We start from the raw sequence: 66,887 nt of genomic DNA on the forward strand, positions 1-66,887 counted from the left end.
TTAATCCGTTTTCATAGTTTTTATTTCATAAGTAACTATCGCGGTAACTGAAGACAATATTAACTAAATGGTTACAAATAATAATTATCATCAATATAATCTGGTCCAGGCAGGTAATTATGGTCGTGCGATAAATGATAAAACATTTGGCGTCCCTATAATCGCGACAGGGACGGCCTGGTATTTTATCGTCTATCGCGCGACCATGCTACCCGTGCTGTACTAGCTTTTTCCCGCGGCTTCGCTTGCGTTAGAAAGAGACAAAAGTAGCATATGTCACTCTCCATCCCTTCAACTATCTCCACTTAAAAAACATGTCAATCCGTCGCTCCGTTTGGCCGTGAAAGACGGACAAACAAACAAACATACATTATCTTTGGTGAAACAACGAATTCTTCCACTTCAGATTATAGAGTAACCAGCTTTTCCCATTTATAATAAACTAGCTTTTGACCGCGGCTTCGCTCACGTAAGAAAGAAACAAAAAGTAGCCTATGTCACTCTCCATCCCTTCAACTAAATCCCCTTAAATAATCACGTCAATTCGTCGCTCCGGTTTTGCCGTGAAAGACGGACAAACAAACAGACACACACCCTTTCCCATTTGTAATATTAGTATGGATTTGACATTATTATTTATATTTAATTAATTATATATGTATAGCCCAATTTCGTCGGGAACAGCGTGTTATGTAATGGCGTCGTTGGTGTACAGTCGTCCGTCACGCCGTGAATGTTCGTTCGATTCCCAGGATTCTATTAACTTTTTGTATTTTTTTGGATATAAATTTCGTATTTTTTATTGACCGAGCAAGAATGGAGAGCCGAAGGTATCAATTTTATCTTAGAGAACCTATTGATATTTTTATTGTCATTTTGATTTTCTATTTATTAAGTTGAGATATAAAACACAACTTTTAATACCCTCGCTAAATATAATAATTATTTTATCGAAATTACTCCTTAGATAAAAAAAGTCCACTTGAGTTTTTAAAGCATTACGTTACTCAGTTAACTATTGCATTTTCATTTACTAATTTAAGATTTCAAAAGCGATTTGAATACCCTTGCTCCATCGAAAATAAACAATTAGAAAAAAAAATCATTCGAATCGTAGTTTAGAAACTAAAATTTATCTATACTTTTTTGGAATTTTTAAAAATATCAGATTAGGATAATTATGTTAGAAATTCTGAGTTCGACGAACCCAATAGTTATTTGTTATACAAGGGGGCAAAGTTGTATTTTAACGCCGAGTGTGGAATTGAAAAACGAGCAAGTGAAAGGATTCTATAGTTGAACCACGAGCGAAGCGAGTGGTTCGAGAATAGAATCCTGAACTTGCGAGTTTTTTAACACACGAGAAGTAAAATACATTTGCACCCGAGTGTAACACAAAACTTTTCCCCTCACTATAGCGAGGAAACTACAACGCATAAAATGCGTTTTTCACTGCTTCCAGTAGTTCCACAGGTGGTAAATCATTTTTATTACTAGATTCACCTACTTTTATCAACTTTAAATCAGTTAATTTGACTTTATTCAAGGTCAAATTACTTTACCCACTAGTGGATAAAATGCGTTTTTACCCTCTGGTATTAAAGGACAAAACACGTGTTTCCGAGCTAGTGAGGGGAAAAAATTATTACCATGTAAGAGAATAGGTTTTTAATCTTTTTTGTGGAAAACGCTCAGTAACTACTGTACGAGTACATATACATTTATGTATAATAATAAAACAAAAAATAGTGTCTCATAGTGTTGTGTTCCTGCCGGTGAGTAAGGCTGCCAGAGCTCAACGAGGGTGTGGGGTGCTGACGACGGGAGGACTTACGGAACTAATTTGTTCCGTCTATTGTCCTTTGAGTCGTCGGCAACCCAAACACTCCTTTGAACTTGTACACTCCTTTTTTCTGTGCACACGCAGCAAAGGGGAGTGTACAAGTTACTAATGGGGCGGCAACGCGCATGCGACACTCTTTGAGTTGCAGGCGTCCATAGGTTACGGTGACCGCTTTCCATTAGGCGGATCGTATGCTTATTTGCCACCGACGTAGTATAAAAAAAAAAAGAGAAAAAGTCCTGGATTCGAACCCAGTACTTCCATGCAAATCATGCGATGGCACGTATTTACCGCAAGGCTATTTAAACAAGCTGTCGCCGCGTGAAATTATCGACTAGAAGGAATACAAAAACACTGTTTGTATGTGTGAGTGGTACTTAGAAATAGTATAAAATAGTAAATTTATCTACATTAAGGGGATTAACGTTACAATGAGAAGTTGAATGTTTGTTGTAATACGTCAATTTTAATATTAAATGTTCGCGAAGCATAATTGAAAGTATATAAATGCCTGTACGACTCCACAAAAAAAATAAGACTGGTAATTTGAAGATTAACGCCATCTAACGCAGCCTGAGCTTCGGGTAACCTAAGCGAGTCACCTTAAAATGATACCTCATATTTAAATAATTTGAGGCCACATTTTAGTCGCCAAACTATTATTTTTGATACCCATTTCTATGGTTATTTAGTCGCCCGGTTAAATACGTGCCGTTAATAAACTAGGGTTTCCATATTCAAAATGGACGCGCAGATATTTGCGGCAATGTCTCGCAATAAGAATCAGTGGGTAAGCTTCCTTCAAAACAACTGTAGCCATGAAGCTACCTGTTGGTAAGTAGGTATAAGCTTAACAGTTGGTCTGTGGTTTTCCATTTTGAAATGTTCTCTAGGAATAAATTTGTTTAGCTTTTCGAGATTTGGAATAAAACGTTTGCTGTCATTAGATTTTTGTGACAAAAACGTTCTCGAAATAAACTGGTCATGCTGTGGGGTGCAAGGGACAACTGCATCCAGCTGAAGTAAATTTTGGATCTACCTCCATAACGGCTTTTTCACTACTTGCCCAATTTATTTGGGGTACAACGTCTTGAAAAACCGGACATTCAAAAGTTACAGAGTCACCGTTTTTAAGCGAGTCTAAAACAACTTCATTTGATGTTATTTTCGACCAGCAATCATAAAAAAATATTTTATTTTACCAGCATGAGGTAACTGACTCATTGTTGAGGAGTGGCACCGGGCTTGCCCTGGCCCGCTGGTCTGGCTGGAGGGTTCGGAGTTGGTTGACTGCTGCCCTTCTCTGGGCTCTCCGCCCCCCCCCCCCCCCCTTTTCGACTGGTAACGAGGAGGGCCTGACCCGTTTTCATGAAACTGGTATTGGTTTCGCGCCGACGTTCTTGTCGAAGTTGACGGAGCCGTGTTACTCTTTCCCGAAGATACAGACTTTTTTATCTGTAGCCATTGTTTCTCAATTACTTTGAGGCTTTTATTTCCGGGAGTTTACTTCCATAGAGTAAAACGGCCGCATCTTGATTTATGGTCAAGAAAGGTTTTTCTAGCCAGGGTGTGACAAGCCTCGCTTGGGTTTTGCAATAATGCAAGTCTAATAACATGCGACAACTGTCGCTTAACAGCTTGGTAGCAGTGATCTTTTCGTCAGACGATAGAACAGTAATAGCTCGGTTTATGGCTATAATGCCTACACCCAACTGGCAGCTGCCACAAACAGCGTGGCTGTAATGGCCGCAGAAATTTCTGCATTAAGCATCTAAATGCTTATAAAAGCGTACAATTTTCGGAGATAAGGTATTCTTTTAATATCTTATCCTTCAAATCTTTGGTGAACCCTTGCGGACTAATGATAACCAAAGTGAGGCTAAGTTACCGTGAATTTTTTCCCCAAGTTTGGGTGTATGGTCGGTATATATATAGCCTCACCTAACGCGGTAACCAGGTCTGGGTCCAAATCAGGTACTTTTGGAGCTGGATTTTCAGGAGTTGAGCCTGGCGCCGTACCCGCAGGGTGTTGCGTCTTCTAAGATCTCCGGAACATTCTCGATGTATGGAGAATTCGAGTCCTGGTAATCGAGCTGGTTGTCCGGAATGTACCATTTCGGTCTCCGTGACTTCTTGTTCGAGAAAGCAACGATGCTTTCTGAACAGAACAAAAACCAAACCATAACTTAGTTTTATAAAAACTAAAATAAAAATAGTACCGAAAATGTGGGTAGATTTCACCCATATGCGCGAATGCGCGTTTTACTTAGTGTTGTCTCGCGGATAACATTCAGTAACTAATGTGCATATCAACATGTGTTCATAATAGAATCACCATGTCTTACATGCGTTATGCCTTCGTGTTGACTCACGGTCAACCCCCAGGCTGCCTTCGTGTTGACTCACCTATATGCGCGAATGCGCGTTTTACTTAGTGTTACCTCGCGGATAACATTCAGTAACTAATGTGCATATCAACATATGTTCATAATAGAATCACCATGTCTTACATGCGTTATGCCTTCGTGTTGACTCACGGTCAACCCCCAGGCTGATGCCTTCGTGTTGACTCACCTATATGCGCGAATGCGCGTTTTACTTAGTGTTACCTCGCGGATAACATTCAGTAACTAATGTGCATATCAACATGTGTTCATAATAGAATCACCATGTCTTACATGCGTTATGCCTTCGTGTTGACTCACGGTCAACCCCCAGGCTGATGCCTTCGTGTTGACTCACCTATATGCGCGAATGCGCGTTTTACTTAGTGTTACCTCGCGGATAACATTCAGTAACTAATGTGCATATCAACATATGTTCATAATAGAATCACCATGTCTTACATGCGTTATGCCTTCGTGTTGACTCACGGTCAACCCCCAGGCTGCCTTCGTGTTGACTCACGGTTAACCCCCAGGCTCGCGTCTTGTTAAAAGTACGCGTTTGCTCTGTACTGACGAACATTTAACGTTCGAGCAAAACATTACGATTTGAAGGTTTGACAAAGCGTCAACCACGTAATTTAAACAATTACTTGTGATCATCCGTAGATGATGATAAAAATACTAGTCCACTGTATTTCTTGGTTAGTGCGTTTACGCTTTGGCATTGTGAAAACACTTTCAACTTTTACCAACAACCAAGATAAATTTAGTATCAAAAGATAGTGCAGTGGACGCGTGCGTCTGTTGCCGTGCACGAAAAAATAATGAGGATGCCACCACCGGTTTGCACCAACCTGAGGGTGGGGGGGAAGGTTTAGAGGCAATTGAAATACTTATTTTTTATAAATCTCTAAAATAAGCGTGCAATATGTTGCCAGTAGATTAAATAAACTACAATAATGTAAACTTAATAATTATATCGAACAATGAAGCGAGGAAATATAATAGGAAGTGCTCCGAGGACTTGGTCAGATTAATCTCTGCCGCTTCTTTCCGCCATCGCCTTACGCGACAACATTTCATCTCCATCACTTAGATGGCTGGCAGTCTTCAACTGTGCGGTTCTTCAGAAACTCCTCGCACAGCTAAACTGCGGTATTTCCGGTTCAATTACAACCTTCAAGAAGAGAGCGTCTATAAGGCCGGCAACGCAACTCTAACCCTTTTGGTCTGGTGTTTCGGATGTCCATGTGCGGCAGTGATCACTTACATTCAGGCGACCTGTCTGCTCGTTTGCCTCCTATCGCATTAAAAAAAAAACACTCAAACTGGTATAGTCTGACCAAAAATAGTAAAATTAAAAAGTGGTAAGTAACATTGTAGTTTCATCCCTTTCAAATCAATTTTTATTTATTTATTTAGAAATCAAACAGCCTTTTACAAGTACGGTTTACAAAAATATATACGAATCTAGGCCTAGAGTTTCCCTACATATTATCCTATATGTGTGAGAAAACGGGGCGACACTACGATGTTGCCAAATTTTAATTTCTACTCTTTTTGGTCACTGTTGTAGGCCTCTTGATTCCTCAAACACGCATGAGAAATTTGCGTTTGCACCTGATGTCCTAAGCTGGCAGTTTTAACTTTAAATGATGATTTTGTTATTGATGGATTTGAATTAGTTTGATGTCTTGCAGTTAGTATTTTCTTCGTGTTGGTATGGTGAAAAACCCTGTTTCACTCGGTGGCAAAATTTGTTTAACCTTCGTGCCTTCAAACCCTCACAAAATTCTACTGTCTAAACCACGCGCTATTACGTCGCGGCTCAATATTGGACTCTTTCGGCACGTACGGTTAAACAAACTTTGACCTCTTCTAAAACAAATAACTACATATCTAACGTACCTTCACATAATATCATCTCAATAATTATATCTCTGTATGGAGAATACGCGTACAGTCAACGTACTTTTAAACAGGTTCAAAGGATAAGGAATGTTGAAATAAAAGATTTACTCACATTAAAATAATGATGTATTTGTTGAAATATACACAACAAGAAAGACACGAATGAGGTAAGATATAGATCTCAAAATTAAAGTCCTTTGGTACTTAATTCAATTGGAATGTAACGGTTAGGCAGCAGCCTGCTTCACAAACGTGGCATCGGCGAGATTGATAGATCGGTGGCCTAGTTAAGACGATAATCTTTGTTAGAAAACACAATTGGACACTGAATTGATGGAAAAAATCCCGCGATTCGACGCGCGACGCGACTCTGGTATTTTGAAATTTTCGTTTAACGTTGGTCGATAATGTCGATATACGGTTTTCATCGTCTTGGCTAGGCTCTCGCTGTTAGAAATTTGTAAACCTGTGTTTTGTGTGTTTGCGGCTAGTATGTAACAGCTGGCTTATAAACATATAGTCCTATCGGTACTAACTATTCTAATCAGCCGATGCCTGTGATCTACGATCAGACTTTAAAAGAGGCACCCTACATAATAATATATATATATGGATTTACAGGTCATTAACACACACCAAAAATGGCCGTTTTATGATTTGAATGAATTAATTATTTATAAGGAGATCTGACCTGTCAGGATTTTAATTAAGATTCCTGCAAGGATTAGGCACGGACGGGTCCATAAGAAATCCCGATCAACATGTTATTGAAATCAGAATACGCCTAAAAGATGTTTTCGAATGCTACTACAATGGATGAATGATTCGAAGTATGTAAGAGGAAAGTGAATACGTGGCCGCTTCTCCATACCAACATAGACCTTATTTTCCTCTCGGGAGAGGAAAATGATAGAAAATATTTTGTCGAGGGGATATTGGAAAAGCGTTTGACCACTATCATCTTATTCTACATGTTTGTATTTCTTTGACCACAGAAAATAAACAAATAGATATACATTTGTAGGTAAACAACTCACAAATCCAAACTATGGCTGTAGATTAACGCTTTGGTTATTAATACAAAGATCCTTAACGATACGTAAAGCAAGCATTGATTTAGAATAAATTACACTTACACAAGTGGTGGGAAGGATTATCATAATCCATACATTGTACAAACGGAGCGAGACAATATATCAATCTTAACATTTACTTAACACTTTGTAAAATTACCTAATTAAAAAAAGTATGTATCAAAAACATTATAAACTGGCTTTATAAAAAAAACTTTCACGGAAAACATTTGTATTAATATTAAGACAGAGGAAACATTGTGTCGAGTAGACATGTAGACCTATATTTGCCACCATAAGGTTTAAAACATACAATAAGTAAATCCACGCGATAATTAAATAAACATTTTTTAGACCGATTTGTAATGATTGTAACTGCCATTAAAACAGCAAAGCCGTGTTTTTATCCAAAAAGCTTTTTTTAACACTCTACTTGAGGCACTGATTTAATTCTGTATTCGTGATCTTAAGGCCGCCACGCCGTAACAATAAGTAAAACAGCACCTCATTGAAAAAATATCTATCGCATTGTAAATTGTTTATCTTAAAGAAAAGGAGATAGGCACCGAAATCTTCCTAGGCACTATTTTTTTCAGTATCATACTTATGGATAAGGTACAGTTCTATGCCTAAATAATCTTGTCGGTGTCGGCACTTGTACAAGTACAGCCCGCTAAGTCAGCTACAAGTACGTAGTGTTCAAATGACCAACGGAAGCGTTGCCATAGTATAACACTAGTAGTAACACTTTGATAAACGTACCACGCGCAGTATGTATGCACGCGCACCACAGATGTCATATATACCATAGATCAAGCAAACGTATCTACTTAGCGTGTCAAATGAACTCAGGGAAATCCACTGAGTTGTCCGTCTTTACTCGCAGCTTGCAGCTTTCGGGCGTCAATTTTTGTAAGTTGAAGTCAACCAAAACATAAAAAATGCCTCGTTACGTGATATTCAATTGCAACAACACAAAAATTATGAACAATCAAGAGCCTGAGACCTATTTAAAATTACAGGCAAGAATCAACTTCAGTACAAAATTTGACACGCTCGGCCCCTATACAAATATATGAATTTGTTTCTTCTATCTAAATTAAGTTCTGTGACGCGCACCGTGTTCGTACGCAACACATGTAAGCGGATGAGATTGAACAAGAATGAATCGTTCTCATCCGGTTAAACCTGACCAGAAATATATGAATTTCATTAGAACTATTTTCTTCATACTATTATGAACTGTCACCGCATACATCAGAATAACAGCGCCCTCCTGACAATAGTCATATATTCCTGGTCAGTCTTTACACGTCTTGCGTACGTACACGGTGCGCACTGCGCATACATATGGCGCGGCGTACGACTGTCAAAAGTATTACTGGTCTTATACTGTGTCGTTACTCTACTGACAATAGTTTAACGATGTGGCGACGAGTGGGGTGGCTTTCATCAATAATCTCCGAAAGGTGAGTATATTGAAAATATATAAGTATAAAACTTGACCAGAAATATATGTCTACGCGCCATGTTGCGGAATTTTATGAGAACTATTTTCTTCATACTAAACTTCACCGCATACATCAGAAAAACACATATATCTCTGGTCAGGCTTTACATACATACTAAGCAGGTATACCATAAACCATAACATATAGCTATTCAGACTAACGATTTTACTCACCTAATGATTTTTATACCTTACTAATTGATTCATATGATTCAAAACAGCTTACAACGAATACACAACAAAACCAAAAATATTGTAAAAAAATAAATATTAAAAAATACTAAACTGAAAAAAGACTATTCTAGGCACTGATTTATATAGTTATCTTAATTTATAGAATATGATACCTTTTAACTTCATTAACAACTACTTAATGCGTCTACAAGGCCTACACTAATAAAGCTTTCATTTTATGATGATTAAATCTACGTATTATCTATTTACATAATAATGATGTACCTACTACAAATAATTAATAATTGAGATATTGGCCTGAAGTTATAGACAAAATAATTAGTACAATAGAAAAAAAAAATAGAAGTTTGGGAGGGTACAAATTATGAAGCCGTAGTTGCTGAACTAATTAAACCTCTTTTCTTATATTGTTAGTGATAAACCTTTATACTGCCAAAACAGAATTTACGCGTGTGGTGGCACTCTTCATGCATTTCGATAAGGTTGATTATTTATGACATACACCGCGCGCTAGGTGTGTCGTTGAAAGAATTTAAACCGCTGCAATTATGTATAGTTTCAAGCCGAAAACAGCACAAGCAGCTTCACAAGATATACGTCTAGGATTAGGGTTAGAATTGAATTATCTGGATAGTGTTTTGAGGGTAAATACGTCGTTCTTACAGTATATTTGGCAGGCTTAACTCCATAATGATATATTTTTAAATTAAAGGAAAAATGGAAAAATTCACACCTCCGGCAGGACTCGAATATGTAATATCGCTCGCAGACGTTTCTGCATGATAAAAAACAAATCCATAATGATACTTACGAATAGCTACTTAATCTAGATTTGACTGAGGTGTATAACCGATGTTTATTATATTATAATAGAATGTTTACTATATACGGTTTTCGTTAAAAGCGAATCTAGTGAGCAAATCTGCCTATTTACTAGGGCATTCAAAGGAGTATGCACAATCCGCTTAATCCGCTTTGGGCACATTACAGAACACATGGGTACTTTATACCAATTTGACGATAAATTGAGAATATTTCGGCTGGTAATTAATGTTTTACAAATTCATATTACATATTTCGTTCCTATGAAACCTAAGGTAATTAAAGGATCACGATAGTATCATTAACTTGTTCTTATCCTATAACGGTATTTTTGTATTATATGAGAAGGCTTGGCGTTTAACTGTAAAAGGTTCACTGTTCCGGCCTGAATTGTAAACCGATGGCTTTGTATTAAGATTAGCGGTGACCCATATGTGGGACACTGAACTGTGAACGTGTTAATACCTCAGTCTACCGGCTGTCGTGATGCAGTGTGATATTCTCACAAATAAATAAATAATCTCAAAACGATAAGATCGCACCATACTATTAGCATTGTCACTCAGAGAAGGGGACAGACAGTCTAAAACAGCTATGTGGAGAATGTAACGCTTTCGCAATCGTCTAGGTTTACGAGCATGAATTTCAAGATTGTTTTTTTTTAATTTAAGTAAAAAAAGACATTGCTGAGCTAACGGATAGCTAAATTATAAATCCTAATTGTTACGACATTTAGTACGTTCAAAAGATCGTAAATTGTAATAAGTATATCATATCAGTATTAGGGTTTGCAATCCGGATATTCGAATATCCGAATTATTCGAATATCCGCCAATATTTTTATCCGAAAATATTCGAATAATCCAAGTGAAATTATCCGGATAAACGGATAATTTCTATAAACATTATTTTTTATTTATAAGTAATATATTTAATAGATAGACGTCACTGAAACCAATTTCGATCAATTCTTAATACGGATAATGTTATTGCTAACAAGTCAACACCTATTTATCTTCAAAATCAAACTAATATTTACAAAACAAAGAAAGCATTCGTGGACAAGAAGTAAGCAGAATGCCTCACCCCACGCACTCAGTTCTTATCAAATATTCGATTAATTGGATGATTTAAAAAAACAGAAAAACGTTCAAGTATTATTTTTTAATATGAAAACGTTACCCCAACCTACTTTCATTACTGCTAATAGCTAACGTGAAGTTATCTGTAAAACCGTACTTAATAAGGGAGATTTATACCTAGATTTCCTGGTCCCTTGTTTTTTTGAAATTGAAATTTAGCGCCTCACTCCGAATTTAGCTGTTAACAGTTCCATGGCAATTTAGTACGCCAGAATTCCCTCCACTTCACTAAGAAATATAAGGCATTTTCCTTTTAAGTCCTTAGTTACATTCATACACAAAAATCGGTCTAATTACTACTTATACTTTGAAATCTTAGTCGATCTACTGATCAACTTGGAAACTAAAACCCATCAAATTGCTGCCGAGCAATTTGAGGCGTTTTGGATTTAAATACTTAAATAAGTTCGCCTTTGTACCTCCTCCTTCTTAATTTTTTTTAAATTTATGTCTTGTATATTTTATGTTGGTGGTACAATACTTATTTATCGCCTCTCCCCTTCCATTGGTACTTTGGTACCAGCCACTGTGCAACTAAGGTCTAAAATGATCCACACCTGGATAGGAAGTGTCTTCGACTAATTGGTCTTCTCTTTTTTTGGTTATTCTGTTTTGAAGGAGTACCTATGCTCAGTTGCTTATTCCTGTTCTAAGACCCTAACCAGGACGCTTTTGTTTAGAGCCTACGAAAAGAGTTTTACGAAAAGAGGTCCAAGATGGCATCTGGTATGGGCGTAGGCATTTATGCAAATGACTAGTGACTACAGTGGTAGTATCAGCATGGGCAATTATGCCACTGTCTTTTAAGCCGAGACATACGCAATAATTACCTGTGTACATAAGAATATAGTTAGACAAACCCAAGGAAAGAATATCTATATACTCAGCGACAGTCAGGCGGCACTCAAAGCCTTCACATCGCCCAGAGGTGACTCTTGACTGGTATTAAACAGCATCCAAGCTCTTAACAAAGCTTGGAAGGCAAAACAAGATGCAACTGGTATGGATACCGGGGCACGAAGGCTTCATTGGCAATGAAAATGCTGATGAACTTGCCAAGGCCAGGTCTGAAGACAACGTCACAAGGAACCATTAAAACGGCTATGAAGGACCATACAAAGGCTAATCACCAAAAAGAGTGGGATGCCCTGGTAGGTCTGAAGCATTCAAAGCTCTTTATGCGGAGGGTAGAATCTGGATGGAGCAAAAAGCTAGGAAAGCTAGGCAAAAGACAACTCCAAATTATAACGGGGGTGTTCACAGGCCATTACGGGATCAAAGGAATGTTGGCCAAGATGGGACACGCTGACTACACAGATTGTCGCATGTGCGGCGAAGAGGAAGAGACCGTCAGACATCTAATGTGTGAATGTCACGCCCTCGCCAGACAAAGAATGAAGAACTTTGGAGCAGGCTACCTAGTACCAAAGGACATCAGAGAGCTACCCATGAGCCTCATCATCCGATACGTGGAGATGGTCGAGAAGCTCCTGAATAGCTGAAGGATCTTAAGATCTAAGGGGGTAATTGCACAAAAGATCCCGATGGGTCGAAGTGTATCCGGAAGGGCCCCGCAGATTTAAGATAAGATGAGTATCCGATCCGATTGAGCGAAGGACCGACTCCTATACATTCTCGAAATCATTCAAGGCGCCATTTTTGCCTTTGACATCCTTCCTATATCCGATATCGGAACGGATAATATGACAACGCTGTATCGCCTATAACCATCATCATATCCAATGATGTTGTCTCGTCTCACGTTCCACTCTACACAAGCCATCCTCTCTACCATCCATTTCCAAGGTAAAGGTGTTGTCAGAAAAACTTCTCGTTATACCTAACACCTAACTAATCACTACTACTAACTGTCTTATATCGACAGCTCACTATCTGATTGCAAGATTCTAGTCATAGAACTAAAGATAGAGAGCTAGGTGTGTTTTAATTCCTACAGTTTGCTGATTTACGCAAAAAATAAATAAAAATGTAGGTAAATTTTGCATTATGGCGCTCATCTATCTCAGCCGTTATCAATTCCACGCTTATATGCACCTGTAACATTAATTTTGTTCCATTTAATAAATTATCCGAAATTATCCGAATTATTCGAATATTCGAATAATAAAAATTGTATTATCCGAATTATTCGAATATTAAAAATCCGTCGGATAATGCAAACTCTAATCAGTATATCTTAGGTAGTGATGTGCAAGTTGCGGAAAGTTTCCAAAAAATCTTTAATTTCTTGAAAAATTCACGAAACTTTCACGAAAAATAAAGGGAATTTAAATTTATGAAATGGAAAGTTTCCACCCATATAATTGTCCATACAAAGTATGGCAAGTTTCCGAAGTTTTCCTATGTGAAAATTTCAGAATTTATGAAACTTTCCGTCGGCACATCAATAATCTTAGGTCATCAGTATATTCTCCAACATTATCCCTCTATTTTAAATACGGCCGGCTATAAAATCTTAAACTAATTGGTGTTCACCTTACAATTTTGGATATCCTTATCACTAAAATACATACATACGTATGATTATTATAAATAAGATTCCAATAATTAGCATATCTATGTCTATACGTAATGTGGCTTAAATTTCAAACAATGTTTTTAAAACAAATAATTCAGGAATCGCGTGTTATAAATACTATGTCAATAAACACTGCTATTTTTCCTTTAAAATTAATTGTAACTCACGGAAGTAGATACTCAGTCAAATTTTACAGATAATCAACATAATTTATACTTTAATTAAAAATATTATGTACTGAAGATGTAATCGCTAAATATAACAAAACATCGATGTTAACAATAAGGCCCAATGTAGTAAAACTATACTAGACACTCAGGCAATAACAAACACGTCATCATACAAACGCCAGTAACGACGAGCATTTAGAGATATAAAAAAAAGAAATTCGAAAGTTTTCGTCCGGGGAATAAGGACAAAACTGGTAACAAGAGTCACTAAGACTTAATTACTGGGTAATTGTGTCAAGTTGATACAGTAGCCACAAAGTTAGATGATAACTCACTCTAAAGGGTTCGAAATGAACCTTTCTGTTGTTAACTTTCCACTGAATTTAACATATTCTTCTTTTTAGTGTAGTCATACGCACCAGAAGGTTAGATACAGTAGGTATATTAACAAGTTTATATCGTAAAAGCTAGTCGTTAGACGTCAAAACAAACGCTTCATTTGAAGCGTAAAAAGGCACGTATTTCATAAGATACATACATCTGTATTATATTTATCAGCTACAGAAAGGCTTGTGCCTTGCAAGCATCCGCAGCTGACTTTACAATAGAACTTATATAAATGTAGATACAGCGTCACTCAAACCTGCTTACGCTTTTCAGACGAAAAATAGACTCAATAATTTTTAAGAAAAAAAAAACCGCCTTCGTTTGGGGTTCTGGTGATAAATACTTTCAAATGTTGGATTATGTTATCAATTCGTCTGTATATTTTTTAATGTTTGTTATTCGATATCTCCGTCATTTCTGAACCAATTTTGAAATCTGGATGATTCTGAAGTACTTACAGATGAGAATGATTATCAGAACGGAACTCTAACCAGGGGCGGCTCACTCTTCATCAGCAGTTCCACTGCACCAAATGTCACTGTTCTGGACGTAAGTGCATGCTGTTCTTATAAAAATACCAAAGTTACTATAAGTGTGCCGTTCAGATTTGAGGAGTTCCGTTCTGACCATCATCAGCAATTCCACTGCACCAAATATCACTGTTCTGGACGTAAGTGCATGCTGTTCTTATAAAAATACCAAAGTCACTATAAGTGTGCCGTTCAGATTTGAGGAGTTCCATTCTGACCATCATCAGGAGTTCCACTGCACCAAATGTCACTGTTCCGTACGTAAATGCATGCTGTTCCTTTAAAAACACAAAAATCACCATATGTATGCCTTTCAGATTTGAGGAGTTCCCTCGATTTCTCCAGGATCCCATCATCAGAACTGGGTTCTGAGAAAAATGGGACCAATCTGTATGCATATACATTCAATCAAAAAAAAAATTTCAAAATCGGTCTAGTAACGACGGAGATATCGAGGAACAAACATTAAAAAAAAAAAAAACATACAGACGACTTGATAACCCCTTCCTTTGAGATTTGGAAGGCGGTTAAAAACAAATGTGACACTGTTTCATTACCATATTAACACCTATATTTAGCTTACTTCAGTTCTTCGTGTGGTTGTGAAGATGACAAAACGAAAGCAAATATCAGTTTCAGTTTACTGCAGTACCCTAATAAAACATTTTTTTCCATTTTTTATTTTTGCACTTTGTTGGCGTGATTGATATACATATTGGTACCAAATTTCAGCTTTCTAGTGCTAACGGTTACTGAGATTATCCGCGGACGGACGGACGGACGGACGGACGGACGGACGGACGGACGGACGGACGGACGGACGGACGGACGGACAGACAGACATGGCGAAACTATAAGGGTTCCTAGTTGACTACGGAACCCTAAAAATTAAACAACTTAAGTCCGGATAGTTTCCACTACCTATCATATTTCTCACCTGATTCTGGTACAAGTTGTGACCAAAACCGCTAACTCGGTATTTAAATGATTACAATAAATGGAATTGTGCTGTATTTTGTAGAAATCTAAACATACAACAAGTATAATCAAGCAAGTAGGCAACAAGTATTGTATATCGTCACTACTTTTAAAAAAACTTGTATCTTCGTCTGTCAATGAAAAGAAAATTGTAGTAAGTATGTATGGAATGCATATAGACTTACTGCGTTTTAACTTTGAGGAAAAGCGTGAGATACGAGATTTTTTAAAAGTAGTGACGAAATTCATTTTTGGTCGATATTATTGAACGCGTGGGAAAACCAAGCGTTATCGTGACGTTACGATAATTAAGGTTAAGCCGGTGATTAGTGTCGATGTACGTATAAGATGCCGGTTAATACATTTGATTTAGATATGGTGATAGTAGGGCGCGTAACGAAATTATCGAGCACCTGTCTAGGTATAGGTACTTACAGTTGTAGTGCAAAAAGATGTTCCTTCGTATTCTTACGAACGTATCATGATATTTCAGTTAGTCTCAGTACAAGATGAACTGTTTGAACTAGCATGACAAATACGAATGCAGATTGTCGATGTTTTTTAAACTTTTTTCTGGACAATCCATTAAACAACCTGTTGTAATTGTTTTTCGCACTACATTCGATTTCTTTCCGTTATTCTTCGGATCTAGTGGGTAAACTACCATACAAATGGTTCTACGGCCGCTGTAAGGCATACGTACACTCCTGCCGAGTTTTGACATCGGATTCGATCATGTTAGGGGCGAATTGTTTTAGGTTTACATTGAGCTATGGTGTCTATTACTGGTAATTTTGGATAGCTTTAAATTAAAATAAATTAATATCAGTCGAATATTATGAAAGAAGTAAATAGATTGCGTCATTCGTAGGTACTAGATATTAATTGACTTGATAAGGTTAAGCCTGAAATTACGTCTCATACGTATTATTTGGGCAAGATTAAGTTATTAAATTCTTTTATACTAATTACCTACGACAAAACATGTTTTGTAGACAAATATGAGTAGGAAATTGAAACACGGAGAGTAAACAAATAAATTAATTTATAATATAATCTAATCAACTGATTTGATAATACAATCCCAAACACTGAATAATTCCATACAACTTAAAGAAATAGCCGTGGTTATTAGCAGGATCAAGGTAATTCTAGAAGACCGAATTGAATATATTGTTACTAATTTTACTTCATATGCATTACCGATACTGACATTACCTGACCATTGTTTTGCAATATAACAAAGTGATCAAGAATATTATTGATGAAAAAAAAGTATTATTTTTCTGCCTGGCGTTAAAATGTAAAATATTTACTAATTTAAGTATGATGAATGATGATTGATGACCGAACTGAATCCTCGGTATAATAATAATCAAGGAAACGTATATTAACGAAACATTTATAATAAGACATTGTAATGTGTTCATTATTTTCAAGGCGAAACGCCTCTTGTCAAATATTAAATTTATATACTTGATATCCAGCACACACACTAAGATAGCTACGGAATGAAAAATAAGTGATAAAATAAATATTCAGTGAAGATTTTAATTTTGTATGTTAATGTAATTTAAAATAAGCGTAATATGTTAAACAAATATGACTGAATTCTAAATAAACATAAATGTACCAAAGGTACAAAAAAATCGCGTAAAAAATGTTTCGTGACGTAATAACACGTGGACGGCCCCTAAGAAGTTTAATTTCAAATTAATTACGGTCGTTGATAATATTTATTTCAAACGCCTAATTACTTATGATGAAGCATAGATACGATATCTAATCTGTCTAAATTTTGAATTAGTTTGTCATTAGTCGCCAGCAATATGCTGAGATTAGACCATTTCGTGGCAACTTTTGTTTTTAAGTCTTTTTGCATGTACAATATAATTTCCCTTTTTTGTGTATTTTGCGGATAAATTAATTCTATTCTATTCTATGTATAAAGGTACCCACGATACGTATTCATTCTAGCGACAAATTTAGCACCACATCTTCGCACTGATACATATAAAAGTATGTACTAATATAAAAAATGAAAATATACCAAAGTATTTAAGAGTTGAAGTAATCAATGAATACCTACTTAAATAGTACATACAAGGTACGATTGTCCCAATTTCTAACAAAAAACACACTAGCTTTATACATTATTATAATGTTGTATTACTTTTACTCAGCATTCGATTTTTCGATCCTATTTCGACCAAAGTTGTGTTGCGAGAAAAAAGTTTCCTGAAATTAAGTGAATGTTTTATGTCCGTGGGGACTAAAAACAAACTGGGGACCCACAGTGTATTAAAAACCCCAATTTTGTCTCACCTTGTTTTTATTGTATAATTCTACAGTTAAGAAGGTTTTGAATAGTAGACTAAAACTCCGACGGTGCTACGGCTTCTAGTTTTTTTATAAAAAAAATATTAAAGTTTGCCTATACCCGGGTCATAAAATTAATAAAAACAATAATTTCTAAAAATCTATAATAGTTATTTAAATTTCAATTGAACCGGTTGATTAGGCGTATAATACCAGACCTTTGTGCAATTTGTTGTTTATTTTTAACCGACTTCAAAAAAGGAGGAGGTTCTCAATTCGACTGAATGTTTTTTTTTGTATGTATGTTACTCGATATCTCCGAGAATCGTGGACCGATTTTCAAAATTTTTTTTTTGATCGAACCGGTATAAACCCGAGATGGTCCCATTGGCACCAAGTCAGGGTCTGATGATGGGATCCTGGAGAAATCGAGGGAACTCTTCAAATGTTATAGGCACATGTAATGTTTTTAGTCTATTTTTCAAAGGTACACCAGTATTTACGTCTGATGGTAATAATTTTATGTGGCTGAGCTGATGATGGAAGGTCAACTCCTCAATGGTTAGGAGTTAAAGGATAATTCTTTCACTACTGTACATGTATTCGGACTGATACATATAATATCACTAGGAACCACTAAAAATCAACAAATAAATAAACTTTTTAACAAAAATAAAACCGCCTTCAAAAATAAGCGCGTTACAAAACACGGAGAAACTAAAAAGCCAAAAATAATAAACCTTTCAATTCAGATTTCTTATCGTATTGCAATAAGCTAAACATCCAAATTATAAACAAATCAATTCTTTTTGGAGTCGGTACCAGCCTGTGTATGGTTGGGTAGGGCAAACAGGCAATAGCAAGGCGACGAACAGGTCTGGTACCGACTCCAAAAATAATTGATTTGTTTATAATTTGGATGTTTAGCTTATTGCAATACGATAAGAAATCTGAATTGAAAGGTTTATTATTTTTGGCTTTTTAGTTTCTCCGTGTTTTGTAACGCGCTTATTTTCTCTTTTAACATAAGGAGAAATTTATGTATTTTTACTTTTATGTTTTAATTGTATAATTCGGGAATAACGCCGTATTAGCACACGAAACCGAAACAGAACGATAGTTTACACGTGTCTTTATAAGCCATATTAAAATCACGTGCTAATTCCGCGTTAATCAAAAGATATCAATAATTTAAGTTTTAATTTAGGGCTGTCACCTCGAGTACCCGGATGTTACTGAAAGTTATGATCCAGGTCGAAAATGTTAAATGTTCATTAAATTACGTGTAAGAAAGCGTACTTTCTATCAACGCTTGTCACTTTCGTAAAAACTAGCGCCTACGTCATTCTTAATTTTTATTTAACAAGTTGATGGCCATATTGTATAGCATTTCATATTTCACTCTGCAGTGTGTTTCTTATAAGAACATACACTCAAGAACAATGAAAACGGGTCACTTTGTATGCAGTTCTCCATACAAAGTGATACGTTTTTATTATCAAGAAAGTATGTCCTAATGAACGTTCATTAGTAATATTGTTTATCAATACAGTTGTAAAGCAATTAAAGAAAATTGAGATTAAACATGTGGTTTTTACACGATTTTTAGGTTATTTTTATGAGATAGAACTTAGTTACAATACTTTAAAAGATCAAAAACGATGTGACAAAGAAATTTATGTGTCTTCATTGACTGAAATAAAATTTTCTGCAATGTAAAATTCGTGGCCGATTTTAAATTATTTATTCTTTAATTTCATAACTTTATTTATTTATTTCAACTGTATTGCAAAATATAACATGTACAAAGCCGAACTTAATGCCAGAAGGCATTCTCTACCAGTCAACCGTTGGATTATTGTGCTAAGTAACAAATTTTAAAAGTGATACAGGAGAAAATCAATAATGATCAGCTATGGTATTTTATAAAAAAAATGGTTCAGGTGGGATTTTAACCCACAACCTCCGAATTGCTGGTCCAATGTGCTATCAATTAAACAGAGCCAAACATCCATCGCAATGATTTCGGTGAGTGTTAATGTGTCTGTCAAAGTGTACGAATTATTTAAAACTAGCTTTTACCCGCGGCTTCGCCCGCGTAATAAAAGTATTCATTAAGATTTTCATTTGGATCCGTAGGGACCGTAGGTTTCTCTGTAGGTATATTTATCTGCGATTATTTCGATTGCGCATAATACTTTTGCTTGCAATGATTGTAGAAATATTACACATCGACCACAGCGTAGGTAATTCTATATACGCTGGGGAAACCTTTATAAACATCCCACATAGCCCGTATTTCGACACTATAATCGGTGGGTAAAAAGTACTTTTTTCTATTATCCCTTACAATTTTTTACATTTTGCTTATACTTATCGCAAACGTAATCTTCAAGCAAGCAAACAACGATCGTCTTAGAGCACATTGATTGTAAGAGACCGCCGACCGATTATCCGTATCCCGCTAACGATACCCATATTATCCGTATCCGTATCCGTATCGCTATCGCTATCGCTATCCCTATCGCTATCCCTATCGCTATCCCTATCGCTTTCCCTATCGCTATCCCTATCGCTATCCCTATCCCTATCCCTATCCCTTATCAAGATGTTTAATGATATAACACTTTAAGTTCTCGCGCTTTGTACACATATTTAAAGTCACATACAGGTCGAACGCGATTAATTAACATTATTTTTACCTTTTTTCCCAACGTTTCGGCCAGGTTGCACTGGCCGTGGTCGCGGAAGACTGACGTCCCAGCAAAATGTCACCGGAGATGTAAACAACACAAAACTACCCGATATTAATTTATATAAATGTTCGGGGTAGACAAATAAATATAATCTACCCGCTTTTAGTTAATGTTTATTTCCCACCATGTTTATTTTAAAGGTAAAAATAATGTTAATTAATCGCGTTCGACCTGTATGTGACTTTAAATATATGTTTAATGATTTCTTATCAAGTGCTAAAATATAAAGTTTCATGGTTTTATCATTTAAAATTAAGAAATCCCATACAAACTTTCAACCTCTTTTTCAACCCCTTCATCCCTTTTTTTCGAAATAAAAAGTAGCCTATGTTCTGTCTCAGGGTCTAAAGATTGTCTGTTCCAAATTTCATCAAAATCGGTTGCGTGGTTTAAGCGGGAAAGCGTAACAGACAGACAGACAGACAGACAGACAGACAGACAGACAGACAGACAGAGTTACTTTCGCATTTATAATATTAGTATGGAGTATGGATTATAAGGCCTTATTAAATAATGACAGTGAATCGATCTACATCAATCGATCGATCTACATCAATCGATCGATCTACAAAGCTTCCGAGAGTTTGAAACTGAGTTGAAAAGTTAATAATCGAATCCGGATATAAGTAACCTAAAGTAACAACCCTAGTCACAAGAAATCCGGTTATAACTAATATCACTTCTAACTTTTGATTAACGCGGAATTAGCACGTGATTTTAATATGGCTTATAAAAACACGTGTAAGCTATCGTTCTGTTTTGATTTCGTGTGCTAATACGGCGTTATTCCCGAATTAAAAATTAAAAACATAAAAACAGAAATTCATAAATTTCTCCTTGTGTAAAAAGAGAAAATAAACAACAAATTGCACAAAGGTCTGGTATTATACGCTTAATCAACTGGTTCAATTGAAATTTAAATAACTATTATAGATTTTTAGAAATTATGTAGCACCGTCGGAGTTTTAGTCTACTATTCAAAACCTTCTTAACTGTAGAATTATGCAATAAAAACAAGGTGAGACAAAATTGGGGTTTTTAATACACTGTGGGACCTTTTCTCGTTAACGGAGGAAACTTTCTGAGTAAAAATACTATTTATTTATTTTATTTTTACGTAGTTGCATTAATCTTATATCCGGGAAGACTATAGCAAGGATACCTACTGTTGAGATAAGAAGTTTGATACTAGAAACAGGTCACATTTGTGTTTATGACGCTGACATAATTAAAATTTCAATTTTATAACCCTACTGCAAATACATAAAGTCTATTATAACGGCCAATTAACTATATCGGCGATAAGCAGGTATCAGTATTGTTATTGTATGATGATCAAGATTTTACGTAACTTTAAAATCGCTACAATAGTTTTACACAGGTCACTACGTCGATTCACCAGACCTGGTACGACTGGAATGATCGAATGAAAATATCTGTGTGCATCTTATTACCAATAAATGGCAGTTCAGAATGTACACTGATACAAACATTACTCAAATAATGAAAGTATCGCTGAGGGAGCAACAGTTGCAGTCGCGTTACTACGTGCACTTCAGCTCGTTTGTTGTGCGCGTGCAGGACACCATCGCGAGCGCAGACTTCTGGCCGAAAGGTGTGGTTTTTTGGCGGTTCCGGGGCAACCTTTCTTTTTTTTTTAAATTATAAATCGGCTTACTCATGGCCACAGACTAGCTAAAGGCAAAGACGTGGCCTACGAAGGAGTGAGCTCGCCCAGAAGATGGCTGGTTCACTCTTGATTTGAAGGTTGCCGGGTTATATAACCTGCCGAATCCTACACCAGGGCAAACGACCCAACGGAGCCACGCTGTTACGTCATCGCCCAAATCAATTGTTTAGTTGTAAACTTTTATTGTTTGTTTTTTTTTTTCATGTTCTTATTTACTGTTTTTTTTTTAATTTAAGTTTCATGACGCATTGGATTTAAATGTAATGTCATTGAAATATGTTCTCAAATAAATAAATTATTAAATAATAAATAAATAATAATCGTTCATTCCATTCATGCCTGCCATGGTGAATTAGCCCGTACAGCAACCCAATTCCTAAAGAGCTGTGTTCTACAATGTTACTTCTACGCTAGATGTCACTGTTGTTAGAGCGAGACAACGTTTAACGGTATAAGAGCGAGATGCCTGCTGTTTTAGTGAGCCGGATATAATTTCGACGCGACGTAGCTGCCTTAGCTTTCGCAATTCGTGGGCCCTGTATACTTAATGTCGTATCGCAACAGGACAGGCAACCAACACCGTAAGACTTGATCACTCACGAATGGCGATCAACGGTCCGTGAGCCAAAGCGTTACCAAAATGTTCACGAATCGTGTTACTTGCTCGCCGTAGAGCAGGATAGACGATAACTGGCGTGGGCGCGAGCGAGACGGCAGATCACTGGCGATCGACGGTCCGTTTGAGCCACTGAGTGAAGTGCCGCAGCTGCCAAACGGCGCGGGCGCTCTCTTCTCGTAGTCGCGCGTTATGACGGCGTAGGCGACGGACCTGTTGTAATAAATTAAATCAGTACATATAAAAATAAAATTTCTATTATTTTAGATAAGATCTAGACCTTTTATGAGAATTACTTCGCCGAGAGCTCGAGAGACATAATTTTGTGGATTAAAGAGAGGTTATAATATAATAAATTTAATCAGTACAAGATATTTTTTTTTTATTTTAGATTTTATAGCGGAGATCCTAGGTATTTTATTAGAATTACTTTCCCGAGAGATATTGTATTGTATTGATATTGTTTGACGACCGGTCTGGCCTAGCGTGTAGTGACGCTGCCTGCTAAGCTGCGGTCCCGGGTTCGAATATATAAGTATTTGTATATTATATATATCGTTGTCTGAGTACCCAAAACACAAGCCTTCTTGAGCTTACCGTGGGACTCGGTCAATGTGTGTAAGAACGTCCTATAATATTTATTTATATTAGAGAGAGTAAAAGAAAGAATTAGACTTTGTTCGGGCTCATAGCTCGACACATAAGAGCATGACGACTTTATAAATCGTAAACCAAGCGTTTTTATGCTCTATGTTAGTACCTGATGAATTCTAAAACTTGGCAAAAAAGAGTAGAAATAGAACTAAATTTCTTTATTATAGATCATAGCAACACTTTACTCATACAAAAGTGGCTCAATAGTTGCCACATGCAAAATATATTTACATAGACGTTGGCGTCTACTATTTTTTGCCAGGCTCACGGTCTACCACAGCTTAGGTGACTGTGGCAGAGTACAGTCAACAGTCAAGTCCATGTTAGTGTTCTTCTTCTTCTTCTTCTAGGTTAGGGGCTTTGTAAGGCTTCAGGGCGCCTTATGTATCACTGCGACCATTTCTGATCTATTGTGATCGCCACCTACTACAACTCTCGATCAAGTCCTACAAATTCAAAGACTTGTAGTATCTTTTTGAGATCGAGAAACCTCACATCCTCTGGGAGAAATTGGTAGCTGCCCAGAATCATGTTACGTGTGCGCATTAGAGAGGGGCACTCTGCCAGGATGTGCAGGGGCGTTTCATCAGACTCTAGACAGAATCTGCACCGCCCGTTTGCACGTTTCCCGATAGTGTGCATGTGCTTTTTCAGGTGGCAATGCCCTGTCAGCACCCTCACTAGGTTGCGAAGTTGGTTCCTTGACAGCGCCAAGGCATTTGAGGATGCCTTTTTGCTGTAGTCTGATGAGAGCCTTGGAATGGTTCATGCCTGGCGTGTTCCTCCAGAGCTGAATAGTTTTGTATTGACAGTAGGTCTTTAGGGTTAGTTTCGTAAGGCTTTTCGGGATACCGCAGAAAGGCTCTGGGCCATGGTGCTTACCCTTTGCCCCCGTACGTGCAAGCTCGTCGGCTTTCTCGTTGCCTTCGATGCCTGCGTGCCCCGGGACCCATCTTAAGACAACCTTGTTTTTGGATCCAAGGTTGTTTAATAGTTGCCTGCAGTTCTCAACCAGCTTGGACGTTATGACGTCCGAAGTTAGGGCTAAGAGTGCCGCCTGGCTATCCGAGTGGATGTAAATAGTATGGTTGACGTAGTTGCATTGCAGGTTGATTGACGCGCATTCCAAGATGGCGTATACCTCTGCCTGGAATATAGAGCAATACCGTCCTAGATTTAGGCTTTTAGCCCTTCTAGGCGTTTCGCCGTATACTCCGCAGCCTACTTCAGATCCGGATTTGGAGCCGTCAGTGTACCACCTTAGGCTTCCTTCTTTCCATAATATTTGACTGTTTGACCAGTCCTCCCTTTCCGGGATTTCCACAGAGTAAAGTTTCTGTGGGCAGAACTGAGGGTGCATGGTGTCTGTCGGCATCCCCAGTACAGGGATATCAAGCACTGATTCAGTAAATAGTCTCAGTGTTTGTGATATCCACCCTCCTCTCTTTGTAGCCACTATTCTCAGTATGCTGGATCTTGCTTCTAGTTCCAGATAGAGGTGGAGTGGCGACAGGTTCAGCAGGGCCTCTAGTGCCGCTGTTGGAGAGGATGACATTGCTCCAGTGACGATGCTACAAGCAGCTCTTTGCAGTCTGCTGAGCTTCGCCACTGCCACTTTCTGCAGCGTCTTCTTGTACCATGCTACAGAGGCGTAGGACACTATTGGTCTCACTATAGCAGTGTACAACCATAAGGCAATTTTGGGTTTAAGACCCCATCTGTTGCCTGCGAGACGGCAGCATATTGCCAGGGCCGATTTGGCCTTCAGTAGAGTTCCGTTCAGGTGCTGGTTCCAGGTCAGTTTCTGGTCCAGTGTTATCCCCAGATACTTGACTTCTGAAGAAAACGGAATCGTTTTACCATTCATGACCAAAGGTTTTAATTTATCCAGCCTTTGTTTGTTCGTGAATGGAACTATAATTGTTTTGTTTGCATTGATGGACAATTCATTTTCACCACACCAGGCGTTTATGGTGTTGAGAGCCCTCTGCATAAGGTACGATATAGTACTTTGGCAGTTTCCCCTCACCGTCACCACAAGGTCATCTGCGTACCCCTGAGTGTCGATTTGGAGATCCGCCAACTTACGCAGAAGTCCGTCCACTGCAAGAGTCCAGAGCAGTGGGGATAGGACACCCCCCTGCGGGCAACCTCTCACAGTGGCCACTTCTAGTGTGGTATCCAGCAGGTCTAGCCTAACTTTCCTATTTAAGAGCATGCTTTGCACCCAGCGGACCGTGGTGGAGTCCACTTCTTTGATTCTTAGCCCCTCCACCAGTGTCCGGATTGGAGTGTTATCAAAAGCGCCCTCAATGTCGAGAAAGGCCGACAGAGCTATTTCCTTATCTTCTAAGGCCTTTTCCACTCTATCCACCAGCTCCAGAAGGGCCGTCTCCGTAGATCTTCCCCTCCGGTATGCATGTTGACTGTCGTGGATAGGCTTCCTTACAAGATAGGTATCTCTGATGTAGAAAAGGTAGTTGATAAATAAATGTTAGTGTTACAAAATGAAGTAAATTTTAATTTGCATTAATGAATTACCCTTTGTTCGTGACATTTCTAGTAGCAATCAAACCTTACATTATCATCGACTCGTTTAATATGCATCAATGATGTATCCACTACGTTTCCTCTTAATGTACACTTACAAACCTCTTTTATTACCTCTCTCTGTGTATTGACAAATGAAGGTAAACTCCTAATGTTACAAAGAAATGTAGCCAATATCTTTAAATTCAGAACAGAATCCAAACAAAAGATTTCGAAATTTTAAAACAAAAATGTCTTCTTTACGTAGTTTGTTAAGAGGCAACAGGAGGGAAAATGCTAAAATAGAAAGGTGGGGCCCGTTTTAAATTGGGAATTTTAGTTAAATGTACTCTTGTTATTAACAATTGTCTATCGAGGTACCACTCTCGACTATTTCCTACTCCAGAACTTAATCAATCGGATCTTAATCAATTCGTTTAGTGTTTTTTTTGGCTAATTGTTACTTATGAAATAAAACTATGGAAACGGATTAAATCGTTTTTTTTCGTATAAAAAAAAACATGAAAAAAAACCGAGCACCTTTTTTTTTTCTAAATAATTCATACCAAATAATACGACAATAACGGTTTTTCGAGTTGTAACGTGTTTCACAATATTAATTGTTACTTATTTTGAATATCACACCTTTTCATACCGAAGACAATATTAATTGTTACTTATTTTGAACATCACACCTTTTTTGCGCCATAATCAATAAGGCCGTTTTGGCCATAATCAATAAGGCCGTTTTTGGAAATATTTGATGGGGAAAGACGCGTCTTTCAAAATAAAAATATCAAAAAAAATCAAAACGGTCCGACACAGATAAAAATAATAATATTCTGTGTTGAAAAAATCATTGCTCTACATAGTTTCAAAAACCAGGGAGGAAATATTCGGGAGCGTTTTTAAGTATGGAAAATTGATAATTCCTGTTGCGTCTTAATTCAGTTCGCCATTGCATATCTATCTATACGTTAAAAAACCGGCCAAGAGCGTGTCGGGCCACGCTCAGTGTAGGGTTCCGTAGTTTTCCTTATTTTTCTCAAAAACTACTGAACCTATCAAGTTCAAAACAATTTTCCTAGAAAGTCTTTATAAAGTTCTACTTTTGTGATTTTTTCATATTTTTTAAACATATGATTCAAAAGTTACAGGGGGGGGGGACACGCACTTTTTTTTCCTTTAGGAGCGATTATTTCCGAAAATATTAATATTATTAAAAAACGATCTTAGTAAACCCTTATTCATTTTTAAATACCTATCCAACAATATATCACACGTTGGGGTTGGAATGAAAAAAATATCAGCCCCCACTTTACATGTAGGGGGGTACCCTAATAAAACATTTTTTTTCATTTTTTATTTTTGCACTTTGTTGGCGTGATTGATATACATATTGGTACCAAATTTCAGCTTTCCAGTGCTAACGGTTACTGAGATTATCCGCGGACGGACGGACGGACAGACAGACATGGCGAAACTATAAGGGTTCCTAGTTGACTACGGAACCCTAAAAACGTATAGACGGAGAACTAGCTACGGAAAAAGGTACCTATGCAATTTATTTTATAGAACCATGGAATCCGGGTGCCTGGCAGCTGTTCAGCGGTGTGTGTATGTGCTAGCCACGAAAATAAGTTTGCAACTTATATAGCCAAGAAATCCCTTTAGTTAGTTTGTTGAATTGCAATTCAAATTGCAAACCTATTTTCCTCCACACACACCACTGAACAGTTTCCAGGCGCTTGAATTTATTGATAATGATAGTAAGGCGCATTAAAGAGACGGATTTTGTGGCTCTATAAATTGCATGCTTTTTCTGTAGCCAGTTCTTAGGCTATCTCCCTTGGACTATGTGCCGTATTCTGTTATACACCGTGTTTCACTTAACACTAAAAACCTGAAAACAGTTTGTTCAGAATCGAGAGTAGAATCGATTGAGCTATATCTTGATGGGGGTAATATTTTTATTTAAATTAGTATTATTAGTTATTTTTTACGTGCCCATTCTATTGTACTCGTAATACAACATTGTGTATATCGCATTGCTAGAGGTTGTTTACCTTTTTTCAGTATTTAGGGGTATTAATACTGGCCGGTTACTTGGACGATTATTTTTTCCGCTACTAGTTTGACGTTGTTTGTCAGTTTAATCTTAATGTTTATCATAAGTCATAACAAATTGAACTCGTACCTAATTACAACCTTGTCATTTTGAATATTGAGTTTATTTGCTTACTGCGATTACCTGTCCAATTTGAAGTTTACTGTGACAAAGCTTTAAAGTGTTTTACAGTGACATCTTAGCTGTCTATTGGTAAACCTTATGTCATTGCAGTAACGTACACAAATAAATAGTCTTATGGTTTATGATGGTAGTTAGCAATTATTTCATTGAGTGTAGAGCTAAAAGTCAAGTAGAGCTGTACAGAAAATTAAAAATTCAATTAAAAAAGTAACGATCAGATTAAAAGATGAATACTCTAGATGAGTTTAAAAAAATAAAAATCAGTTGGGGTGTCTGAGGTTTTGAGTGATACCGGAAACACCGTGTATAGAAGATTTAACCTATGTGCGATTACAGTGATCGCTTTGACGTCTGACTGACACTGACAACTCACGAAAGCAGTGTAGACTTGTCATTGCATACATCTATCTCATGTTATTGGAGAAATAATACTTCTTTGTTGGCGTCTAGCAAACTATTCAAAATGGATACATTTCTTTAGAATATTGAAATATGACTTATATTTGTAATGACATATTGATAGGTAATAAATGAAGGTTCCAGGTGTACATTCATAGGAACTTTGGACGGATACATAATTATAGCATTTTAAACGAATCGATGATATGATAGTGTAAGATTTGGTGGATACTGAAAATGTCACGAAGCAAGGGTAAATATTTTTTGCATACTAAAAGTTCCTCCATTTTGTAAGACTAACATGGATACATCCTTTGTAGTTGACTGTATATACAAGTAGTATCAAAGGTCGCGTACCTCCTCCTCGAGCTGGTGCTTGTGGCGGGCTTGCGCGGCGCGCTCGGCCTCCAGCGCCGCCACGCGCGCGCCCAGCCCACACGCGCACGCGCATGCGCCCGGCGCCGCCGGCGAAGACGGTGGCGGCGCGTCCGATGTCTGCGCCAAACAAACAACCTTCAATATTATGTGACAGTAATAGTTTACGATACTCCTTATTTCAACTTTCACGATTTGGCACATACATATTTAATATTGCAAACGGGACTTAATCACGTATTACTACTATGTTTTAAACACAAACCTCCGACATTTCAAGGACGGCATTGTCCCCGTGGTCTTGGAGCAGACTGGCTAAAGTGGACATCAACATCTTCAAGCTAGGTACGAGTTTTTGTAACTACCCGCACTTGGTCCTGACTACGACAGACTACCTACTTGAACACCTTGAACCCTTGAAACGTCTGAGGTTAGTGTTTAAAACATAGCAATACGCGATAAAGTCCCGTTTGCAATTTTAAATAAGTTTACGATAATGTCCAGAAACGGAGACATTAAACAAAGGGTTTTTCATACGAGTACATACTTCCATACGCCGAAAACATGAAGTTTTAAACTTTTTTTATCTCGACAATTAATTCTTTACACAATATTCTAATTCTTAAAAATATCCGTAAAATTTCCCATTTTCTCTATAGTAATTAAATGGATTTGGGGTTTGTTTGTGTTTTCATTGATTTGGGGTTCTCCTGCAGTCCAGATTGGAACACGATTGGATTTGATCCGCAGGCTGGGGTAGGAGACCTATGATCTTATAGAAATTTATTTAGTCTAAGTTCAGATGAATGCGTGGCGACACATGGTTTGAGACGTTTACCGCGCGAGACCGCTCGCAAGATCTTGAATCCTGCGTTAGCCTTAAAAGTTGAATATTTACCGGTTCCTCAGACCACGAGTCGAGGGTCGGTGGTTCACTCGGAAGGGGTTCCAGCGTGGGGTCCGGATTGTCTATGGACGGATATTGATGTTCTTCGCAAATCTGAAACAAGACTATAAGTAAAGATGGTTCCTGAACTAGGCAATTTCTGTTAGGTGGGTCGGTACCCACACCCAGTGAAGTTTGGGAATCACTGTCGTATTTTAATATTGGAAACTGCTTGTTTCGAGCGCGTTTAGCTTTGGTTCAGTATTGCTATGAGTAATATTTGGGTCGGGTAAATTGATGTTTAATTGCGTGCGTTACTACAGGTCTGATGTTTAAAGTAAAATGTATTGTATTGCTTGATTTTTTGAACCTCAAATAGCTGAAAGGCAGAAGGATTCTATTCTCTACGTCTTCGGTAGAATGCGAACGTTTTCATGAGAAAGTCAAACAGAAATAAGTCCCGCAGGTGAAGCATAAGGACTTTTATTCAAAGAATGTCGTGCCAATTGATCGTATAGCATGATTATGAGCATAAAGTAATCGATGAATGCATTCGTATGGCGTGTAGTGTACCTGCAGCATGGCGCGGGTGGCGGTGTGCACGAGCGCGGCCCAGTCCAGCGCGCTGGCGTCGGGCAGCGGCAGCGCGGGCGCGGGCGCGGGGGCGGGGGCGGGGGGCGCAGCGGCGGGAGGGGGCGCGCCCTCCGCGGCCCCCAGCTCCGCGTCCATCAGCCGCATCAACTCGTCCTGCATTGTCAACGTACTCACATTATTTATACACTACGTCGGTGGTCAGTGGCAAACAAACCGGCCTAATGGTAAACACTTTTCGTAACATATGAGATCCAGCACCAGTGTCGCAATGACGAGCGATTCGTATCGAAAACGAGTCTAACGATTAGACAAAACAAAAATACCCTTGAAATAGTAGCTCTTGTTATTTGATTTATTTAAAATTAACGAAAAATCTTTAAAATATATTATTTGTGCCGTTTGTATATCCGAGGTCTTTATAGAGTACGTCGTAGACGTCGCATCGGACCGATAGATGGCGCCATCGTTCGTTGTAAGTCGCTCCGGCGTCACACCGCCGCGATGTTGGTAGTCCCGTTTTCCCCACTTGCAACATAAGGCTCCTCGCGCCCCGACCCGCCACCAGCCACCCACATTGTTTCGTCGAACGCCGAAGTGACCGGTTGTCGCGTATTCCGTGCGAACATTTTTACAGCATGGTGTCTCGAAATTAATCTTTTAGTTTCTATTTCGTTGTTACTCCTGGTCAAACCAGAGTTATTCGTGTTTTTATTTAAAAAGTGGCTTATAACATTTCGGAATTATGAAATTTTTCAATTTCATCCGTCAATTCTTTCTTCCCTTTTAATTTACGCTCGTTCGTCTTGAATAATGAGATATATTATGCCTCGCTAGCGATCATTATTCGTCTTTCGGGGTTCTCACGATAGAAATGAACGAGCGGTGCTTTATGATTCTACCCACTTTTTTTTTTGTAAGAAAGTTCCATGCTGCAAAAATCGTTACCGTTAATCAGTTTTCTTTTTTTTAAACTATTCGCATTTCCGAGACTAAAGTAGGAAGTGTTATCCGCGTATTAAAAGTTTCGCGCGAGAATATAAGCGGTAACGTAGGTAAGTTGCTCCGCCGGGGACCACGTACTCCGGGGACCACGTGCTTCGCGACCGCGTGCTGCGCGACCTGCGGGCGGCGGCGGCGGCGGCGGCGGAGGGCGCGGGGAAGGAATACCGCGCTCCAAGGAGGTTTGAATTTCTCCGACGAATGGGTGAGCAGCTTCATATTTTTTTTAGGAGAACATGTCACATGGCACATGACACGTGTCGGTTGTCCGCCACGTCGGCGCCGCCGAAGTTGCGTAGAAGTTGCTTCCTCGTTAACGAGCCTCTGCGGTGCCGCCGAACAACGTTGTGGCCGCCGCATAGGCGTCGCATGCGACGCTGTAAGTATGTCTGCTGCTGCCCCGACGCGAGCGCCGCGCCGTTAGTGATCAGTCGTCAATACGCAGGCTACCAGCGCGGCCACCTACGCCGCGAGCCTGCTGAAGCTGTCCACCAATATCGCTGGCCGCCACGCTTACGCTGGCGCCTCGATGGTGATGCAGAGCGTTCGTCTGCCGTGACAACGCCGCGATCCTGCTGAAGCTGTCCACCAGTATCGCTGGCCGTCACGCTTATGCTGGCGCCTCGATGGTGATGCAGAGCGTGCGTCTGCCTTGACAACGCCGCGAGCCTGCTGAAGCTGTCCACCTGTATCGCTGGCCGCCACGCTTATGCTGGCGCCTCGATGGTGATGTAGAGCGTTCGTCTGCCGTGACAACGCCGCGATCCCGCTGAAGCTGTCCACCAGTATCGCTGGCCGCCACGCTTATGCTGGCGCCTCGATGGTAATGCAGAGCGTGCGTCTGCCGTGACAACGCTGCGATCCTGCTGAAGCTGTCCACCAGTATCGCTGGCCGCCACGCTTATGCTGGCGCCTCGATGGTGATGCAGAGCGTTCGTCTGCCGTGACAACGCCGCGAGCCTGCTGAAGCTGTCCACCAGTATCGCTGGCCGCCACGCTTATGCTGGCGCCTCGATGGTGATGCAGAGCGTTCGTCTGCCGTGACAACGCCGCGATCCTGCTGTAGCTGTCCACCAGTATCGCTGGCCGCCACGCTTATGCTGGCGCCTCAGTGGTGATGCGGAGCGTAATACTGTTAACCGCTGCACAGGCGTCGCAATCCTTCTGCTGCGTCTGCCGTGACAACGCCGCAAGCTACTTGAAGTTTTCCACCGGTGTCGTCGGCCGCCACGCTGATGCTGGCGCCTTGATGTCGCCTCGATCGCACGAGGTAAGATTGCAGACGCGGCGACCTTCATCGCGCCACCGAGCGCAATACTGCGGCTGCCGCGAAGGCGTCGCTAATTTTCCTGCCGCGTTTGCCGTGACGACGCCGCGAACTCTGTCGATGCTGTTCACCGATGTAGCTGACTGCCACGCTGGCGCCGGTGCCTCCCGCGCTGACGGCGGCGACCTCGAGAGGGCCACCGACCACGATACTGCGTGACGCGACAGGGTCATCGAAGACGCCTTTCGAGCTGACGACGGTCGTCTCAATCTCACCGCCGAACGTAACACCGTCTGCTGCAGTGACAAGCTGGTAAGATTGCTGATGTGCTCCCTTGGTGTCGCTGGCCGCCACGCCGACGTCGGCGGCTGCCGTCGCGCCTAAGATGTCACGCTCACCGCGAACACTGTCTTCCGCTACAATGGTGCCACGACCACGACTATCCAGGCCCCGTCTGCTACGGTATCGTTGCAGACTCTGTTGCTGACCAGGCTGATACTACCCTCCAATGTGACGCCGGGCGCCGCTATCAGCTGACATCCCGTACACTATGGTATCCACTCTTCTCTTTCCAGTTCCCGTGAAGTACTTTGACAGTATTTACACTCTATTTTGACCAAGGACTCCTCCGTCGCCGAAGTGAGAACAGATAAATTCTAAAGATGCTACGTCCTAACGTGGCTTGGCCACCCATAGTTGAACGAGGTAAGACGTCAATAACCGGACGAGGAGCCGCACTGCTGCGAGGGTGTCCTGACGATGTTCGCGACCTATCTAATCGGAGAGGCGCCTCGCGAGACGACCCTGTGATTCCTGTACATCGCTCATTGTGTAGGTCAAAGACATCGTAAAGGTTTGCGGAATTAAAAATATAAAAAAATCTCTTTCAGAATGTCCAGATCTGAATTCGAGCCAGCGTCCTGCATCCTGAGCGTGCGTCTGTTTACCGGGCGGACACCAAAACCGATCGGTAATCTGGCTGCGGGGGTTCCAAGTACACGAGGATTTCCCGGAGGCTTGTGGCGCCCCCTGTCCATTCGAGAGATGAACTTGTTCACCGAGCCTCTAATAAACAAATTGGGAAAAATAAACCCGCTTCGCCTTAGTGAACTTGAGATTCCAGCTCAAAGCGAAAGGGGCCAGGAACTCAGGAGGACTTCAGTAGTTATCATCTGGCTCGACTATACTGAATTAATAGTGCTTGATTCGATCGTAGACCCTGATTTCATCAATTTTACAACTTTCGTAGTCCACAGAGGAAGGTTGCACCGCTGTAGTTTAAGGTTTAAGGTTTAAGATCATTTAATCTCATTAAGAATTTTACAATTCACTTATACGAGATAAAACATTAATAACTTAAAATATTGTTATGAGTATGAGTTTCCAGCATTACCTCGTACAGCTGCCGATAGCTGTAGGCCAATCGCTCCTGTTTTGCTTGCATCTGCAGCCCGATAAGACCTTCAATAATCGTAACATTGTACGAAGTAAAGCTCTTCCGATGGAAAATAATCTTCAACAGGCGGTGGCGCTGGCGACTGAAGTGACCCACGTTGGGCGCCAATTATCACAGGGTGCCTTATTGGTAAATAAACTTAAAGCTCCGGCTGTACAAAATTAAGGACACAAGTGATAATAATAGAAAAAAAATACTGAAATTGAAAATAATTAAAATGGTGTCTAAATAAGCTTGCTAGGGGAAGTATATGTGGAGATAAATAATTTAAGATTGTTTATATTTTATAACATTTATTTATATAGAAAATCCTTGCCAAAATGTGTTTGTTCAGTTGGTTCTTAATTTAGTTACTTACTGCGCTAACCGTGTGAAAACTGACCTATAATTCTCTTGTTCGACACCAATGAAATGTACAGAGCTCAGCGGGAAGCTGGGTCGCTTAAAAAGGTTCTAAGTAAATTTTCACACAAGTTATCTTAATTTTTAAGTAGAAATTATACTATTAAAATACCCTAGGTACCAGTTCTCAAAAATATTTGCTTGCTCTAAATTACTGACTCTATGAATTTAATCTAACTAAATTGCAGCTGACGCAGTTGCCCTGACCATTAGAAGGATAAATTGGACCGACCTCTAAGATGGTGAACCTTCGGGAAAGCTGTGGCAGGTGGCACGGGACCTCCCGGGGAATGTTGGCTGCACTGCGGAGACTTTTTAACCCGGAACGCGTGCCACGTGGACACCGAGACAAATGCGGCAGAGGCAGGCCGTCCTCTAGCGAAACAGGACCCAGAACTTGCGCCGGTCACAAGGATTTCCAGAGTTGCATAAGATTTGAATCAATTTGATGTTCAAGATATATATTATGAAAATAATCTTTTAATATTTATATATCTATTTAATATTTATCCCGGCTCCTGAAAGCGACATAAAAATACATTAGTCTAATGCTCTCAAGACCAGCATGACAAAATAGAAGACAATCTAATAAATTAGCTCACCGCTGAAGGTCAAAGAAATTTCCTAGCGGAGCGCTCCCAATCCCACAGCAGAAGACAGATCATCCCTGTGAATAACCAAGCACATGGTTAGGAACAAACCCACAACGTTTCACGCCATTATGGAGTTGATCAGAACAATTCAGATACTTACTCAATCCGAGGATTATTGCAGGCCTTCTGCTTCCACCGTTTTGACCACCATGCGGTATGGTCTTGTGGAGAAAGTGCGTGTGCACCCAAAAGGGTCAAAAATGGAAATGGACCACCCAAGATCATTAACCTATTTGCATATGGAGCAATCAAGGACATAGGGTGACAAACCCAGGAAGACATAATATATCGAATTAATAGATTATATTTATTTGAGACTCCATCAGAGTCATGAAAGATTTACTATGATGTACATAGCAAGATTGTCACTCCAGACAGGCCTCTTATTTAGAGTATTAATATTACAGTATTTTGTTATGTATTTAAGATAAATTTCTGCATTATTTCTATATAATTATATTAATTTAATTTATAAAATGTACTGGAGTAACAATTAAAAAATCTCATACAACGCGTTATTTTTAGCTATCTGGCAACCCGTGCACAGATTATGCAGAAAGGGGCATACATGTGTGGATGCAAGTATTTTTGCACCAATTGAGGATTTGAAACAAAATAAAATTAAAGAAATTTCGATTTTAGATTTATAAAAAAAATATTAATTACGACCAAGAAAATGTACTACGTTACAATGCAGCCGGATTAAGGTTCGCATAGCACTATATGCTATGCACAGTTGGGTTGTATGTTATGTTATGCTGTACGATGGCAGGACTACATCTCTTCTGTTACGAGTAACTACGACAGTAACTGCTGACTCCAACAGACTGTCGTACGAGGTCAGTAAGCACCCCCTGGGAGCCAAGTGATCTTCGGTGACCTCGCCTTCTTCTGCTTCGCCCGTCATCGTACCTCTTCGTCTGCGAGAGCCCTGCATTACGCCGTACAACGGTTCGTATTAAGCCTCCGCCACACATAAAGCGCATTCCGCTTCGCTAACGCTACGCTATCAGCGCGCTGAATGCGCGCGCATTCCGCTCGCGTCCCGCGCGCGTTGCGCTCGCAATCCGCGCTCGTTAGTTCCCGCTAGCGCCCACTAGGCGCATCGCCAGCGTTTGTGCGGTGCACCGCCATTATTGCGCTTCGCCTACGCTCTCAAAGCGCGCATGTGTGGCGGTGTTTTAATTCACCCCTTAACCTGCTACCACGACGTGTTCAGCAACCACCAGCGATGTGACACGGACGTCACCTCTCAGTCTACGCTGTCGACCTTCATTGCACGAAGTAGAAATCCGTCGCATCGGGTTTTGGATTAGGTAATGGATTACCCTAAGAGTCAATGACTGACTTGAAGAAATCGACTGATACCTCCGTCCAGTGTAGTAGCAATCGACAGCGCTCGTACTTTTCATCTTCTAGGCTAATTTTACCGAGCGATCAGTATCCTCAAATGCCCTCACTAAAGAGTTCAGAGTTGAGGAGTCTCGCTTGCAACCGCGCTCGCATGACGCGAAATAGTCTGATCGAAAATACCAATATTGTAACAAATAGCCCTTGGGCGCGTGAGTGATGACCTTTTTCTGTCTTTGATATGGACGTAGGACGTTGGACTTTAAATAGTCATATCAAAGCTAATATTGATTTTGATAATTTTTACGAAGGGTTGACAAAAGCAGTATCAATTACGTTACTCTGCTACAGTACAGATAGTTACACTACTTTTACAGTTAATTTCCACACTTTGTGTCTGAAATTGGGTTTATAACCTGATAAAATAACGTGTCTGTTAATAATAATAGTGTATCTAAAGTTTTTGTATCTTGTTCAAGTCAGCCTCGCCTACATCTTTTTAGGCGTTTCTGGCACCGAGATATTCGCGGATCGAAGGCGTTTTCGACTGATACATCTGTCAAATCGGTTCAACAACTGGTTCACTTATTCTTCTATGCTATGCCAATAGGGCTACCAAAGGCTTGCGCGCCAGCTGACTCGCCACCAGTAGATAATAAACAGGTCTCTATAAAGACCTCGGATATACAAACGGCACAAATAATATAAAAATTTTACCTTCCAATAAAATTATTATTATTTTGCCTGGTATATCGGAGGTCTGAGTGATGCCTTCCTGGTAGGCTTAATATACCGTCGGCACTTCTCCTCAACAATGAGGGTGGCTGGTGGCGGGTCGGGGCGCGAGGAGCCTTATGTTGCAGGTGGGGAAAACGGGACTACCAACATCGCGGCGGTGTGACGCCGGAGCGACTTACAACGAACGATGGCGCCATCTATCGGTCCGATGCGACGTCTACGACGTACTCTCTCTATAAAGACCTCGGATAAAGACCTCGGATATACCAGGCAAAATAATAATAATTTTATTGGAAGGTAAAATTTTTATATATTTGTTTACATATAATGTTTTGAAATTTGCCCCTCGAAGTTCACATGGTAGGTGGCGTAATTGTCGTGCACGTAGCCGATTAGTTTTGATCATTAAAAAGTGACGTTGACATAGAATAGTGGTAAACTGACCGTGAGGCTGCCGTGCGCGGAAGCGCGCTTGTGGCGCGCGTGGCGCGGCGACGCGTCGTGCGAGCGCCGGCGCACGCTCTCCGTCGTTGGCGACGACTGTGGAGAGCGACGCGCGCTGCGACCGGATCCACCTGTGGGGAACATTCATAACATGAGAATCAATAAAGATTAAGCTCCACAGAGTAGGCGCTTATAGCCGAATACCTGTATAGATATTACACTGCCACTATAGTGTGCACTATACGTTACACACACCTTCACGTAATCTCTCTATATATTCCGTAGGTTAAAGATCATATACCAGTAATCACTACATAGTATAAAACGTCACTTTTTCTGTCCCTATGTCCCTTTGTATGCTTAAATCTTTGAAACTACGCAACGGATTTTGATGCGGTTTTTTTTAATAGATAGAGTGATTCAAGAGGAAGGTTTATATGTATTATAACATCCATTAAATAGTGGAGAAGTACTGTTATTTTTGAGGTTTCTAATGTGATGTCGTAAATAATTACATGCGGGTAGATTATATTTATTTGTCTACCCCGAACATTTATATAAATTAATATCGGGTAGTTTTGTGTTGTTTACATGGGGTGACATTTTGCTGGGACGTCAGTCTTCCGCGACCACGGCCAGTGCAACCTGGCCGAAACGTTGGGAAAAAAGGTAAAAATAATGTTAATTAATCGCATTCGACCTGTCTGTATGTGATTTTAAATATGTGTACAAAGCGCGAGAAAGTGTTATCTTGATAAGGGATAGGGATAGCGATAGGGATAGCGATAATCGTAAATTCGTAAATAAACTTAAAAATAAACTTATGCTTGAAGCGTATTACACTGTTGACGAATTTTTCAACGACGTGCACTCTTGAACTGGTTCACTATACCAACCATTTTGAATTATAAAAATGAAATGTATCTTCGACAGCATGTTTGCATTAACTATGTAAGTTATAAGTGCCGACTGTAGACACTTAATAACAAAAAATAACAAAGAAGAATGTATTTATATGTAATTTTGTTGACATGTAAAACTATGTTTGATAAAGGAATAAATGAATGAATGAATGATAGGGATAGCGATAGGGATAGCGATGTCACTACATAGTATAAAACAAAGTCGCTTTCTCTGTCCCTATGTCCCTTTGTATGCTTAAATCTTTGAAACTACGCAACGGATTTTGATGCGGTTTTTTTTAATAGATAGAGTGATTCAAGAGGAAGGTTTACATGTATAATAACATCCATTAAATAGTGGAGAAGTACTGTTATTTTTGAGGTTTCTAATGTGATGTCGTAAATAATTACATGCGGGTAAATTATATTTATTTGTCTACCCCGAATATTTATATAAATTAATATCGGGTAGTTTTGTGTTGTTTACATCTCCGGTGACATTTTGCTGGGACGTCAGTCTTCCGCGACCACGGCCAGTGCAACCTGGCCGAAACGTTGGGAAAAAAGGTAAAAATAATGTTAATTAATCGCTTTCGACCTGTATGTGACTTTAAATATGTGTACAAAGCGCGAGAACTTAGTGTTATCTTGATAAGGGATAGGCATAGCGATAGGGATAGCGATAGCCATAGCGTTAGCGATAGCGATAGCGATAGGGATAGAGATAGGGATACGGATAGGGATACGGATACGGATAATATGGGTATCGTTAGAGGGATACGGATAATCGGTCGGCGGTCTCTTACAATCAAAGTGCTCTAAGACGATCGTTGTTTGCTTGCTTGAAGATTACGTTTGCGATAAGTATAAGCAAAATGTAAAAAATTGTAAGGGATAATAGAAAAAAGTACTTTTTACCCACCGATCATATAGTGTCGAAATACGGGCTATGTGGGATGTTTATAAAGGTTTCCCCAGCGTATATAGAATTACCTACGCTGTGGTCGATGTGTAATATTTCTACAATCATTGCAAGCAAAAGTATTATGTGCAATCGAAATAATCGCAGATAAATATACCAGAGTAATTTAATAAAGTATACGTTTAAACTACAAGTTGTTTCCATCAACGCTCCTCCTTACACCACATCTCTTTATTGGCATGTGCATGTCTTAGCAAAAGACAAAGCGGAGGCAAAAACATTGATTATAGACAATGGCAAACAACAGGTTGTCTCTATTGGCTAAAGGGCAATCTCTACCAGACAACTTTTATAGTATAGTAATCGCATTGATCGGTGGCGTACACGGAGCTATCGGACCGTGACTTACCCGCCGCTTACCACCCACGTCACGTACGGGTGTGGTAGACAGAGTCGGCCAACTGGCACAGACACTTCAAACTGAGTCAGTGTAGTCGTACTAATAGATACTGTAGTGTCTACATACAGTTGTCTAACCGGTTTCGTATCCGGAGCTGTCCGAACGTGGCGGCGAGTGTCCCCGCTCGTAGGCGCATCGCCGCGTGCGGGCGCAGTCGATTTCTCGCTGGCGACTCCCACAGACACCTGTAGCCAAGTCAGTGTATAGCTTGGCGTAGCTGTACTAACCTGTGCCGTATCCGGAGCTATCCGAGCGTGGCGGCGAGTGTCCCCGCTCGTAGGCGCATCGCCACGTGTGGGCGCAGTCGATTTCTCGCTGGCGACTCCCACAGACACCTGTAGCCAAGTCAGTGTATAACTTGGCGGTGTCCCCGCTCGTAGGCGCATCGCCACGTGTGGGCGCAGTCGATTTCTCGCTGGCGACTCCCACAGACACCTGTAGCCAAGTCAGTGTATAGCTTGGCGTAGCTGTACTAACCTGTGCCGTATCCGGAGCTATCCGAGCGTGGCGGCGAGTGTCCCCGCTCGTAGGCGCATCGCCACGTGTGGGCGCAGTCGATTTCTCGCTGGCGACTCCCACAGACACCTGTAGCCAAGTCAGTGTATAGCTTGGCGTAGCTGTACTAACCTGTGCCGTATCCGGAGCTATCCGAGCGTGGCGGCGAGTGTCCCCGCTCGTAGGCGCATCGCCACGTGTGGGCGCAGTCGATTTCTCGCTGGCGACTCCCACAGACACCTGTAGCCAAGTCAGTGTATAGCTTGGCGTAGCTGTACTAACCTGTGCCGTATCCGGAGCTATCCGAGCGTGGCGGCGAGTGTCCCCGCTCGTAGGCGCATCGCCACGTGTGGGCGCAGTCGATTTCTCGGTTACTAACCTGTGCCGTATCCGGAGCTATCCGAGCGTGGCGGCGAGTGTCCCCGCTCGTAGGCGCATCGCCACGTGTGGGCGCAGTCGATTTCTCGCTGGCGACTCCCACAGACACCTGTAGCCAAGTCAGTGTATAGCTTGGCGTAGCTGTACTAACCTGTGCCGTATCCGGAGCTATCCGAGCGTGGCGGCGAGTGTCCCCGCTCGTAGGCGCGGCGACCGCGGCCGGGGCGCTGCGCGTCGCCGCGTGCGGGCGCGGTCGGCTCGGAGTCGGGAGACTCGCACAGGCACTTGTAGCTGGACGCGTTCGTTGTTGTCACCTGCACAATAACGGATAAGTAAATAAACTATGCAAAGTTAAACCAATAAGGGTCACTTGCACCACCGAAAATGGAGGGTTAACCCGAGGTTAACCTACCATTTTACATGGAGTTCGACAGTTGACAGCCCACTAACCTTGAGTTAAGAGAGTGGTGCAAGTGGCCCTAAATAATGTTGTCATTGTTCACACCTCCGACAAAATTACCTCCTCCTCGCACCTGCAAACTTCTGGAACACCGGCCCAGCAGGAGCGAGCGCCGTGTCACACCAGCCTTGTTGTGTAGATAGAGGACGGAGATATATTACTGGGAGAGTGCAGCGTGTTTACACTCACCGTGCAGGAGCATGAACAGGTCTACCAGCTGCTCGTGGTGATACCTCCGAGGCGCGAGCCTCGAGTGACACCATCCTTGTTGTGTAGATGTATTACTGGGTAAGTAGACCGTCTATCTTGCTCGTACTCACCGTGCAGGGGTTGGAGGTCTTGAGCAGATAGACCAGCTATTCAAGATGCCACGACGGCGGCGCGGCACGCTCTCCGCTGACAAGAGCCTCGTGTGACACCGGCCTTGTGTAATTACGGGACAGAGGTATGATACTCGATAAGTAGACTATCCGTCCTGCTCGCACTTACCGTGCAGGGGTCGGAGGTCTTGAGCAGGTCTACCAGCTGCTCGTGGTGTAGGGCCACGACGGCGGCGCGGCACACCTCCAGCAGACGCGAGCCTCGTTTCACGCCAGCTTTATCTGCCGTGCTGCCGCTCTCTACCGCTATAATGAGCCCGTCCGGTTGTACGTGGAACCCTGTGAAGAAACAATGTCACATTCAAAAAGATTCGAGACAAAATCGACAGCTCACGTCGAATAGTACAGCAAACTACACTGGCTGCTGAAATACATGGGTTGTATTCTGTAAATTCTGTTACGTCTAGTCTCCAGCATGGAGCGGGTCTCGGTACATACCGAGCTGCGCAGCGGCGCCGCGGGCGAGCGTGCGCTCGGGCAGCAGCTCGGCGTGCGGGGCGTGTCTAGTCTCCAGCATGGAGCGGGTCTCGGTACATACCGAGCTGCGCAGCGGCGCCGCGGGCGAGCGTGCGCTCGGGCAGCAGCTCGGCGTGCGGGGCGTGTCTAGTCTCCAGCATGGAGCGGGTCCCGGTACATACCGAGCTGCGCAGCGGCGCCGCGGGCGAGCGTGCGCTCGGGCAGCAGCTCGGCGTGCGGGGCGTGTCTAGTCTCCAGCATGGAGCGGGTCTCGGTACATACCGAGCTGCGCAGCGGCGCCGCGGGCGAGCGTGCGCTCGGGCAGCAGCTCGGCGTGCGGGGCGTGTCTAGTCTCCAGCATGGAGCGGGTCTCGGTACATACCGAGCTGCGCAGCGGCGCCGCGGGCGAGCGTGCGCTCGGGCAGCAGCTCGGCGTGCGGGGCGTGTCTAGTCTCCAGCATGGAGCGGGTCTCGGTACATACCGAGCTGCGCAGCGGCGCCGCGGGCGAGCGTGCGCTCGGGCAGCAGCTCGGCGTGCGGGGCGTGTCTAGTCTCCAGCATGGAGCGGGTCTCGGTACATACCGAGCTGCGCAGCGGCGCCGCGGGCGAGCGTGCGCTCGGGCAGCAGCTCGGCGTGCGGGGCGTGTCTAGTCTCCAGCATGGAGCGGGTCTCGGTACATACCGAGCTGCGCAGCGGCGCCGCGGGCGAGCGTGCGCTCGGGCAGCAGCTCGGCGTGCGGGGCGTGTCTAGTCTCCAGCATGGAGCGGGTCTCGGTACATACCGAGCTGCGCAGCGGCGCCGCGGGCGAGCGTGCGCTCGGGCAGCAGCTCGGCGTGCGGGGCGTGTCTAGTCTCCAGCATGGAGCGGGTCCCGGTACATACCGAGCTGCGCAGCGGCGCCGCGGGCGAGCGTGCGCTCGGGCAGCAGCTCGGCGTGCGGGGCGTGTCTAGTCTCCAGCATGGAGCGGGTCCCGGTACATACCGAGCTGCGCAGCGGCGCCGCGGGCGAGCGTGCGCTCGGGCAGCAGCTCGGCGTGCGGGGCGTGTCTAGTCTCCAGCATGGAGCGGGTCCCGGTACATACCGAGCTGCGCAGCGGCGCCGCGGGCGAGCGTGCGCTCGGGCAGCAGCTCGGCGTGCGGGGCGTGTCTAGTCTCCAGCATGGAGCGGGTCCCGGTACATACCGAGCTGCGCAGCGGCGCCGCGGGCGAGCGTGCGCTCGGGCAGCAGCTCGGCGTGCGGGGCGTGTCTAGTCTCCAGCATGGAGCGGGTCCCGGTACATACCGAGCTGCGCAGCGGCGCCGCGGGCGAGCGTGCGCTCGGGCAGCAGCTCGGCGTGCGGGGCGTGTCTAGTCTCCAGCATGGAGCGGGTCCCGGTACATACCGAGCTGCGCAGCGGCGCCGCGGGCGAGCGTGCGCTCGGGCAGCAGCTCGGCGTGCGGGGCGTGTCTAGTCTCCAGCATGGAGCGGGTCCCGGTACATACCGAGCTGCGCAGCGGCGCCGCGGGCGAGCGTGCGCTCGGGCAGCAGCTCGGCGTGCGGGGCGTGTCTAGTCTCCAGCATGGAGCGGGTCCCGGTACATACCGAGCTGCGCAGCGGCGCCGCGGGCGAGCGTGCGCTCGGGCAGCAGCTCGGCGTGCGGCGGCGCCACGCCGGCGAGCCGCCGCAGCAGCGCGGGACAGTCGCGCACGCGCACCGACTCGCCGCGGTGGTAGAATATGCGCGTCCAGCCCCCGCTCGCCACCCAACCTGAAATATACAACACGAGTGACTAAACGTTCTAAACCCTTCAAAGTCGGTTGCGCCGAACCATCTGTCACCGAATTTAGCGTTCACAATTTTTTTTTGTATAACAATTTCCATAGATTTCTGATGCGTGACGATGATGAGTCCGTTAAGTGCTTGATGAGCTGTACGTAAATGATGCAAAATTATTTACAGGTTGATTCATAATGCCATTAAATTTCAAATCCTGTATCAGAAACGATAACCATACATTTTTATTACACTATCTTGTGGATTGGGACGTTTTGCGTAACTGCGTCCAAATGATCTCGTAAAAACCGGCCAAGAGCGTGTCGGGCCACGCTCAGTGTAGGGTTCCGTCGTTTTACGTATTTTTCTCAAAAACTACTGAACCTAGTCTTTATAAAGTTTTACTTTTGTGATTTTTTTTCATATTTTTTAAACATATGGTTCAAAAGTTAGAGGGGGGACACACTTTTTTTTCCTTTAGGAGCGATTATTTCCGAAAATATTAATATTATCAAAAAACGATTTTAGTAAACCCTTATTCATTTTTAAATACCTATCCAACAATATATCACACGTTGGGGTTAGAATGAAAAAAAAAAAGTCCCCGCTTTACATGTGTTACCCTAACAAAACATTTTTTCCAATTTTTATTTTACCACTTTGTCGGCGTGATTGATATCCATATTGGTACCAAATTTCAGCTGTCTAGTGCTAACGGTCACTGAGATAAGGATTCCTAGTTGACAACGGAACCCTAAAAAGCAGATGACATAAATCCAAAAACGTTATTCGCAATTCAATAAAAATAAAATTAATTTGAAACTGCGTTCATCGTATCAAATCAAGTAACTTTTACTAAATAACTCACCCAGAAGAGTGTTGGTAGGTATGACGAGTATGACCTGTCTCGTGCTGTCCTCTACTAACACTATGGTGTCGGGTGAGACGCCGAGCATGCAGTCCAGCACCGCGCCGCCCGCGCCTTCATCTTGGACTTGAACCTACAAAAGAGGTAATTATATGTTTTTTTTACTGAGTGCAATGTGTTCGGTAAGACACATTTGGGGTGAATCCACGTAAAAGTAACGTGAGTCATGACTTCATTGAGTCTTTATTTGAACTACAGCTGCAAATGAAAGTAACACTTATTAGGAGATAGATTATTACTTGAAATTGCATCGTGAATAAATGGAACACGCCATAAAATTGTGACCCATGTTTCTCTTGCCGCGGATTGACCTTTGGCAAGTTGCGAGTGCAATGCATGATGAGATGCATGAAACGCTCTGTAATGTGTCATGAATAATACTATTGAAATCCTTAATTATCTGATGAAATATGGTCAAATATAATTTTCCTATTCTTCACGGAGATAGTTTTGCAAGAACTGCGTGCGTAGCCAAATGCACAAACGCTCACGAAACGAACCGCTCGTCGAGACTACCTTTCGCGGCGTTTCGTTTTCATTTCGCGTCGTAAAAATGCCATTCGGCTACGGGGCTTGTAGACAATATGGGTTGAAGGATATTGGTATACTAACATGGAAGCACATGGCGCCTCCGACCAGCACGTCGTTGGGGCAGCTGTAGAGCCGCGGCAGCACCGCCGTGTTGTTGTTGCTGCCGCTCTTCATCAGCAGCGATGAGAAAATTGCTGCCACCAAACAGATTATATAACACTTTTTCTCGTGCTTTGTACACATATTTAAAGTCACATAAAGGTGGTACGCGATTAATAAACAATATTCTATTCTTCGGTTCTATTTTATTATATCACGTCTTTAGATTAAAAAAAAACTCATATAAATATAAAAAAAAAATACTGGCCGGGATTCGAAACCATGACACATGCATAGCTGGGCACCGTTAATCAAATAGTTAACTTCGTTAATCGCTAATCCGTTACTAAAAAAGTTAAGGTGGCTCGCTTTCCATACAAAAAACATCTACCATTTATTTAGTCACCGCACACTACAACCAAGGACGATTATAAAGGACCAGCAGAGTCCATACTAAATACCGTACCCCGTTGGCAGCCGTAAATCTATGTCACTAGATGTCACTAAGAGTGTCATTTGAATAAAAATGTCGTTTTTTTTTTAAATACGCACGCGGTAGTTCAACGGCATTACAAGTGATACAGTGAAAAGTATATAGATGACGCTAGGGGCCCGTGTCATGTTTCAGTCCCTGTTTACAACGCAAGCCATCGTTCTTGTTTTGAATTATGACAATCATGCAAAAGAGTACCATACTGTCAAATTTTCTATCTCTTTCATTTTGAGCGTGACGTCAATGATTAGTAATATTACTTTCAGTATATTTAAAATTTAGATTTTAATGAGGCCATTTCGAACGGTGTTTATGATAGATATCATGTTGACAATCAATCTCCTGACCGTCTCGCTCACATAAATATATTCCCCTATATTTGAACGAGTGCGACCGAAACAGTTGAGTATTATTGAAGATTTTTGAATGTCTAAAATCTTATTGGTAAGTACCTAGTTGTCGAAAACCCGCTTTTTCCATAAAGTGTTGGCGCGACGTCAAGTGGGTGATAGGCGTACGAGCAAGTACGCGTTGGATGGTCGACTACTATGCGCGGCGGTTTTTACGCGTACTTACGGTGACACACAATCGAAAAAGGTCGTCGAGCCATAAGTACGCATACTTGCTCGTATCGTACGTCTATCACCCACTTCAGACTGCGTTTCGATCGGCGTTTAGCGTCAATAATTATCAGCTTGGCTTCACGGCTTTACGAACCTTAGCTCGGACCATCGAATATGAAACTTATACCTAAACTTGTTTTATACACAAGGGTATAAAGAAGTTTATAACCAGGTGCTCCACGACACCATTGCACCAATCTGTCGCCAGCACCACTACACTTCAACGGCCAAGTCTCACAACATCCATACTAATATTATAAATGGGAAAGTGTGTGTGTCTGTTTGTTTGTCCATCTTTCACGGCAAAACGGAGCGACGTATTGACGTAATTTTTTAAGTGGAGATATTTAGTTGAAGGGATGGAAAGTGACATAGGCTACTTTTTGTCTCTTTTTATATCCCCCCACTTCCTTAGAATGGAGGATGGAAGTTTGTGGAGAGATTTTCGAATTTAACGCGACGCGAGCGAAGCCGCAGCAAAGGCTAGTTAACTATAATAATAAAGAAATCGCAGTAAGGAACTTTATGTAGATTTCATTACTTTTTAGAGATAAACAAGCAGTTCCATCGAGACGGCTATTTTTTACAGAATGTTTTTGGTGGGATATACATAGGCATATATAACACTAACCAAGTATCTATTGTCTTAGTCCGTTTTCACATTATCCGATCCGATATCGGATGTCGGAAGGATTTAAATGGAAAAAATCCAAGATAGCACCTGTAATGTATGGGGTATCAGTCCTACATCCGATATCAGATCGGATAATGTGAAAACGCATAGTCTCATTAATTATTACTTATGTCAGAGTTTCACTAATTATTTCTTTTTATTCATTTATTATCTCAGTTTAGGTTTATACGAGTACCAAACGAGTAGTATAAGAGTAGAAAATATATTACCAAAACAATACAATCTATCATTAATTTATTATAAAAACGTAATCCAAAGTGCCACACCTAGTCGGCCAGTGCATGGCCTACGCTGCCGATGGTTAGGGTGCTCGGAGTGACATACAAGAAACGCTGAAATATCCGCGTTCTGTCCAAGACGAAGCCTGACCGACGAAGCTAGCAAGTCTCTCTAGCTACATGTTAGCTGAAATACTGTCAAACCGTTCACTGTGATTACTCAGATTATTATAAGCAAAATGATCTTCGAATGAACTTTCTGGACAATTGAGATGCATGGGCGCAGTCGAAACCAGCTCGCCCCTTCAGCCGTGTCCCGTTGAAAATCGGAAAGATTCTTTTCCCCTCACTAGCTCGGAAACACGTGTTTTGTCCTTTAATGCCAGCGGGTAAAAACGCATTTTATCCACTAGTGGGTAAAGTAATTTGACCTTGAATAAAGCAAAATTAACTGCTTTAAAATTGATAAAAGTAAGTGAATCTAGTAATAAAGATGATTTACCACCTGTGGAACTACTGGAAGCAGTGATAAACGCATTTTTTGGGTTGTAGTTTCCTCGCTATAGTGAGGGGAAAAGTTTTGTGTTACACTCGGGTGCAAATGTATTTTACTTCTCGTGTGTTAAAAAACTCGCAAGTTCAGGATTCTATTCTCAAACCACTCGCTTCGCTCGTGGTTCAACTATAGAATCCTTTCACTTGCTCGTTTTTCAATTCCACACTCGGCGTTAAAATACAACTTTGCCCCCTTGTATAACAAATAACTATTTCCTTAGCACATTTAATGTTTACAAATTGGATTCGCCTTCTGTCACCTAAACTGGTAAATTTATGTATGAGGTCATTGGTCATACAATTATTTATTTATACAGTTATTAATTCTGTATCTCTACTCGCATTGCTGCTGCGATTCTAAAATATTTAATATCCATATTATGAATATTCAATAAATCATACAATGACATTTGTGATGTGACATGGATGTCACATCTGTTGGCACAATGATTGCGTTTTGTTGAACGTATTTGAGCTCAACATATAGGTTTATTATCACTAAGTATATTATATTAATGAACAACGAAACGGATGTGACATTTTCCTAGTCCACCAACGTCATCTAGTCATTTTATTTGGCAAAAATTAGACAACATGCGAACAAACTTAGCCAGCGAAGCGATCACAACTACGTCGAGGCCGACCAAAAAATATAATTTGTAAAAATTGTGTTTTGAGCCAATATTTTGATATTAAAATAAAGTTTTTTGATAGTTATTCATAGTATAATATAAAAACAAGTAAAAATATGGGTGAAAATATGTTTTTTTCCACTCCCGGGTTACGAAACAGCGCCATCTAGTTTTAAAGCAAAAACTAAGCTTTTTTCAGGGGTACGCTTTTTTGTATGGGCTATATCAGTCTAGTATTAAATGGTCCTTGCTACAACTAAATAAAAATATGCGCATACATCTACTATACATTATCCATCGTCGCAGTATTGAACGAAATACATTGTTTCATACAGAAATCATGGACAAATCCATGTGAATTTTTTATTAATTTTACGAAAATGTGCGTGCCAAATTTTGTGTACAGACACAGAGCCGTCATATTTCGCGCATTTTTAGTTGACATTGTCATCAGTGACACTTGGCTCTTGACAAGTAATTATTTAAAGATATTGGTTTACTTAACTCAAGCAAACTCAGAAATAATGACGCATTTTGTCAATAAAGATACATATCGTGTATTTCGACACTGCTATACATAGTGTGAGGTCCCTCGCCCACAAATTAAAAAGGATCGATCTTAAAACTAATTTTAAACCACCTTGTTCGACGACCGAAAAAAAAGTTTAATTTACTTTTCTTCTTTAAATTTATAATAAAATACACATGTACTTACGCAGTGTAAATAAAATTCATAGCTTAAAATTAATCTTGCACCACATATAAACTTTCATTTTTTTATTTCCTTAGAAGTAAATTTTTTGAAAGTCGCTTATTACGTCAAGTATACAATATACACGTAGCTTAATGTAGAAAATTCAAGTTTTTAGCTTTTATAGACCCGGAATATTTCAATTCTACTAATGCTCATATCGAAACTTTAAGTCGGTCTGGCGGATGGTTGGGTCCATCCGATTGGTCTGGCTGCTTACAAACGGTCTAGTTACAGGTCCCTGCGTATCATATATCAAAATCAGGCTTGAGACAATGAGGTAAGTTAGAGTCGTTTTTTGCCAACTTTGTCGCGTCTGGTAAAAGTTATGGCCGGCGGAAACGGTCTGGCATTGATGATAACTAATTTCTAACAACGTGCTCTAACACATATATAAAAATCAGCCTTGAGAATTTAAGGAAAGTAAGCACTTTTTTTTTCACCTTCATCACTTGATAGCAAAAAATTGGCCGATGGGCCGAACTAGAAAATATGCACACATTAACCGCCGATATGAACTCTACATTGTCCCAAAGTTTCATCCTTGAGAATTTGAGGAAGGTCTGGCGGGCCTGGGCTCTGGGTCTATTAGTTGCATCAGTATCCACTATAACGTATTATATTTCTGTAAAGGCCGAAGTACAGCTAGCCTATTGAACTCTAGGCTGCACGTGGAAGGCAGTGACCGCCTGAGCTACTGCCAAGAGCTGTGTCAGGAGAGATGCTGGCGGTGACGGGACTGTTGTGGCACTTTGGGCGGTAGAAGCTAGGGAAGCGAATGTGGTCGTAAATAGGGCTCGAATTTGCTGCCCTATCACCACAACAGTCGCCATGGTAAAGCTTAGGATTCACCGAATCAAAGTTAGTAAAAGCATATCCACTAGAAGAATACTTTTTTAGGTAATATTTCGGACTTTTAGCAATCGACATCGGTAAAACCTAGGATTTACCGGCAAATCATAGGATTTGCCGCACTTCGGGCTTTTATAGTAGCGTTCAGAACGTGTTTTTCGCAGCGCAGATGGCGCCTGTGCCCTACTAGATTAACGATTAACGGACTCGGAGAAATTTAACGGAAGTTAACGAGTCCGTAAACATTTTTTCAAGTTAACTTAAAAGTTAATCCGTTAATCGAAATGTTAACTTCGTTAATTAACGATTAACGGATTAACGAGTTAATGCCCAGCTATGGACACATGCGATGTGCTTGCGAACATAAGACCGACCTCTTACGACTGAGCGTGGACCCGGCTATACGTAGATAGATAAGAGAATGTATGGAGCCCCACATTCTATTCTGTGTTATTTTCTTTTTACACATACCAAGTCACATGACAGTCATGTGGATTTTACTTTTCAGCGCTAGGCAACCTTCTTGTGGATGAAGACGTGGTTTTTGAATATGTCCTTGAGGCACTCCTAGGGTGTGCTGTGATGGTATTACTATCCTAGGCTACTTACAGAACTTCTGGCCGGTCTCCAGTGTTGTGGCAGACACGTGATTCTTGGCCAGGTCCTTGAGATACTCCTGCCGCGTGCGTGTGGCCATCGTGCTGAACTTTGGTGATTGTATGGCTGCGTTCTCGCCATTGATTACCTACAAAAACATGAAATGTTGTCACTACTTCGTAAAACTTTCTATGTATTGTTATATTTTAATCTACTTTGCCAACCTTCTCTTTCTAAGATAACATAGATAATTTATTTCATAGATAACATTTACACAATTTAACGAATAGTTAAATGTATAAAATATAGTTCATACGGTAAATTCGCTATTTATCCTCGAAGCGCACGCCGGAAAACATATTAATCACATTCATAACTTTTTGACATTTAAGGCTATATTGTAACGTAATCATTTATATTTAAGCCATAAACGAATATATGCCAAAAATGTATGACATATTTCTTTCGATTATTTTAAAGGTTATTTGTGTTTATTTGATTCTCTGTATCGTAAGTGATCAAGAAAGCATAGCGTAGTGTTGATATGTTGAATTATTTCATTATTAATGTGTATAATTATCTACTATGTATACCAAAATCCTCACCTTACTCAATAGCAGATCCGTAAAAACCTCTCCCTTCGGGTAGACAGCGCCATCTTTGATCGGCGGTCCAAATAACGGCACTTCCTTCGCGCGACTCACAGCTATGCTATAGTGCGTGTTCTCCGTGCACGGGTCTATCGCTCGCACCACCACAAACACGTGTTGGAACTGCGAACGAATGTTCCTGGGAGTGAAGGGCGCCGCTCCGGGCTCTTGGAAGACTATAGTGACTATATCGTTGCCTATATGCCGCTTTCTGAGTAGCTGCTGCCTGTTGTTAGGCGTGTAGGGCAGCATAGTTGACACGTGGAACATAATCTCGCAGTTCTGATAAGTCGTGTAGACGGAGTAGAGGCCGGTGGAGTCTGTGCGGTTGTCGAGGCCCGCTTTGTATTTGTCGAAGTCTTTTAGCCGGACGGTGTGTCCGAGCGTCTGGAGGAACTCTACAAAGGCCGGGCCAGCTTCTTGGTTATTGTACATCTCTTCTTCGGTGGACTGGCCGCTCTTGCAGTACATAACTCCTACTTTGTAGTGGCGGGTGACACATTGTTCGTCGAGTCTTAGGAGTTGCTCTTCGGCGCCGCTCCCGTTGGTGCCCAGTCTGTAATTAAAGTGGTTAATGATTAATAATTAAATACAACGATCAGGGATTATCGCGATCGTGATCTGGACATTCTAGACGCGTGGTGTTTTCACTGAGCGTGAAAATAAGTGTAGCTTATTATGGATAATTAAAGCATCGAAATCGTTACTGGTCATTGTACTGATCAGGACATTAAAACAAGTAAACATTCTGGACATTATTTCTGTACATTATATTTACTTTTATTGGACCAATAATACACCTAAATGTTGAATGATTTACTAGGTGACGCGTCTTTTCAAGTTCTAACAAGATCCATCGGAAGTTCAGTCCTGAAGAACGGACTACACTGTTATCCCTAGTTAATTCGCTAATCAGTAATCATATAAAGAACTCAGAAAGTGTGAGGTATTTGTCTTAAGACATGTCAAATTATAAGGTAAATAACTGCTTCAAAAAATAAGACTTGCCTGAGACAACTGAGTTGCAACTCCGGAGCAACATACTCCAGCACCTCCTTAGTGTTGTAAGTAGCTGTATTGTTACTGGGTTTGATAGGTAACGCGTCTTCCAGCAGTGACCCCCGCAAGGTCAGCAGTTCCGAGGTGCGCACGACCAGGCGGTACTGCCAAGCCAGTTGAGAAGCTGGTGCGGACGCGTCAGACCCCCCTCTTCTTAGTTCCACTCGCTCTTTCTTGATGGAAATCGCGACGGGCCCAGAGTTTCGTCCATGCCGAACCAGTTTTGGTGTGCTGTCAAAGAAACATCAAATGATTATTTTTCTTTTATGAAAAGGATAAGCATCTTGTTTATGTAGGATGACTATAGTGACTATATCGTTGCCTATATGCCGCTTTCTGAGTAGCTGCTGCCTGTTAGGCGTGTAGGGGAGCATCGTTGACACGTGGAACATAATCTCGCATACAGCAGAACCGAAGTTCAAATCCAAAAACGTCTGACTAATCTTTAAAGGATTAAACAGAATTTGAGCATTGCATTATCAAACTATTTTTGTACATTTGCGATAAAGAGTGACTCTCAAAGAGTGAATATCCAGTAAGTAAATGACAAAACAAAAAAATCGTCCTGCATACCTTCTCATCTACATTTATTACCTACTAATGGTCAAGAGCTCATACATGACTCGCGACAGATTTCTGGCAATCCTAATCAAAACAAGCATTGAATATCACAATATCGCTTTTTATTGTATAAGAATCGATTGTCAGCAGTCATAATCATAATACATCGCCTATCCATAACATAAACGTAACTAAACGGATGCGTAGTGTTTTACGCAACTCATCAAATGATATTTAACATCTAGGTAATCGGATGTTAAATATAATAAAATATTATCTTTATTGCTGCCTATTTGATTGAAGAGCTGTTGTGGCTCAGATGTGTCAGCTTTTAAAGAAAACGTTAATAAAGTTGAATTACTAATGTCTAGTACATATATATTGCAGGTAAAAATTAATATTTATGTATACTTAACTAATCATGAAAACCACAGTAGCAGTCACGCAACTTTTCCTCAGCACGTGTATTTCCCAATAGCATTTTGCGCTCTATATAGTTTACGACTTCAAACGGATAGATTTCTTCCTACAGTACGGCACTTTGGCGGTAAATTTTGCTTGTATTTACAGTGTCGACAGGGATGATATTTAATACTCTGCACAAAAGCTGTCCATCAGATTATAAATAAATAAATTAAACATTCCTAACTATTTGTCGCTTTCTGTTAAGGGCGCGTTCTTTCTTGGTTATCTTGGTTAATCCGTTTCCGCTCGCCAGTTCCGTGCTAAAAACACTTCCGAACTTACATAGCAGTAGTTCCTATAGTACAGCGCTCCCAAATCCTGGCTCTATACAGACAGAGGCGTCAACGTGTTTGCAAAAGGATATTCATGTTGCCAGTGAGTGTGGCCCAGGGGAAACTTTGGGACGACGAGGCCGTAGACCACACTAATACGTTTGTAACTTACATTGTCCATAGAAGTAGTTCCTATAATACAGCGCTCCCAAATCCTGGCTCTCGACAGGCAGAGGCGTCAACGTGTGCGCAAACGGGCATCCATGTCGCCAGTGAGTGTGGCCCGGGGGAAACTTTGGGACGAAGAGGCCGTAGACCACACTAATACGTTTGTAACTTACACTGTCCATAGAAGTAGTTCCTATAATACAGCGCTCCCAAATCCTGGCTCTCGACAGGCAGAGGCGTCAACGTGTGCGCAAACGGGCATCCGTGTCGCCAGTGAGCGTGGCCCAGGAGAAACTTTGGGACGAAGAGGTCGTAGACGACACTAATACTCGTACGTTTGTAACTTACACTGTCCATAGAAGTAGTTCCTATAATACAGCGCTCCCAAATCCTGGCTCTCAACAGGCAGAGGCGTCAGCGTGTGCGCAAACGGGCATCCATGTCGCCAGTGAGTGTGGCCCGGGGGAAACTCGAGGACTGAGAGGCCGTAGGCCGCTCGAGGCCGGTGCCAGCTGCCGGCTTGACCCGGTATCGCACCGCGAGATGTCCGCCGGCATAGGGACACGCAGCGCTCTTCTTCACCTGTAGAATGATAAATAATTGTATAGTTTTTTCGGAAAGGAAATTTTTTGTACATTTTCAGACTGATTGGGAAATTGAACTGTCATTTTATTATCTTGGAATATTATGAAAGTGATCGAGAATTTCGCACGTATCAATACATAAATTGCATGCTACGAATGTCACAAAAAAATTAGAAATGTTGACATGACATGAATACGACATGATTTATCTTTTAATACAAAAAAAAATCCAGTTTTTAAGTATGTAGAACAATATTAATTGTAAGAAAGTGAGCAAAGCTCGATTCAATGTAAATATAGTTTTCAAAACTTTTTCTGTTGGTAATTGTGTTCATTGTGATTGATAAGCAATATAAGCAGCTCAGCGTTAATTAAATGTGTGAAACGTATATTATCGAAATAAGAAATATCTTGATGCGTAATTCTAATTATAATCTCGTCACATTAAAGCGCAAATCGGCAATATGATACAATATTTAAATGAATTCGGCATACCTGATCTATGCGAAAACTTGGTCTTGTAACTTGACTGAAATACATATTAAGATAATATTCAGAGCCCCTAAAAGTAGTTAGTTACCTTCGTGCGTATGCGTAAACCTCTGTACTGATCAGGATGGAGTTTGTTATGGAAATAGTACCTACATAGGTATATATAGAGAGTCGAAAGGGTTGACATAGGATCATTGTTATATCAGGGGCCCGTTTCTCGAAGCTACAAGTTACAATTTATAAGTGGTAGTCAATGTCTAATATAATATGACAAGTTGGAAAGAGACTTCCGCTTGTAACTTGTAACTTTCAGTTTTGAGAAATGGGCCCCAGGTATCATTTTCTGCGAATATACGTGCGAATTAGAAGCGGAAGTATTGGCAGAACGCTACCGTACAAGGGCCGAGGCTAGAATGCGTGGCGAGCACCTGGATGCCGAGGAAGCAGAGCGGGCTCAGCGGCTTGCAACAGATCGCCTAAAGGAAAGGTGGAAAAAGATCACTGGAGGATTCCCTATATGGAGTACGCACCATAAAGGCATCCTCCCGTCATTTGATAAGTGGATTAACCGTAAATGTGGAGTCCTTACTTACAGGCTCACGCAGGTAATGACAGGCCACGGTTGCTTTGGTCATTACCTGCATAATATTAAGCGGGAACCGACTCCGGCTTGCCATGAATGCGGCGGTCCTGACGACACAGCCCAACATAATTTGGAGATCTGTAGTAAATGGGCAGTGGAACGACAGCAACTGGTAAACAGTGCAATAATTATTGGGGGGGGACCTCTCGTTGCGAAATGTTGTTACCGCAATGCTTCACAATGAGAGATCCTGGGATGCAGAAGCTCTCTTTTGCGAAATGATAATTTCGCAAAAGGAGGCAGCTGAGAGGATACGCGAGAATGACGTCGATGCGCATCCGCTTCGGCGTAGACGAAGAGGGAGAAGACGAGCACAGTACGCAGCTGATGTGCGTCAGATTCCTCAATAGGGCCGAATGGTTGGGTGCGCGATCTGGGGCGTATGGTTCCGTCGTATGGACGTCTCGGGGTATACCGCAACCATCTTTGACTGCGGTTAAAAAGTCCCTGAACTCTATTTTGATGCGGGCGACCCAGCTTAGACTAGCTGGGCGGTCAGGGGACGTCATGGCAGAATGCTAGCGATCCCTAGACGTCGCCTACACGACAGTGCAGGCTAAACCGATGTGGGTTTAGTGGGTAGGACGTTTCCCCCCTTTCTCAACAAGAGAAGGGTATGGGAGATAGGAGTCCCACATAACCCCCGAAATCAATGGGGGTATGCGTAACAGCATTATCACATCGTTAAAAAAAAGGTATCATTTTCTGCGAATATACGTCAAGAGTATAAGTTAGGATCAAATAAAATACCATTACTAATTTTGTGACATTTTCAACCTGGTTTACTCCTGACTAAATCGTAATAAATATTAATTGTGGTACTGCAATGCCGTAAACAGTTCATTTATATTTCAGGTAAATAAGTCCTGACAGTAATAGACTGTAGGTCATACTCTCATACAGGCAAGTAATACTTTTTCCTTACATACATTAATTTGCATTTTAAAAACCCCTGCCTAAATGACTAAGTGGAATTATGCAATAAGTAAGATCTTATTCTTTCATTTCACAGAAACTATGAGTGATGTTCGCGAGTTTATTGCTCTCTGATGACCTTAAACCTGTTTTATGACTCATATGATGAAAATGTAGTTTACACATAAATTGGAAGCCCATTCTAAACCTTTACATTCTTTGGTTCTTTGTTTACATTTTTTTTAAGACCATTTTACATATAGAGTCAATACCTCAAGGGTTAAGGTAGGGTAGGAAGGTAGGACCTTAGGAACTAAGGGTTTGCTGACCACCTTTGCGAGATTTTGCTACTTGGTACCTACTTAGAAGACTAGTCAAATGAATCATAGAGTATGTATATAGTCTCAGAACTTATTGTTAACATATACAGTTGTTTCGTTACAACAATAAAAAATACATGTATTTAATTTTAAGTCGTAAACACGAAAAAGCATGTTTATGAAAGTACAAAAACAAAAGATAATCTTGCAAAATGTGAAATCCATACAGAGATAAGAACTTTATTGCATATCAGCAGATAAATCAGTAATGGTAGTAATTAATTACTACTAATCAATGAGCCAATCAGTACAGTGCACTATTTCATTCATGCAATCATTGATTGAAAGAAGAAAACAAGACTGATTTTTAATGTGAAAGAACATCAACAATCTGCTAATACAGCGTTTTCGTAGTTTAAAACGCTTGCAGCCGAACCCAACGTTTTACGCGTTAGCGCGCACTAAGCAACTACAAACAGAGAACCTAGGTAATTAGCCGTCAATGTTAAGGAAGAAATTGAAACTGCAAAAAAAAAAGTCATAGAAAATGACAATTAATTAATAATTACGATATACATGTGCGGAAAAGAAGAAATTCGAAAACAAGTGGCGATAAATTACACCACAACCAAAAGGATTGTTTAAATCGACATGAGTGACTAACAAGGCTAATTTACAATGCCTATTAGTAGGGAGTTGATGCATGAAAATCATAGCAAGTTTAGCAACATGATCTAAAATCTTACCATCACATATTAACAAGAAAGTCTGTGAATTATGTGCATAAATTGCAGAATTCCGTATGTAATTGTATAGAATTATTGAAGCAGAGTGTACAGCGTAATGCTCCACTGGCTGTTGCACATTATTGTGGTAATTGAGGAATCAGTCAATGGAAGCGGTGTTGAATTAAAAAGTTGGATGTTTGTGATATTTTCATTCAGTCTCATTGATGCATGATTTAATCTTGTGTTTGAAGAGAATTGGCCAATGTAAAAGCTTTATTATTACATAGGTACAAGAACGAGAGCAATAGGTACAAAATTGGAGTAGTAAATAATTTTGAAGAAAAAATCATTAGATTATAAAATTAAATATATTTGGATTTTGTAATGTCATGTTATTTATGTTGCTAAAATATAATTTTTAAATGATAATATGTTGTAATTATTGTAAATATGTATTATAGTTGTATAGCATGTAGTTTAGGCATAAGAACATATGCTTTTTAGTAGCTAAGTGTGCAATTTTAATTTTATATTATGTTAGAAGACCCTAAATGTAACCACACTTAATGCAAATAAATACATTTCATTTCAATGCATTTAACACCTTCATGGAGGCAATTAGATGAGCTTGTAATCAACCATCCTGCATCCATACTAATATTATAAATGGGAAAGTATGTGTGTCTGTTTGTTTGTCCGTCTTTTACGGCAAAACGGAGCAATGAATTGTCGTGTCGTCAAAAAATTTAAGTGGAGATACTTGAAGGGATGCAGGGTGACAAAGGCTACTTTTTATCTCTTTCTAATGCGAGCAAAGCCGCGGGCAAAAGCTAGTACTTCATATAAGGTCTTCTGATCAGACCCAGTATTCCAATGAATGTGTGAAGTAGTACTTACCTTCTGCTTAAAAATGTTGGCTATGCAATCTAAGGTGAGAACATAAAAAAATCTCCTAGATATTTCATGAACATTACTAAGGTCATAAAATGCTAAGAGCCACATTATTTTGTAAACAACACCAGTAAACCATTATAATTATGAGTGAGGTAATGGCAGGCTCTGGGAGAACAATGTCAGATGTGAGAGCAGAATTGGTGTCACCCGATTCTCAGCCACACAATGGTCATTCCATAGTAAGTTGTAATGCTTACTCTGTACCAATACCAGACTAATTATACTGTAGGTGCTCTATTAATGTTAAAGGCATATACTTTACACCTATGTAGGTATTTATTTTATTTTGAACTGTGATAACAATAGATATGTTGTTACTCGATATTTTGTTTCTGGTTTCAAGCATGTGTTGTTTTTATTTATCTGCCTGCATTACCTTAGCACTTAAATATTTATTGGTGTTATTAAATATTTTCCTGCTATTTCCAATCCAAGAATTTCACCCATGGATTCTTTACAGTGAAAACTGATTCATAAAAGGTCATAAATGGGCCAACTACATATTATGATTCATGAAAATATTGTAGTGGTTTCCTAAGTTGCAATTCAAAACCAGATTTAGATTCTTTTAAGTCTTATTCAAAATTTAACACAATGATGGCGAACAACCTGCTAGTTGGGTTAATATTGTATAACAAAAGGGGCACTTGTCAATAAACATGCATATTTATGTTATTCATAAGCCCATTTTCCGGCTAACAGAAGGTTTATCTTATAGACTGATGGGAAATATACTAGTTTAGTTAATTTAGCAATTCCTTCCAAATTCAAAGATAGTTTTATACTTAGATTTTTTCAAAGTAATATAGTAAAACATAGGTCCATAAAACATGCAATGAAACATAATATTTTATAACATGAAAGTTTTAGTAATCCAAAAACCACATTAATCTGCAAGTCAGATTTTAAGCCATGCAGATTAACTAAGTTCTATGTATTATCTTTACCTCAAAGGTGGTAGGTTGCAATTGATAAAGTTAAATAGCCATACTAACCTCCCAATTCATTCCTAAAGAAGGGACAAGCTTCCAGCAACTCATTGGATCTCCCATCCCCCATGTCAGGTACTGTGTCTTCTCCCAGCGGAGGGCCCCGGGTCGCTAGAGAAGCAGCAGATGCCCCTGTTGTTGTATTCCTCCTACGGCTCAACAGTGCTCCTCTGATCTCAGCTGCATAACTCAAGTTCGCCATCAAGGATTGACAATCATAGTGAGCAAACTGCTGTTTTTTCATTCCTTCAGATCCAAGCGATCCATCGTCCATGGGCTGTCGGTGTGTGGGAGCCGCGCCACCCCAAAGCTTGTTGAATTTGAGGCGAGGCTTCGGGCTGGCGCTGGCCCGGGGAGTGGGGCCGTCGGAAGTGTCGCCGCTCAGGCCCTGAGCCTTCTCCGTCACGTTGTAGTTGTGCACCATCGCGGGCAGCCTGTCGCTCGCGCCCCCGATCACGTCGATCGAACCGTGACTCCCATACTCGCGCCGCAGCCCGTTTCCGGACGGATGTTCACCGTATATCAAGTCGAGACTCGAGTTACTGCGATACATAACATCTCTGGCTTCCTTCCGTCGGAGATGATCCGGAGCGTACATGGCATATTTCGACGAGTGTCAGTTCGCTCCCGACCCTCGACAAATATATAAAATAACACTGAAGCGCTCACTGACCACACATTAATTAAAATACATTCGTAAATACCACGAATTACTACGATGTTCAGACGTACACAGCGAGTGACTTCACAACATGATGAATAACCGAGCTTACGTTTATTGTCACATAATCAATCATAACAAAACTTTGCGCTTAACACTAACGATAAACTAATTTGCAATAGGTATTCTATATTTACAAAGCTAACACACGTCTTCACAACACAAAAACGAAAACGAATGAATGAAACGAAATTTATGAAAGAAAAAACATTATTCGCGAGTAAACGTATAATGTTGCCAACACATAAATATAGAGTAATGAACGGAACGGTATTTTGAGTGCCAGTGTAAAAAATAGGTTAATTTTAAAAAACTTAAACAGATAACCACAGATATAATGTGTTAGAAATAAATTGGAAATGGAAATAAACAATTTCGATAAAAGCAAATAATGTTACATTACAAATTCGTTATTGATGGCAAAATCATAGTTTTTTTTTCAAGAATAGTTTCGCGCCTGTGCAGTAATAATAGCAAAAAATGCGAAGTATGCGAGTTGTATGAGAGTACATGGGCATTTTTGTGAAAAAAGATTCAAAAACTTTTTTTCTAAAATAGGTAAATTTAATGTTTTACCTACTCAGAATTACGAGCCCTTTTCATCCTACTAGGCGGAAAAAACCGGCCAAGAGCGTGTCGGGCCACGCTCAGTGTAGGGTTCCGTAGTTTTCCGTATTTTTCTCAAAAACTACTGAACCTATCAAGTTCAAAACAATTTTCCTAGAAAGTCTTTATAAAGTTCTACTTTTGTGAATTTTTTCATATTTTTTAAACATGTGGTTCAAAAGTTAGAGGGGGGGGGGACGCACTTTTTTTTCCTTTAGGAGCGATTATTTCCGAAAATATTAATATTTTGAAAAAACGATCTTAGTAAACCCTTATTCATTTTTAAATACCTATCCAACAATATATCACACGTTGGGGTTGGAATGAAAAAAAATATCAGCCCCCACTTTACATGTAAGGGGGGTACCCTAATAGAACATTTTTTTCCATTTTTTATTTTTGCACTTTGTTGACGTGATTGATATACATATTGTTACCAAATTTCAGCTTTCTAGTGCTAACGGTTACTGAGATTATCCGCGGACGGACGGACGGACGGACGGACAGACAGACAGACATGGCGAAACTATAAGGCTTCCTAGTTGACTACGGAACCCTAAAAAGCGTCCCAAATTTATTTTTTCCACTTCGTTACAATTTTTCAAACACTTTGTACAGCGGCTACAAAGTGGAAAGTATGCAAAATAATAGAAAATTTTGGGACCATTTTTTTGTCTCTTGTTTTGTGTCCTAGGTCGAAAGGGCTCGTGATTCTGAGTAGACAAAACATAAAATTTACCTACCAGAAAATTTTTTTTTGGTAATTGTTCTCGCGAAAATGCCCACATGCGTTAGAATTTATTTTCTGAGGAACCTATTAGTATTATTAGTAGGTACCCATTAACAAGGATTATTTATATAGGATTTACAATCTTCATGAATCGTACCTTTATTTTTAGCGCCATCTCTTCCATAATTTCGTCCGCGTAGTATGTTCCTAGCTTAAAGCTAGGAACACACTACGCGGACGTCCGTCGTGAATCGACCGCGGACGGGAATCTGGACAATGGAAATAGACATAACCGTGCAAACTATCGGTCGACGGACGTGGACGTGGCCTTGAGCGCGTGGACGTCCGATCGAAATCTGGCTCGCTGGATGTTTTGTTCCGTGCACACTGATCGGTCGCGGTCGCGGTCGATTTACGACGGACGTCCGCGTAGTATGTTCCTAGCTTTATGTGTAATTTCAAGCTAGGAACATACTACGCGGACGTCCGTCGTAAATCGACCGCGGACGGGAATCTGGACAATGGAAATACACATAACCGTGCAAACTATCGGTCGACGGACGCGGACGTGGCCTTGAGCGCACGGACGTCCGATCGAAATCTGGCTCTCTGGATGTTTTGTTCCGTGCACACTGATAGGTCGCGGTCGCGGTCGTTTTACGACGGACGTCCGCGTAGTATGTTCCTAGCTTCATTGTCCAGATTCCCGTCCGCGGTCGATTTACGACGGACGTCCGCGTAGTATGTTCCTAGCTTGGGGTACGCTTTTTTTGTATGGACTTTGTCTGTCCCAGTATTATATGGTCCTAGCTATTAGTAATCTTATACTTTTAAACGAGCAATTCTTGTATATTTATTTATTTATTTATATATTTATTTACACTGACGATCTCGGAAACCGCTCTAACGATTTCGCAGAAATTTGTTATGTGGGGGTTTTTGGGGGTGAAAAATCGGTCTAACTTATCCTTAGGTCCCGGAAAACGCGAATTTTCGAGTTTTCATGCGTTTTTCTTCGCGCGCCATCTCGTGTGCAGTAGTTGTACTGTTAAGACAGAATTCTTTCGGTCGATGTAAGTACTATTTATTGCAAACACTAGATGGCGACACAGGTCAAGGCTAAAACGAATAGAAAAATACACTATTTGAGTTTTTGTGGCGAAATGCGCGCCATCTCATGTGGAGTAGTTGTGTTGTTAAGGCTGAGAATTCTTTCGCTCGATATAGGTACTATTCATTTTTGAACTAGATGGCGACACATGTCAAGGATACGAACAGAACCGAGCGAAGCTCGGTTGCCCAGATATTTATTCTTATTCACCACACCAACGGGTAAAGTCTCTCTATTCTTCAAAAAGGGACGAGGACGTATTTCATCCCGAAGAGTGTAGGTAAATTAATTTTTTAAAAGTTTTTTCGCAAAAAAATCATTTTTGGCACAAGCTTTTATCGCAGACTGTAATTTTCTTTCAACAGTCATCTACATACCTACTTATTAAAAAATATGGAGATTAGAAGTATCATCTACAGCTCTTCGAAGCGTTTCTAAAACCCCTTTCTTGATGGAGATACGGCATTTCATTAGAGAGTCCCTATGGCCACATTTCTGCTCCATCATCAGATCAGCTCCAGGATATCATAATATTGCATTGTCACGTGATTTACATAATGTATGTGTGCATAATGCAGCTCGACTTACATTGCAGGTTAAATAATAGTATAGGTATAATAGTAATATAGTGTAATTGTGATAATAGATCGACTGCAACGCCGGGCAGTGCTCGTTGACATCACCATCCCCCATGATGAGAATCTCATGAAAGCCGAGAAGGACAAGTCCAGTAAGTACCTAGACTTGGCTCACGAGATAACCGCCATGTGCGATGTTGAATCAACGATCATTGTTCCGATAGTCGTTTCAGCGAACGGTCTCATAGCGAAGAGTCTCGACCAACATCTTAAGAGACTCTCGCTAGGTGGCTGGATCAAGGGCCAGATGCAGAAGGCGGTGATCTTGGACACAGCACGGATAGTTCGACGGTTCCTCTCTCTGCAGCCCTAACCACCGGCAGCTTGGGCCCTGCCCCGCTGCTGGCGGCACCCTAGGTTAGGTTTTTTATAATGTGTTTATATGTGTTTTATATTGTTTTGTATGTGTTTTTGTATTTTACTTTTATATTCATATTATAAACAGCCTAGCCTAAGAAAGAAAATAAATAAAGAGAATATAGTGTAATAATAGTAGTATATTGTGCAACAAGGGAGGTAAGGGGGATTTTGTCAACGAGTGTTAATAACTCGCAACAGCCGCAGGCTGGCTGGAGAGAGTTTACAAAATCCTTACCTCCTGAGTTACACACAATATTTTTCATCAGATTTGAGAGGAAAACACAGAGGAAAAAACCATAAGGCAAAACCTTCAATGAATAGCGGCGCCGATGCGACCATAGTCTATCTTCACTTATATCGGATTCTTCATATAAATCCATTGTTCTTGATTACGAACGCTTTTTGAACATAAACAAACACTAAAATAAATTAAATGCAATGTTCAAAGAAGCATACAATTGTTGGCGACATCTGTCGGCACGCCCTTGAAACTCGTGCTACATCGTCGAACATGGGTGCGAAGCCGTGTCAACGACATCTACCGGCGTTTGTGGGAACCTCTGCTTCAGCCTTGAACGCAGGCGCAACGCCGTACTACGTAGCACACTAGCGACATCTATCGGCGCCTATGAAACTTCTGCGACGGTGGCGCCACCCAAGACAAGCGGACGTGATTAGTTTCCAGTGGGGGTTACCTAGACGGGGTAGTTCGAAGCTTATAATAACTCCTTTATTTAAATCCGGCAGCCACTCTGACCCCACTAACTTTAGACCAATATCTGTGCTGCCAACTTTCAGTAAAATATTTGAAAAATTAGTTCTTTCTCAATTAGTACGACATTTTAACGTTAATAATTTAATGCATAATAAGCAATTTGGCTTCACACGGGGTCGCTCGACAACCGATGCTGGTGTTGAGCTAATTAAGCATATTTTCGATGCCTGGGAGGAGTCACAAGATGCTTTAGGTATCTTTTGTGATTTATCTAAGGCCTTCGACTGTGTTTGTCATGAAACATTGATCAGGAAACTACATTATTATGGAGTCAGAGGATCAGCACTAGATTTACTCAAGTCCTACTTAAATGGTAGAATACAAATGGTAGATGTCAATGGACAGAGATCAACTGGGTCATTGGTCTCTATGGGTGTACCACAGGGATCAATATTGGGGCCTTTCCTGTTCCTTATCTACATAAATGACTTGCCATTCCTTGTAAAGACCCACCATGATATAGTATTGTTTGCGGACGACACCTCACTTATTTTCAAACTCAAACGACAGCAACAAGCTCACAGTGATGTAAACAATGCTATCTCTAAAGTAGTGAACTGGTTCAATGCTAATAATTTATTATTAAATGAAAAAAAGACTAAATATATTAAGTTTGTCACTAATAGTAACGTAAGGAATGAGCAAACAAGTATCGTTGTGAAGGATGAGGAATTAGAACTGGTAGATAGTACAGTTTTTCTTGGTATAACTTTAGATTCTAAACTTCAGTGGGGTCCCCATATTGTTAACCTCTCGAATAGACTTAGTTCTGCAGCTTTTGCAGTGAGCAAGATCCGTCAGTTAACAGACGTGAAAACAGCTCGATTAGTTTATTTTAGTTACTTTCACAGCATTATGTCATATGGTATTTTACTTTGGGGCAGTGCTTCAGAGATAAATACCATATTTATTCTGCAGAAGAGGGCTATTCGAGCAATATATAAAATGAACCATAGAGACTCACTTAGAGATAAATTTAAGGACATTAATATAATGACAGTGCATTGTCAATATATTTATGAGAATATTATGTATGTACATAAAAACATTTGTAATTTTAAGAAAAACTGTGATGTACATAATATAAATACTAGAAATAAACATAAACTCGCGGTGCCCTTCACACGGCTCTGTAAAATTAAAAAATCATTCATGGGTAATTGTGTTCGATTTTATAATAAACTTCCGAATCATATTACTGACTTGTCAATTAATAAATTTAAGAATCATGTAAAGCGTGTACTCATTTCCAAAGCTTATTATACAACACAAGACTACATGAATGATAAAACAACGTGGGATTAATTGTTATTCGAAATGGTTTCTTATTTTTACGTTTATTATTATTGTTGATGAAATTAATATTGTATTTTTTTGGACATTGGATTTTTCCTAGAAATATTCTAGACATGTATTTTTATATATACATATACCTAATTATATATTTTTTGTTTAACGATTATTTTTATATGAAATTGTATATTATAGACTCAATATTATTATGAACAATAATTTACAACAATAAATTGCTCTGATAATTAGGTTAGATTAAGATCATAATATATATGTAATGAACTATTCATAAGAGCTTGTAACTAGGCCTACATGAATAAAGATATTTTGAATTGAATTGAATTGAATTAACAAAAAATAAAACCGCCTTCAAAAATAAGCGCGTTACAAAACACGGAGAAACTAAAAAGTCAAAAATAATAAACCTTTCAATTCAGATTTCTTATCGTATTGCAATAAGCTAAACATCCAAATTATAAACAAATCAATTATTTTTGTAGTCGGTACCAGACCTTTTCGTCGCCTTGCTATTGCCTGTTTGCCCCACCCAACCATACACAGGCTGGTACCGACTCCAAAAATAATTGATTTGTTTATAATTTGGATGTTTAGCTTATTGCAATACGATAAGAAATCTGAATTGAAAGGTTTATTATTTTTGACTTTTTAGTTTCTCCGTGTTTTGTAACGCGCTTATTTTTGAAGGCGGTTTTATTTTTTTTGTTAAAAAGTTTATTTATTTGTTGATTTTTAGTGGTTCCTAGTGATATTATATGTATCAGTCCGAATACATGTACAGTAGTGAAAGA

At 40.7% G+C, this 66,887-nt stretch overlaps 1 protein-coding gene across 1 annotated transcript; it reads right to left on the reverse strand.

The window, feature by feature from the left end:
- Positions 1–22,487: 22,487 nt before the first annotated feature.
- Positions 22,488–60,728, reverse strand: LOC125231497 (signal-induced proliferation-associated 1-like protein 1). The gene is given in 16 exon segments (XM_048136990.1): positions 22,488–23,081; positions 29,059–29,196; positions 29,975–30,076; positions 30,536–30,709; positions 37,866–37,996; positions 41,174–41,336; positions 41,972–42,141; positions 43,901–44,065; positions 44,940–45,072; positions 45,612–45,724; positions 51,057–51,192; positions 51,650–52,250; positions 52,703–52,952; positions 52,955–52,984; positions 54,568–54,801; positions 59,851–60,728. Coding segments are annotated over 16 exon segments (3,243 nt in total). The 5' UTR covers positions 60,443–60,728; the 3' UTR covers positions 22,488–22,970.
- Positions 60,729–66,887: the final 6,159 nt, after the last annotated feature.

The sequence above is a fragment of the Leguminivora glycinivorella genome, chromosome 1 (genome assembly GCF_023078275.1).
Source record: "Leguminivora glycinivorella isolate SPB_JAAS2020 chromosome 1, LegGlyc_1.1, whole genome shotgun sequence".
NCBI classification, from domain to species: Eukaryota; Metazoa; Arthropoda; class Insecta; order Lepidoptera; family Tortricidae; genus Leguminivora; species Leguminivora glycinivorella.